Source organism: Kogia breviceps, chromosome X (genome assembly GCF_026419965.1).
Source record: "Kogia breviceps isolate mKogBre1 chromosome X, mKogBre1 haplotype 1, whole genome shotgun sequence".
Lineage (NCBI taxonomy): Eukaryota > Metazoa > Chordata > Mammalia > Artiodactyla > Physeteridae > Kogia > Kogia breviceps.
Window position 1 is genome coordinate 41,488,687 of NC_081330.1, and position 72,089 is coordinate 41,560,775.

The following is a 72,089-nucleotide window of genomic DNA, read 5'->3' on the forward strand; positions in this document are numbered from 1 at the left end:
GTTACACATTTGAGTAGCATTCCTGTTCTAGGCTTTCTCCCCTAGAATAGGGTCTGAACCAGATTACATCACCATCTGCTAGTCCATTTATGCATGGCATTCAGCCATTTTCCTGGCATAGGCAAGAGACTTCAGAAAAATAAGACATATTTTCTCCCTTATGGAAAAAGAGTTTTATTCCTTCTGCTGTACTATATCATTTAATGAGCATGAATTAAGAGAAGTTAAATAATAAGGCCTTGTAATTCAGAGAAATTTACTATGAAGTTGATTTCAGTTTCAGATTTAACTGTTTTCCCTTCTACTTTTTCTTTTATTTTCAGGTTCTCTTGGTTATAAACTCTTCTCCATCTGGTGCTTCAACAATGAGTGGGAAATCCCTTCTCTTAAAGGTCATTCTCTTGGGTGATGGTGGAGTTGGAAAAAGCTCACTCATGAACCGTTATGTAACCAATAAATTTGACTCCCAGGCTTTTCACACCATAGGGGTAGAGTTCTTAAATCGAGATCTGGAGGTAGATGGACGTTTTGTAACTCTCCAGATCTGGGACACTGCAGGGCAGGAACGCTTCAAGAGCCTTAGGACACCCTTCTACAGGGGAGCAGACTGCTGCCTCTTGACTTTCAGTGTGGATGACCGGCAGAGCTTTGAGAATCTTGGTAATTGGCAGAAAGAATTCATCTACTACGCAGATGTGAAAGACCCTGAGCACTTCCCCTTTGTAGTTCTGGGTAACAAAGTAGACAAAGAGGATAGGCAAGTGACTACTGAGGAGGCACAGGCCTGGTGCATGGAGAATGGAGATTACCCTTATCTAGAAACAAGTGCCAAAGATGATACTAATGTGACAGTGGCCTTTGAAGAAGCTGTCAGGCAGGTGTTAGCTGTAGAGGAACAGCTGGAGCATTGCATGTTAGGTCACACTATTGACTTGAACAGTGGTTCCAAAGCAGGATCTTCATGCTGTTAAAAGTGGGAAGCCTTTAAAAGTGTGCCCCAGCTGGTCAGTCAGTAGTGTAAGAATAATTTTGCCCCTCTAAGACTGCACACACATACAAAAGGGTAAGAGATAAGGTTATGATTGTAAATCAGAGCCTTTCAAATTGAAGTTGTAGAGCGATTTTTTAAAAAAAAAAGCTTTATTAAGCCAAGTGTATTTTGCGTGATTTCTGCTATTTCCTTCTTGTGTGTTTCAGGACATTTCAGAAAGGTTTAGTTCTGAAAGATTTAGATATTTTTCAAATCACAGTTTAAACTTAGAACCCAGACGCATGAAGGAGTTAAAGAGCTACAGCTATTCCTTAAAGCATTCCATTAATCAACTAACAAATGTCACCATCAACTCTTGCCAGGCAGTTCCTGACATGTCTGCCAAAGGGGAAAAAAATAAGACTCTGAGTCGTATTACAATAAAGATTATAATGCAAACTAGGATGTCCTAAGCTTGAATTATAAAGAGGTTGTAATGATTAGGAATGCAAAAGTATAATGATGTACACTGCCTTGTTTAAATCCTTATGTATGGTTTGCTCCCATCTGAGCTTTTCAAAAACATACCATCTCAATAAGAGATACACTAATGACACTGGAGATTTATTATACTCCTTGTGTTTGAAGTAACAGGGTCCTAGTGAATGGATTGTGTTCAAATATGCCAACCACCCTTGCAAATAAAAGGTTGGTCTGCTTTCACTTCATAAGTCTACTTTTGCTGCACAGGGATGTTGCTTCTCTGACAACCTCTTATCAATTTAGCAATGCTGCTTAGTATATGGCTTTGGATGCAGTGCACTCTGCTCATAATTTTGATGGTCCTTTGGTCCACCATACTGTGCTCTCAGAGAATCCTTCAGAACCGGTTGGAGGATACTGGACTTTTCTCATAAGGTTCTGTAACTCGAATATTAATTGTAGAAGAAGGAACTGATTTCTTGTATGCACTGTATGTTGAGCTGGCCAAACTAGGACGTTGAAAGTAACAAGAGAACATACTTTAACCCAGCATTAGAATGAACTTATGAGAGTTGTCCAACAATAGAATGGACTGCCTTAATAGTGAACCCCCTTCCAGTGAAAATATTCAAGATGCTGGATGACCATCTGTTAAAATATCATAAAAATAATTTCTGTACTGGCTAGATGTTTGGTTTAAGGTCCCTTCCGGCTCTGAGTTCTAGGAACTGAGAGCTACAACTACGTTTCAGTGCCATGTTATAGTTAGATATATCTCAAGACAACAGCTAAGACTATGGAAAGGGACTTTAAAATTTCTCAAACTACTCTGGGATCAGCATTTAACAGCAACTACATAGCTCTTTCTTTTGCTTTTGCACTATGGCAGGAAAAATTATTGAGCTCTGAGTAATCATTATTTGCCCAATATAAACATCCTGAAGATACCATATTAAAATACAAAAACAGTTTGTCAAATTTTGATTACCATGACTGCCAGCTATATACTATATTATGAATATGCAGCTAGTTCTTGTCAGTTGATATATTTGTCCTGCATAGCTTTTAATCTATACTTTTACAACATCTATGATAAAAATAGTGACCCAAGGTAGTGAGAGACAGTTAGAAATGACCCCAAAAAGAGACCTAGGTTGGGAAGGGGGCAGGAGCTTTCACAGGAATATAGCCTAGAACTCTCCATTGTAGCCACATATGGAATCAGCCTTACATGTGGGACCTTATGTGCTTTAAGAGCTCTGGGACGTTTTGGCCACATTGATAAGTGGAAGATGATATTTTAACCCAGTAATGCTCAATATTTCCAATTTAAATATAGTCCAGACCCCATTGTCCAACTAATTTTGATGCCAGAAGTCAAAGCCAGAACTGGGACCCCACAGCTCTTAAGTATTGGTCTCTATCCTGCCTATGCCTATAGCCAGCCACACTGGTTTCCAAGTTCTATGATCATTTTGCTACAATCACGTTAGGGTGAAAATATGTATGTTGGAACTATTAAATGCTAATTGTTTTTAAGTGCATGAGACCTGGGGCCTTCTCTTTCTACTTGCACTCTGCTTATAATAGTTTCTATTTGTAGATCTCAGGCCTTCATAAAGACCTCCATCCACTCACAAAAGTACTTGTCACTATTAGAATGGCATGTGATCATTTAAATAAAAAAATTACTTAGGTATCCCATTCATAGGCCTCCTGTCCATATAAGACAAGTGTTAGGTCATTTGAAGCCCTTTCATCTTAGCCATACCAATTTTTTTTCTGCCATATCACTACACAATATCTTAATGAAAGCACTTAAGTGACAAAAATTAGTGGCATTTTGGTGAGTAATACTCAGTGGGTTGTGGACATATAGTTTGGGTAAGATAAAAAAAAACACCAAAGGCTGAAATCTGTGAGTACAAGAAACTGTGCATATAGGCTTAGAAATTGTGTACTCTAGAATGTGCAGTGCAATATTTTCAGTAGGTGTTTTTTTAATGAACACTAGATTTTTTGGAACAAGATATTTCTAAATGGAACTATATTGTTTTTCAATGGTCCATTAAAACATCATACAGAATATCTATTTAATTTATTTTCATGTGTTGGGCTAACATTCAGGGGGCCTCAGATTCCATATGTCTTCAGTAGATTGATGAATTTCAGGTTAATTTGTGCCTGCCTCAGCCATCTCTACTTTACCCTGAGGTATTCCACAATCCTCTTGTTGCAGGTGCTGCTAAAAACTCAAAATTGTGTATCAGATATTTTGTTTCAACTGTAAAAATATCGTCTGTGTTAAAGTGAATAAAAAGTGCATTTTGAATAACCAGTATACAATGTTTGTGCTTCTTTTCTCCCTTTCCCTTTTTGAGCAACTGGTGGGTGTGACAGAGTATTTATCAATCAAGTCACTCTTTCAGACTGCCCTACATGTGGCTCTGGATCATTTTTTCACATGGTACTCCAAGCAGCCACTACCTACTGATCAGACAGATACCATTCTACTTATTGGGAAACAAACTCAAAAGATTAAGGTGAGGAAGTTCCTTTTATTTTATGCCATTTTTTAAATACATGAAGAGTATTGGGACTAGAACTTGGATCTTGACTCTCCACTTTATTTCTTCATTATAATTTAAAACAAAATTAGACCATCACAAAATATAAACAGAATATACATATTCCCTTTATTTTCTTGACTGGAATACTGTCCAGATCTTAGGAAAACATGAAAATATAGGCAAAACAAATCAGAAAGCAAAGGATAATTTTGTTAAATATTCTGTTCTGTTGCTTCTCACATATTGGACTTTAAAGAGACTTGGATTAGCATCGAACGGCTTGAATATACAGTACGTAGTGGTGACTTTTAAATTACAGACACAAGTCTCTCCACAGCACATAATTACATTACAGTGGTTCCATCTGTCACAGATTTAGCCCTCTTCTCCCCTCCCTCTATTTTTGCCTTGGAACTTTGGGCAGTCGAAATCACAGCGGGTAGAAAACAGATTTTTTTTTTGCCACATGTACTGTTTCCATCACTGAGGATAATCATTTAACAAGTTATCAGACCAACCTCAACTACAGCACCCAAAATCCTTTTGATTAGGCTATAATGATGTAACTTTTAGGCTAAAAGTTCATAGGTTTATAAGCTCTTAAAAAGGATTTGCTCAGCCAAAACTGATACTTTAAAAGCAGAAAACTAACTTTCTGTCTTTGCAGGTTTTCTACCTGATTCATAGCCCAGTAGGAAATCTCTTTCTCTTTATGTCTCAAGAAATAGTATAGTGGGAGGCGGGGGCGGGATTGAATGAAGGCAGTCAAAAAGTTCAAACTTCCAGTTATAAGATAAATAAGTCCTAGGGATGTAATGTATAGCATGATAAATATAATTAACTCTGATGTATGTTATATATGAAAGCTGTAAAGAGAGCAAATCCTAAGAATGAGAGAGAAATAAATGAAAGAAGAAAGAAGAAAGAAAGAAAGAAAGAAAGAAAGAAAGAAAGAAAGAAAGAAAGAAAGAAAGAAAGAAAGAAAAAGAAGGAAAGGAAGAGAGAAAGAAAGGAAGGAAGGAAAAGAAATAGTATAGATTCTCACATTTTGGAAATAGTTTGGCTATGGTTCTTCCTGGAAGTGGAAGGTGTGGAATAGATGGTTTCTCCTCAATTCTATAATTAAAATTTTAAAACACACTGGAAAAATTGAAGCACCAATCTGAGTAATTTCAGGCTGGGAGTGGCATCTCTACTTTCATTTGAATTACCTGTAGTAGTTCTAAGTTCAATATATGTATATTTTTTTACCTCAGTGATCCAGATAATCATTTCACTTTTTTACCTCCTTGCTATGGAGATGTAGGATTCATTACCGCAGAGTGTTTTTCTTACACTTGATTTTAGGGCAGATAAACTGATACATTTTTTGATAAAATATTCATATATGTGAATTTTTTTTCCAAACTGGTGTCTTTTTTCCCCCAGCTTTACTGAGGTATAATTGACAAATAAAAATTGTATATATTTAAGGTGTTCAACTTTATGATTTGATACATGTATACAGTATGAAATAATCACCACAATCAAGCTAATTAATATATCTATCACCATTCAGAGTTACCTTTTTTTTTGCTGTCTTTTTAATTTCCTCAAGTTAAAATCACCAATAAAGCCCCCATTCTTTACTCTTTTCTCTTTAGGAGAAGGAAAGGATAATGATAGAAACTAGGCATAAAGAATGAAAGTAAAGTTATTAAATTATTAAATGTCCCCTTATTGGTATGTTTGCAAAAACTGGTAAGCAAAGATCTGGCTTTTATTTTGCTGATGGAGGTGGTGATGTTTGTGTGAGGATTGGTGTGGGCTTTTTTTTTGGAGGGGGGTGAAGGTTTATTTAGTGCTTTCCCAGCTAGAATAAGCATCTTCGAGGTTCAAGATGTAAAGAAATTATCACCTTCAGTCATATAGGAACTGCTGCAGTGATCTGTGTGTCTACATAAATCACTTTGTCTTCTCCAAGGCAACACAGAGAATTTTGGTTCAGCCATATTTAAGTGCATTTTTATTTATTTTTATTTATTTATTTTTCCCGGTATGCAGGCTTCTCACTGTTGTGGCCTCTCCCGTTGCGAGCGCAGGCTCTGGAAGCGCAGGCTCAGCGGCCATGGCTCACGGGCCCAGCCACTGCGCGGCACGCGGCATGTGGGATCTTCCCGGACCGGGGTACGAACCCATGTCCCCTGCATCGGCAGGAGGATTCTCAACCACTGTGCCACCAGGGAAGCCCTAAGTGCATTTTTAAATGGTGGGTTCTGTGAGTACAAGTAAGTGTATTTTTTAGCAATCTGTGAATTCCTTTCATGCTTTATGAATTATGGGTAAATGTATAATGTGTAATGGGTCTTACCATAGCACTCCTGAATTTTAGCCAGACATGCCAAGCTGTGCTTCTTCTACTTAATTGATTGATGAAAAGGAATTCAGAAACGTTGCCTTGATGAAAGAAATGCTAGCTGTATTGATTAGAGTTAAAATACAAATCATGCCTTCCTGTGGTGCATTCGTGAGGAAGCAAGAGACAGGCTCATCTCTTCTCTTTTCTCTTTCATTGCTCTTGGCTGCCGTAGAAACAGCCAAGGGTGTGTCCTGTAATATATTGTTCAATATAGAGTCTAATGAACAAGTGTTGGTATAACCTTTGAATTCTCTTTTTCCATTTCTTCCCAACAGGAAAACAGTGTCACCAGTAAACACTTTAAAACTTTGTCTTTATTTTTTTCTGATTACAAAAGTTATTCACACCCATGGTAAAAAAAAAAAAACCAGAAAGAACAAAAGAAACAGAAAAACAAGACAAAGAAAATAAAAGTTTTCTGTAATCCTATTATCCTGAGGTAAACAGATTTTTTAATATTACTTTTTAGTGTGGTGTTTTAATATATTTATGTAATAAAGAAAATTGATGTCATATTGCACATACTTACTGTAATCTTTTTCACTTAACATACATGACACTTTTCTCTAAGTCATTATATATTCTTCTAGCGATTATATTTAATGCTTGCAAAATAGTCTGTTGAAGGATTTACCATAATATATGTAATCAGAGACTTCCCTGGTGGTACAGTGGTTAAGAATCTACCTGCCAATGCAGGGGACACAGGTTCGATCCCTAGTCCGGGAAGACCCCACATGCCGCAGCTAAGCTAGTGCGCCACAACTACTGGGCCTGTGCTCTAGAGCCTGCAAGCCACAACTACTGAACCCACACGCCTAGAGCCTGTGCTCTGCAACAAGAGAAGCCATAACAATGAGAAGCCCCCACACCACAATGAAGAGTAGCCCCCACTCACCGCAGCTAGAGAAAGCCCGCACACAGCAACAAAGACCCAACGCAGCCAAAAATAAATAAATAAAAAATAAATAAATTTTTAAAAAATATATATGTAATCAAACACTTATTGCTAGACATTTAGGTAGTTTTCCAACAGTCTCCTTTTTATAAAATAAAGCAGCAGTGCACGCCCCTAATATTTATCTTAATTCACATCTCTGTTTATTTCCTATAAGTAAAATTTATGGGCCAAAGAGTATGAATATTTTTATGGCTTTTAATATATATTAGCAGATTGCCCTCTAGAAGAAAGTTGTTCCAAGTTACATCAATGAGAGCCAAATAAGAGAAGGCCTATTTCTCTAAACACTCTTATCTCTCATGGAATATTATCGTCACAAACCACATTTGCCTAATTTGATGAATGGAAAATAATCTCATGTTTTGATTTGCATTTCTTTCATTCTTTGATAGTAAATAGTTGTTCATATATTTATTTATTGACTATTTTTATTTTTTCTTGAGTAAAAAGCCCATTCTAGTCCTGAGCCCATTTGGGGTGAGGAACATTCATTTTTGTTTCTTATTGATTTCTAGAAACTTTTTAAATATAAATATTATGGGCATTAACCTTTCATCTTATCTGTATTGCTGGTTTTCTGCAGTCCTCTCCCATATCTCTTCCCTTTTAATTTTGTTTATGATATTTTTAAAACCACTGACAGACTATTGAAAGTGTTGTGTTCTAATAAAATAGAAAACCAGGATGGTGGGGGAGAGAGAAATGCCTACTTGATCTGTCCTTTTTTCCTGACCACATTTGAGACTGTAGTTATTTTTGTTTAGAAAGGTTATGAGTCTAAGCTTGTGTCACCATGACAAAAAAAGATAGAAAGCAAAATATTCATTCACTCTTATCTGCATGACATCAAATGGCTGGTTTGATTTGGGTTTATTGGTGTTATTTTAATGAAGATTATTCTGAAATCTTACACGAATACAGAGATAGTAACAGTTCAGCTTTCACCCACAAGGGGGCAATGAAGACCAGTTAGTGTTCGGTGGTAGACTAAACACATGACTGCAGACTGTTAAGAGCTGAAGAGCCTAGAAATCATCCAGCTAGTCTACCCCACCCTTATTTTATAGATGGGAAAACTGGAATCTGGAGGGGTGAAATGACTTGCTCATGGTCGCAGAGCTGGCCAAAGAGCTGAGTCCTAAGAATTTTCCAGTTGACCATAGTGTGATTTAGTTAAATTGACACACACTATAAACAAATACTTTTTTTTCTGATTTCTAATATTTATTTTACCTTTTGAAGTAAGAATTACATAACATTAACCATTTTAAAGTGTACAATTCGGTAGCATTTAGTATATTCACACTGTTGTAATCACATACATTTTAATATTCTGGGTTCAAATCCCAGTCCTGCCACTAAATAGATGTGTTACCTTAGGTTAATTGGGTAACCTTGCTGATCTTCAATTTCTTCAGCTTGTGTAGTGAGAAAATGTCTTCTGTAACAGGTTGTTGTGAGGATTACCAGAAATAATATTCACAAGGGCATAGCAATGTTCTTGGCACAGAGTAGATGACAAATAAATTCTTTCTTTCCTTCAAGATATTAATCAGCTACTCCCCATCTAGTATTAATATATTTATTTCACATTAAGAATAAAAACAGATTCCAGAGTAGATTTTTTTCTCTTCTCATCACTATTATTGCATTATTTATACTGAATTTTAAATGTGCTCAGAGGTTAAAAATGATTTTTAAAAACTTTACAACATAGGTTCTTGTGACATAATTGGCAAAGGATTGCAGTATTTAATAGATGCAAAGACCCTCTTTAAGACAAACAAGTTTCTTAGAGGAATTTTGAAAGATGGAAGAAGATTCTGGAGAGGTGTGGAAAGCATGGTAATGTGTGTGCTACTTTAGGTCAAATTTTGCAACTGACTCTAAGGTAATACGATCCAGTCCCCTTTTTATAGATAATAAAACTAAGGAATAGAGAAATTAAGCAAATTCCTGAAGGCCACACCAGTAGCCAGTGACAGATCAGGCATTAGAACTCCTATCTCCTACTTGTCACTCCAGTGCTATTTTCTGTACAACTCACTGTCTGAGGCCAGGATTTTTTTTCATTTTTTCCCCCACATTATTGAGACATAACTGACACATAACATTGTGTAAGTTTAAGGTATACATGATGACTTGATACACATATATATTGTGAAAGTTTTGCTAACAATAAAGTTAGTGAACACATTCTTTACATCATATAATTACCATTTTGTTGTTGTTATGGTGAGAACATGAAACTCTACCCTCTCAGCAACTTTCAAGTATATGACATAGTATTGTTAAGTCTAGTCGCCATGTTGTACAATAGATCCCTAGAATTTAGTCATCCGATGTAGTTTGAAAGATGAAGAAGAGATAGGGATAAGGAGGGAATGAAACTAGAGGGGCAAAGAAAAGAAAGGTGGGCAAGTTTCTAAGCAGAGAAGGATTTAGTCTTCACATAGTGGAAGAGGAAGAAGCCAACAGTAGCAAGCAGCTCTGGTCTGGGAGAAATTTCCTTAAGAGTCAGTCATGTCCTTTCTATGCCTCCCAAGGAAATAACCCTAGGAACTACCAAGAAGGTGTGCCTCCCCACAGCATTTGCCTTATTGAACAAACAAAAGCTACTGAAAATCGTTGTTGAAATCAGAGCTGTAGGGTTTTGTTAGCATTCCAAGTCTTTAAAACTCTGACTAAAAATTCCCCAAATGACTAAAATCTAAGTGTACCTAATAAACAGAGCAAGGAAAGAGATACCTGACAGTGAGGTTCAAAAAAATCCTGTTCTTCAGTCCCACATTTTCCCTCCTTTATTTTATGTAAGTACAATAAGAAAAAAAGGTACTGCCAATCAATTGTGAAAATTGCTGTGAATTATGTACCTACAAGGTGTTAGCTTTTGTTATTAGCTATATCTCAGCCAAGTGAGTTTTCTGATCTGTAGTGTTATTCTTTTTTATATATAAATTTATTTATTTTATTTTTGGTTGAGTTGGGTCTTCATTGCCGCATGCAGGCTTTCTTTAGTTGTGGCGAGCAAGGGCTACTCTTCGTCGTGGTGCTCGGGCTTCTCTTGTTGCAGAGCACAGACTTTAGGCGTGTGGGCTTCAGTAGTTGTGGCTCACGGGCTCTAGAGCGCAGGCTCAGTAGTTGTGGCTCACGGGCTTAGTTGCTCTGCAGCATGTGGGATCGTCCCGGACCAGGGCTGGAACCCATGACCCCTGCATTGGCAGGTGGATTCTTAACGACTGCACCACCAGGGAAGCCCCTGTAGTGTTATTCTTCAGTTTGTCACAGCTCTTTGTTTTAATAAAAAATACTTGTAACATAATAAATTGAGCTGAAGAATTATTGTCTCTGCATTATGCACTTGTTTTTTTTCTAGAATACTTCTTTAGTTACAGTAATAGAAGCTGATTTATCTGACATTCTGGCAGAGATTTTTGTTATCTGGTATTTCCATACTTCAATATTATAATGAAAATTAATGTTTGTAATGATGACCCATAGACATTGTAAGAGGCTAAATTACTTATTGGATCATCAAAGAAAAAATAAGGAATATTACAGTTTGTTCTATTCTGTAGTATGGAAAACAGGTATTCCATATATGATGTATATGGGTATGGTGTGTATGGTAACATAAACCATAATACTCTACTTACCTGAAATGGAGAGTTCATTTTCTTTCCTTCTCCCTTTCACCTTTATTCCACAGAATCTTAGCTCAAGAATGGTAGGTTATTTCTTCCCAGTTTCACCAAATGCCTGCCAAGCGGTCATAGAATCAATGCTGAATTACTACAGGAGACAAGAAACGTAACCATTTTACAAATGCAGGCGATTACATCTTTGCGATAATGGCACAAACTTCCTTATATGGAGACCCCTTATGACTTCCACTGACTGGTCCTAGGCGTCCTCGAAACAAGTGTTTTACATGACACAGATCTCCCAGTATTTGAAAACAGCTCTATTTTTATGACTTGAAATATCCTCAGGTCCCTAAGTAAAATATGATATGTTTTAAACTCCTCATTTTCATAGTAATAAATAAATTTTTGTCCAGTGTCTACCCTGCACCAGGCACTATTGGAGATAAGAGGGTAAATGGGAATAAGCAGGAGCAGAAGTTGAGGCAGACACAAAAGCACAGAGAACCATTTAATCCCTACTAAAAATGTGGATGTATTTTGAAAGTAATAGGCAATAAAAGAAGAGGTTTTAAGAAAAGAGGTAGAGGGCTTCCCTGGTGGCACAGTGGTTGAGAATCCGCCTGCCAATGCAGGGGACACGGGTTCGAGCCCTGGTCTGGGAAGATCCCACATGCCACAGAGCAACTAGGCCCGTGAGCCACAACTACTGAGCCTGCACCTCTGGAGCCTGTGCTCCGCAACAAGAGAGGCCGCGACAGTGAGAGGCCTGCACACCGCAATGAAGAGTGCCACCACCCACGCCACAACTAGAGAAAGCCCTCGCACAGAAACGAAGACCCAACACAGCCAAAAATAAAAAAATAAATTAATTTTTTAAAAAGAAAAGAAAAGAGGTAAGAAGCTCAGGTTTGTGTTATAGAATGATTCCTCCAGTGATGTGGTGGGAGTGGGGGTGAGCAGCACAGATATAGGTGACCGGTGACCATAACAATAGACATGCCAGTTACTCCAAGAATATCCCACAGCGCAGCAGACCACCTATAACAGAACCACCGGAAGGCCTTGTTAAAAATACAAATTCTTGGGCTTCCCTGGTGGTGCAGTGGTTGAGAGTCCGCCTGCCGATGCAGGGGACACGGGTTCATGCCCCGGTCTGGGAGGATCCCGCATGCCTCGGAGCGGCTGGGCCCGTGAGCCATGGCCACTGAGCCTGCGCGTCCGGAGCCTGCGCTCCGCAATGGGAGAGGCCACAACAGTGAGAGGCCTGTGTACCACACCAAAAAAAAAAAAAAAATACAAATTCTTGAGCCCTCCCTGAGCTGCTAAATCCAAGTCTCTGGGGGGCTGTGCAGCCCAGGGATCTACCTGTTATCAAGTTTTCTCTCAGACTCTCATGCCCATGGTCGGAGGGCAAGGTGTTGAAAAGCCTCAGCGGCAGCAGTCAGAGTTTGTTTGTCAAGGGAAAGCCAACAGGCATCCAGACCCCAGAGTCTGACCCACAAAGGCAGAATGCTAGGAAACACCCTGACCCGGGGCCTCCTGCACCCTCTCCCCTCACCCATTGCCTGGCTGGTGCCTTCTCTCCCTCGGGGTCAGGCCTAAGCATCACCTCCTTGGACTTCTTCCCTGGCTTCCTACTCCATCTTACATGTGCTTACAACACCTCTCTATTTATTTCTTTGTGTTTCTTACGATTTGTAATCTCACATCCATGTGTGTGGCTCCTCATAAGTCCCCCCCACCACTAGACTGTAAGCTCCCTGAGGTCCAGGCCTGTGTTGTTCTCATTGCTGAGCTCCCACAGCACCTAGTGCAGGGCCAGGCACAGGATATGTGGCAGCTAAATATTTGGGGATGAATGCAAGCATGAGTGGATGGATGGGTGGGTGGGTGGATGGGGAGGCACTGCTGGCAGCCCCAGCTTGGACAACAGTGCTGAGCGGCAATCTTCTGTGGAGTCAGTCCTGGCTGCTCTGTTGGTGAGGTTGCCTACAACGCCATTAATGGGCTTGAAGGTGACAGGGCCCAGGGCCCTTCTCTGAAGGTTCCTGGCTCTTGGCAGAATCCTCGGTCACTCCCCAAATGGAAAGCCGACAGAAGCCAAGGCAGCCAGGTCTGGGCTAAGAGGCCAAGGGAAGCAGCCCATTTCGGGCTGGTTGGCTGGGTACCCGGAGGCCAGCGGAGGAGAGGCCTGGGATTTTGCTGCCCTCTTGCCCTGGCCCTGGCCTCCCTGGCTGTGCCTCCCCCAGGGTGGGCACAGAGCGGGGCAGAATTTACCACCCCAAAATACATCTCTTTGGCATAAGGATTATCTTAGGCTGATTGATTATATCTGAGAAACAGCAGACCAGAAAAAGCTCTGAAAACCTAGTAGAAGTTTTTCTTTTGTAAGAGACATTTACATTTATAAGGGAAATCTCCCTTTGGAAGGGAGTCTCTCTTTCTCTACCAGGAACAGAGAGAAGGATGACCAAATGTCTAGAAACTCTTATCAATGGAGAAGGCAACAACTTAAATATGCATAACACTCTTACCCTTGTTCAATGAGCTTTTCCTGAAAATCTCCCATAACTGGCTCTTCCCCACCCCCGCATCCGTCTTCTTTTGTTTTTAGCTGGAGATGGTATTTAAGTTGGTGGTTTGGACCATTTCGGGGTGTCACTCAATTTTCCTGGGTCTCTCTCATAAATACAGGAGGTATATAGGTTTCTAAGCGTTCTGTTTGTTTCTCTCCTGTTAATCTGTCTTTTATTACGGGGTGGGGGTGGTCTCAGCCAAGAACCCAGAAGGATAGAGGGAAATTATGTCTCCTCCCCTACAGCCCTTGCTCTGTCCTATTCAGAGTTGTGGGCAAATGTCCTGTAAACCCAGGAGCACTGGTGTCCATGGCAGTGTTCCCCAGGATGCCTCGAAAATGAGGAGGCCCACACGAGCGTTTGCAGGACATCACATGGGGTGTGCACCCATAGGGACATATTCTGCATATTCTGAAGGGCTGGCCCAGGCAACTTGAAAACCACATGTTCTCATCACCAGAATGTCGTGCTCCTTCTGGAATGAAAAGCCGGGTCCCAGTGACTCGAACACATCAAACTCTGGAGAACGAGGACCTCTGATGAGATGCACATAGCTACTGTCTACTGAGTGTCTCTCAAGTCTGTGTGGTGACTGCTGTCCAGTTTGCAGCAATCTTTTGAGGTGGGCACTATTGTTGTCCCTGTTTTACATATGAGAAGACTGAGGCTTTGTCGGGCTAAGCAGGCTCCTTACTGTCAGGTACCTCGGAAGAGACAGAGCTGAGATGTGAACCCGGGCAGCCTGGTCCCAGAGCCCACGCCCTGAATCGCCGCACCGTCTGTATTGCCCCCCTTGTACAAGTGAAAACTCAGGCACAGAGAAGCCAAGCGGTGTGCCCAGGGTCACACAGCTGGCTAATGGCAGAGCTGGAACCAGAAATTAGGTCTCATCTCCCCACTCCGGCTCTCTACGCCACATGGCTCTGTCCCTCTAGGTACAATAGAGATGGACAGCTTGTCCTACTTTACCCAGCCAAGCAGAGTCCTAACGGCAGAGACCGAGTTCTCTTCAATTCCGTGACACTATTTCTTTGACTGCTCAGCACTCGGACGTTCTAGGGCTGAGAAGCATGGTGGGTCAGGCCTTCTGTGTTTGTCCAAAGCTTTTGAGAAGGCTGACGCCCCAGACCACCACGCTGGTCACCTTACAGTGAAGAGCCTGCCTGTGCCCCATCACCCTCCCGAGTCCCTGGGTCTCAAGGACTCCGTCTCACAGGTCCTTTGGGGGAACCTCCCACGCAGGCTAGTGCATCTCTTCCTCCCCTTGGCTTTCTCTCTGGCTAGCTGTGTGTGGCCTGGGGCCCGGTGGGTCACCCCCACCCAGGGCTTTTAATGAGAAGTTTTGTCATGTTCAGGCAGCAAAGATGAATAATTCAGCAAAGGGAGCTCAGGAAATGTTATTCTTTCAGTCCCTTGACAGTGGGAGAGACAGAAAAGGACTGCATCTTATTCTGGGAGGGATGGGGGAGGGGTGACAGCCGAACAGGAGAGGAGGGGGAGGAGAAAGAAGGCTGTACAGAAGTCACTAACAGTGTAAGCTTTCAGTACAGTTTTAAACAGAGAAGTTACTGGAGATCCGAATTGCCTTTTTAAAGAGTCCTCTGACTCCAATGAGGAAGGAAGATGGGATTGCGGGCTAGAATAGAGGCAGGAAGAGCAGAGAGGAGGCTGCTGCAGTCATTCAGGTTTCAGTTGTAACAAAAGGAGAAATGTAGAAGGGACAGTACTAGGTGTGGTTCAGGAAGGCAGACTCTAGGATGATTCTTCAGTTTCTCTGACCTCAGAGAAAACTCTAATTTGTTAATTTCTCTCTTAAAGTGTGTCATTTTAGGTGTGTTTGGTGCACCACAGAGTAAATTTTGACCATCAGTTACTTTCCTCACCAGCATGGGATCTAGTGACAGCCTTCATCCTGGCACATAGAGGGAAGGTGGGGCAAGCTTTGGGTGGTAAGGGGTCCTCCACCTTCAAACTATTCCTCTCCCAGGAACTTCATTGCTGTGGGATTTTCTTGAGATAATCAACTCCTGCTACTTCAACCTAAACTTGCATTACCTTTCTTTGCAGTTACACCAAGCTTTCTTCTTGCCTTCCTCCTTTCTTTTCTTTCCTTTTCCCTTCCTCAAATAGTTATTGCCAGGCACTTGGCTAGGCACAAGGAGCTCATTATTAATTATACCTCCTAGGTGGCTTTCTCATGTGGTACTGATCAACCTTGTACCCTCATTTTGTATTAATTCAATTCACTAGAGGACATAGGGATAGAAGGCTATTACTATATTCAATGTATGGCACTTAATGCTGTGGGAATACATTTACCCCTGCTAAATTGCATCTTGTTAGACTCAGCCCACGGTCACAATTTGTTAAGATGATTTCTTTTCCTAATTCTAGCAGCCACTATGTTTGCTATCACTCTCAATTCTTGTCATCCTCAGATTTAATATGCAAGCCTTTTATTTTTTTACCTTAGTCATTGATCAAAATTTTGAACAGGACATGCTGAAGGACAGAGCCTTTCAGGTTTACATAAACCTGCTAACCTGCTAATTAGCACTTTTATGGTACAATCACTCAACTTATTACAAACCCACCTAAGTATATCATCCAAAATCAGTATTTTTCCATCTTATCTGCAAGACTATCATGAGAAGTCCCAGTTAAATTTCTTCTTGAAATCTGGATATATTCTTATTACTTTGGCATAGATGGTAGCTGAGCAACCTTCAAGAATCTATCCAATATATGCATCTAACAACAGAGCCCCAAAATACATGATGCAAAAAACTGGCAGAATTGAAAGAAGAAATATACAATTGAACAATAATCACAGAGGACTTCAATACTTGACTTTCAACAATAGATGGAACAACTAGACAAGTGATCAGTAAAGAAATAGAAAACTGCAACGACACTATAGACCAAGTAGACCTAACAAACATCTATAGAAAACTTGATCCAAAACAGCAGAATACATATTCTTCTCCAGTGCACAAGAAACATTTTTCAGGATAGATCATATGTTACACAATTACACAAAAGTCTCAATAAATTTAAAAGGATTGGAATTATGCAAAGAATGTTTCTCTGACCACAACAGAATGAAATTAGAAATCAACAACAGAAGGCAATTTGGGAAATTCACAAAGATCTGGAAATTAAATACTACTCACCTAAATAACCAATAGATAAAAGGAGAAATCACAGGAAAATTAGAAAATACTTCAAGATGAGTGAAAATGAAACTATGACATGCCTGAACTTAGGGAATGCAGTAAAAGCAGTGCTTAGAGGGAAACTTATAGCTGTAAACACATATATTAAAAGAAGCAAGCTCTCAAATCAGTAGCTTAACTTTCACCTTAAGAAACCAGAAAGAGTAAATGAAAAACAAAAAAAAACAAAAGAAAGGAAATAACAAAGATTAGAGTGTAAATAAATGAAATTGAGAATAGAAAAACAACAAAATCAATGAAATTAAAAAGTTGGTTCTTTGAAAAGATTGAAAAAGCTGACCAAACTTTAGGTACACTGACCAAGAATAAAAGAGAAAAGGCTCAATTTATTAAAATCAGGAACCAAACATAGTCTTATAGAAATTTTTAAATGATTATAGAGGAAATATGACCAACTCTAAGTCAATAATTTAGATGTGATGGACACATTTCTAGAAAGGCACACACTGCTGAAACCGACTCAGAAATAGAAAATCTGAATAAATCTATAACAGGCAACGAGATTGAATTAGTAATCAAAAAACTTCCCACAAAGAAAAGCCCAGGACCAGATGGCTGCACTAATGAATTCCATTAAACTTTGAAAAAGGATTAACACCAATCATTCACAAATTATCCTCAAAATAGAGGAGGAAGGGACACTTCCCAACTCATTCTATGAGACCTGTATTATTACCCTGATACCAAAGTCAGATAAAGGCATCATGAGAAGAGAAAATACAGACCAATAACCCTTATAAATATAGAAGAAAACAACCTCAACAAAATACCAACAAACTGAGTCAAGCAACATATAAAAATGATTATATGCCAACTGGGATTTATCTCAGGAATGCCAGGCTGGTTCAACATACAAAAAACAATCATTGTGATACACTACATTAATAGAATAAAGTAAAAAAGACACATGATCACTTTAATAGATGACAAAATTGAACACTCTTTTATGATAAAACACACACACGTGCACACACACAACAAACTTGGAATACCAGGGAACTTCCTCAACCTGATAAAAGGCATCTGTGAAAAATCTACAGCTAACATCATGCCTAAAGAGGAAAGACTGAAAGTTTTCCCCCTGTGATCAGGAATAAGACTCTCTCTCCACTTTTATGCATTATGGTAACGGAAGTTCTAACCAAGGCAATTAGGCAAGAACTAGAAACAAAAGTCTTCCACATTGGAAAAGAAGAGTTAATATTATCTCTGTTCAAAGATGACATAATATTATATATTTAAAATTTTACAGAAAGCCCAAAAAACTATTAGAGTTTTAAAAGTCCAACAAAGTTGCAAGTTACAAGATCAACACACAAAAATCAGTTGTATTTCCACATACTAGCAGTGAACAACACGAAAAGGAAATTAAGACTATTTCATTTATAGTAGCATGAAAAAGAATAAAATGCTAAGAAAAAAATTTGACAAGAAAGTCCAAGACATGTACACTGAAAAATACAAAATGTCATTGAAAGAAATTAAAGGTATGGAAACACAAAAGACCCCGAATAGCCAAAGCAATCTTGAGAACGAGAAATGGAGCTGGAGGAATTAGGCTCCCTGACTTCAGACTCTACTACAAGGCTACAGTAATCAAGACAATATGGTACTGGCACAAAAACAGAAATATAGATCAATGGAACAGGATAGAGAGCCCAGAGATAAACCCACACACATATGGTCACCTTATCTTTGATAAAGGAGGGAAGGATATACAGTGGAGAAAAGACAGCCTCTTCAATAAGTGGTGATGGGAAAACTGGACAGCTACCTGTAAAAGTATGAAATTAGAACACTCCCTAACACCACACACAAAAATAAACTCAAGGGCTTCCCTGGTGGCGCAGTGGTTGAGAATCCGCCTGCCGATGCAGGGGTCACGGGTTCGTGCCCTGGTCCGGGAAGATCCCACATGCCGCGGAGCAACTAAGCCCGTGAGCCATGGCCGCTGGGCCTGCGCGTCCGGAGCCTGTGCTCCGCAACGGGAGAGGCCACAGCAGTGAGAGGTCCGCATACCGCAAAAAAAAAAAAAAATAAAAATAAACTCAAAATGGGTTAAAGACCTAAATGTAAGGCCAGACACTATCAAACTCTTAGAGGAAAACATAGGCAGAACACTATACGACATAAGTCACAGCAAGATCCTTTTTGACCCATCTCCTAGAGAAATGGAAATAAAAACACAAATAAACAAATGGGACCTAATGAAACTTAAAAGCTTTTGCATAGCAAAGGATACCATAAACAAGACCAAAAGACAACCCTCAGAATGGGAGAAAATATTTGCAAATGAAGCAACTGACAAAGGATTAATTTCCAAAATTTATAAGCAACTCATGCAGCTCAATAACAAAAAAACAAACAACCCAATCCAAAAATGGGCAGAAGAACTAAATAGACATTTCTCCAAAGAAGATATACAGATTGCTAACAAACACATGAAAGAATGCTCAACCTCATTAATCATTAGAGAAATGCAAATCAAAACTACAATGAGATATCATCTCACACCGGTCAGATTGGCCATCATCAAAAACTCTAGAAACAATAAATGCTGGAGAGGGTGTGGAGAAAAGGGAACACTCTTGCACTGCTGGTGGGAATGTAAATTGATACAGCCGCTATGGAGAACAGTATGGAGGTTCCTTAAAAAACTACAAATAGAACTACCATACGACCCAGCAATCCCACTACTGGGCATATACCCTGAGAAAACCATAATTCAGAAAGACTCATGTACCAAAATGTTCATTGCAGCTCTATTTACAATAGCCAGGACATGGAAGCAACCTAAGTGTCCATCAACAGATGAATGGATAAAGAAGATGTGGCACATATATACAATGGAATATTACTCAGCCATAAAAAGAAATGAAACTGAGTTATTTATAATGAGGTGGATGGACCTGGAGTCTGTCATACAGAGTGAAGTAAGTCAGAAGGAGAAAAACAAATACCGTATGCTAACACATATATATGGACTCTAAGGGAAAAAAATGTCATGAAGAGATTAGTGGTAGGACGGGAATAAAACACAGACTTACTCGAGCATGGACTTGAGGATATGGGGAGGGGGAGGGGTGGGCTGTGACGAAGTGGGGGAGTGGCAGGGACATATACACACTATCAAATGTAAATTAGAGGGCTTCCCTGGTGGTGCAGTGGTTGAGAATCCGCCTGCCGATGCAGGAGACATGGGTTCGTGCCCTGGTCCTGTGCTCCGCAACGGGAGAGGCCACAACAGTGAGAGGCCCACATACCGCAAAAAAAAAAAAAAAAAAAAAAAAAAAATGTAAATTAGATAGCTAGTGGGAAGCTGCTGCATAGCACAGGGAGATCAGCTCTGTGCTTTGTGACCACCTAGAGGGGTGGGATAGGGAGGGTGGGAGAGAGGGTGATGCAAGAGGGAAGAGATATGGGAACATATGTATATGTATAACTGATTCAGTTTGTTGTAAAGGAAAAACTAACACACTATTGTAAAACAATTATACTCCAATAAAGATGTTAAAAAAAAATAAAATAAAATAAAATAAAATAAAATGAGCTAAGATTGAAAAAAAAAAAAAGAAATTAAAGACATCCTGTGTTCATGAATTGGAAGACAATATCGTTAAGATGGCAATACTTCCCAAATTGATCTACAGAATCAAAACAATCCCAGCAAAATCCCAGCTGGCTTCTTTGCAAAGATTGGCAAGTTGGTGCTGCAAATGATATGGAAGTACACAGGATGCAGAATAGCTAACTTGAAAAGGAGAACAAAGTAGGATGACTCATACTCCCAAATTTCAAAACTTACTACAAAGCTATAGTAATCAAGAGAGTGTGATAATGACATAACAATAGATGTATAGATCAATAGGATAGAATTGAGAGCCCAGAAATAAATCCTTACGTTTGAGGTCAATTGGTTTTCAAGAGGGGTGCCAGGATAATTTAATAGGGAAAGAATGGTCTTTTCAACAAATGGTGCTGGAACAACCGGATATCCACATATTAAAGAATGGAGTTGCACCCCTCTGCCTCACACAATATACAAAAATTAATTCAAAATGGATCATAGACCCAAACATAAGAGTTAAAACTATAAAGGTCTTACGAGGAAACATAGGTGAAAATCTGTGACCTTGGATTATACCATGGATTCTTAGATCTGATAACAAAATCAAGAGGAACAAAGGAAAAAATAAATCAGAATTCTTCAAAATTAACTACTTTTTTGCTTTAAAACTACCATCAAGAAAGTGAGGGCTTCCCTGGTGGTGCAGTGGTTGAGAATCTGCCTGCCGATGCAGGGGACACGGGTTCGTGCCCCGGTCCGGGAAGATCCCGCATGCTGCGGAGCTGCTGGGCCCGTGAGCCACGGCCGTTGAGCCTGCGTATCCAGAGCCTGTGCTCCACAACGGGAGAGGCCACAACAGTGAGAGGCCCACGTACCACAAAAAAAAAAAAAAAGAAAAAAAGAAAGTGAAAAAGGGGCTTCCCTGGTGGCGCAGTGGTTGAGAGTCCGCCTGCCGATGCAGGGGACACGGGTTCGTACACCGGTCTGGGAAGATCCCACATGCTGCGGAGCGTCTGGGCCCGTGAGCCATGGCCGCTGAGCCTGTGCATCCGGAGCCTATGCTTCACGAGGGAGGAGGCCACAACAGTGAGAGGCCCGCATACCGGAAAAAAAAAAAAAAAAGAAAGTGAAAAGGCAACTCAGAATGGGAGAAAATATTTGAAAATCATGTATGCGATAAGGGATTTGTAGCTAGAATATATAAAGTACTCTTACAACTCCATAATAAAAAGACAACCCCAAATAATCCAATTTAAAAATGGGCAAAGGATCTGAATAGCTATTTATCCAAAGATATGCAAATGGCCAATAAATATAACATACAATAGACATATGAAAAAATGCTCATTATTAGTCATCAGGGGAATTCAAATCAAACCATAATGAGATACCACTTCACACCCACTAAGACAGCTATAATCAACAAATCAAATAATAACAAGTTTTGACAAGGATGTGGAGAAATCAGAACATTGATACATTGCTGTTGGGATTATAGAATGTTCCAGCCACTGCGGAAAACAATCTGGCAGTTCCTCAAAAAGTTAAATATAGCATTACCACATGATTCAGCAATTCTACTGCTAGGTATATACCCAAAAGAATTGAAAACATATGTTCTCACAAACACTTGCACAGTAATGTTTATTGCAGCAGTACTCATACTAGCCAAAAAGTGGAAAAAAACCAAATATCCATTAACTGAAGAATGGATAAAATGTGGTATATCCATACAATGGAATATATATTGTTTGGTAATTGGATATATTACTTAGCAATTGGAAGATATTTTATTGGCCAAAAAAGAACAAAGTACTGATATATGCTACAACATGGATGAACTTCAAAAATATTATGCTAAGGGAAAGAAGCCAACCACAAACGACCACATAATGTATGATACTATTTATATGAACTATCAAGAGTGGACAAAGTTTTAGAGACAGAAAGTAGATTAATGGTTGCCTGAGGCTGGAAGGCTGGGGGTGAGAGAATGGGAAGTGACTGCTAATGGACATGGCATTTATTTTGGGGGTGATGCAAATGTTCTAAAATTGATTGTGGTGATGGTTGCACAACTCTGTGAACACACTAATACTCAATGAATTGTACACTTTAAATGGGTCAGGTTTTTTTCTGTGCATTATATCTCCATAAAATTGTTAAAAAGTAATCTATCGCACACTGGTCGCCTGGGTATGAATTTATTTTCACATCTAACTGCAAAGAAAAGAAGAAGCAAAGAATAGCCTAGTCATTTCCCAGTAAAGCAAAGGCTGCATACATTACGGTTCATTCCTATACAGCCACCTACTAGATTTTATTTACCCTTGACATATATCAGACACTCTATATATCCAACCAGAAAAATTATAAGCATCCTCAAGAGCAAAGGATTCCATTGCAGGGCAACTATTTATTTGTTTAATTTGGACCTCGGGTGGCTGAGAATTGAGTTGATCATACTCCTCAGTTCTTAGTAAATTTTTGTCATCATTCTGGGCAAGGCCTCTCTTTCTCTCCCTGTCTCTATTTTTCCTTCTTCCATGATTCCTACTCCCATTTTCCCTCTCCCACCGCAGGCATCCACCCTAATGTATTTAATAGTCTTTAAACATGCCGGCATCCCCTTAAATCATGTGCTAGTGCTTTATGTAGTACGTATTTTTTAGCTGTTTATTTTTTTATTTTTTATTTAATTGGAGTATAATTGCTTTACGATGGTATGTTAGTTTCTGCTTTAAAACAAAGTGAATCAGTTATACATATACATATATCCCCATATCTCTTCCCTCTTGCATCTCCCTCCCTCCCACCCTCCCTATCCCACCCCTCTAGGTGGTCACAAACCACCTAGCTGATCTCTCAGGGGCTGAGGGGTGGGGTGAGGGAAATGGGGAGGTGTCGGTCAGGCTACAGAGTTTCAGTTACATAAAATAAATAAGTTCTGGAGATCTACTTTACAACATAGAGCCTATAATTAAAAGAACTGGATTGTATACTTAAAATTTTGCTAGGAAGTTAAATCTTAGGTTAAGTGTTCTTACTGCAAAAGGAAAAACAAAGCAAAACAAAGGGGACAGAGGAAACTTCTGGAGGTGATAGCTAAGTTTATGGCATTGATAGTGATGATGGTTCCACAAGGTATACTTATTTCTAAACACATCAAGTTGTAATATATTAAATATCTACTTCTTTTTGTATGTCAGTCATACCTCAATAAAGTGGTTAAAAAATTCTTAGTTCCATCATTTGTCAGCTTGTAACTTTGGGCAATGTACTTAACCTACATCTGTGCTTCAGCTTCTTCAACTTTATCATTGATAATAATAGTACTGACCTCTGAGTTGTTATGAAGCCTGCATGAGTTAATATCTGCAGAGCACTAAGAATAACACTGGCACACAGCAGAAGTTATATGTGCTTGCTGTTATTATATTTCCAGGTTGTTATTCATATTACAGGATTGTCTGGTGAAGCAGGTAATTTATTGATACTCCAGTAGGGTGAACAGAGTGCAGAAAATAGCAAACAAATCTAGAGAGGTTCAGGCAGGTTTGCCAGTGGCCATTAAAAGACCTGTCACCGTTTAACAGAAACAGGGTACCTGAGAAGTGGCAGACCAACTGGTAAGGGCAACTCTGAGCCACACTCCTAGGAGGGAACTAGAGTTATAAGTGACAGTTGTAGCACTCCAAAATGGGGACAATCCTACTATATATGATGTACAAGGTGAGTACTCAGGCTGGGAGAATGGGGTGCAGGAATGGAGGAAGGTCCATGAATATCAACATAGGGGTCACAGCAAAACCCACTCCTAGAGACATCATTGTACCCAACTGTAAGCCCAGGAAGGCAGAGGTGGAGGGAATGAGGCAGAGCCTATAACGGAACCACTCTTTTGGTAACCCTGTTTTAAAGCAATAATTTCCAGATATTTTAGAACTGAAAAGTATTACTTCTTTTATTTTAGTTTATTTCATCATCTTTCCCTAAAAATGTATGGCTTATGCCTTTAAAAATTAAATTGCACTAAGATCTTTTTTATATCTTTTTTTGATACTCCTTGAAACAATTGCAGAACTCCAGGATGTGGAGAACAGCCCTGGGAATTGGCTCCCCTAGGCTCTTATTATGCGAAGGAGGGTAATGAACACTATAAAAGCCTTTCTAACCTGTGAAAGTAAAAGCTTTGGGCATGGAGCCATTTTACTTCAAATTTATATCTATTCCTAGAAGGGTTTGCCAAACAGGGTACATTCCAGGATGACGTATTAAAAATGACAAAGTGCCTGGAGTTCTTATTAGTGTTGGAGTATCAAATCTGCCCAGGTCTGGTTGAGAGATGTTACTTCACCATAGAACCCATGTATTAACTCACTCCAAAACCACATGTAAGCACAGTCTTTTAAAGGTTTCTGTATTCTGGAGTTTGAAGTGGAGGCTGGGGGAAAAAAAAAACAGACCTAGAACTGTTTCTTTCTTCATCTTTCAATCCTGACCACCCTGTGCACCTCCAGAGGGGAAAGAGAAAAACAAAGAGAACCCAACAAAGCAAGAGGCTGTTTTGGAATGGTTTCAACAACTCAGAAATGGATTAAATTACTAAAGTGCTTGAATGTGCTCCAGAAAAACATCCAAAACACAACAACATCAGTAATCATAATGAGTTTACCTTACTCCACCACTCAAATAAAGCACAGCTGTTTTTGATACAGAGATTGCAGAGAAATGTCTCCACTGTAGCCTTCTGGATAAATATCGTATAATGAATGACACCCACAAAAACATGCCATAGAAAACATAGTCACTGTTGTAAAGGACTGCTTTTTAAAAATGCCGCTTAATATAGGTCACTGACATCACAAAGCAGAGCAATTCACTAAAAGTAATTCTGTGGGGGCTAATATGAAATGATTCAAGTATATTGTCACCTCTTGGTCTGGTTTAAATCACAAAGAGATTTTAGACTCTAGACTGAACCAGTTCTCAAAGTTTTGCTTGTCTGTCCACATGCAGGTGGGGTAGAAAATGGCAGCATTTATGCAAGGAGTCACCATATCCATCTGAAAACCAAGAATTGTCAGTAGAATAAATGAATGTCTTCATGCATGTGGACAGCAATAAAATAAAAGCTCATTTTAAAATGTTATTGAATGTTGATCGTTGTTGAAGTTGAGTAAAGGATACGTGGAGTCGATTGCAACATTGTCTACTTCCGTGTATATTTGAAATTTTCTATAAGAAAACATTTTAAGAGTGTTATTCAGTATGGAGTTTTCTTAAAAAACTAAAAATAGAGTTACCATATGATCCAGCAATCCCACTCCTGAGAATGTATCCAGAAAAGACGAAAAATCTAATTTGAAAAGATACATGAACCCCAATGTTCACAGAAGCACTATTTACAATAACCAAGATATGGAAACAACCTAAATGTCTATCAACAGATGAGTGGATAAAGAAGATGTGAGATACACACACACACACACACACACACACACACACACACACACACACACATATATATATATATAATGGAATATTGCTCAGCCATAAAAAAAATGAAACGATGCCATTTGCAGCAACATGGATGGACCTAGAGAGTATCATACTAAGTGAAGTCAGACCAAGAAAGACAAATATTATACACTATCACTTATATGTGGAGTTTTTAAAAATGATACAAGTGAATTTATTTACAAGACAGAAACAAACTCACAAATATAGAAACAAACTGATGCTTACCAAAGGGGAAAGGGGGGGAGGGAGGGATAAATTAGGAGTTTGGGATTAACAGGTACAGACCACTATATATAAAATAGATAAACAACAAGGACCTACTGTATAGCACAGGGAAATATATTCAATATCTTGTAATAACCTACAGTGGAAAAGAATCTGAAAAAGAATATATAGATATAGATATACATATGTATATACGGATATGTATAACTGAATCACTGCTGTACACCTGAAACTAACACAACATTGTAAATCAACTATACTTCAATTTTAAAAAGAAGAAAAAAAGGGAAACTCTTTACATTAAAAAAGAGTGTTATTAAATTAATAGTAAATTTTAAATGTTTTCTCAACCAATTGATGGTAAAAGTACAGCCACTATCATGGTGGAGGCCTGAGAAAAGGTTTTACTTTAGAAAGAGATTTCATACTCAAAATGGTTTGGAAAAACTGCTACAGAGTATGGTCTCTAATGTGGGATTTGTGTACTCTATGAGACTGCAACATGATCCATTAGAACTAGTGTTTATATTAATTTTTAATCTTAAAAGAAGAAAGAAACTGTTTCATTTATATCTAACATAAAGATTGCCTCTGATTTCATCACTCAGTCTATCTGTCAAGGAAAGATGGCTTTTTAACAATGGGTGAGAAAGGAAGTGTTTTTCAAAGGAATAGGTCATAGACAGAGCATTTTGATAACAGATATTTGAAGATGTTTTCATCATCTTGTAATTTTATTGCTGACAGCTAAGTGTGTCACTATTTGTACAGTTGTAAGAAAAACTGTAACGGGACATTATAAACTTGCCTAAAACAGTCTACTCCGATAGCTTGAACTGGTTTGTAAAAACATTTTAATGTGCAAGAGCCACTGATTGATGTCAGGGAGAGTGGAAATTTAATAGCCAAATTTTAATAAAAAACCTTTGCGTAAATGAAAAGTTAGTAATAGGATTTACTGAGCACAGCTAATGTCATACCACAGCCATTTAGATCTATGAATCTTTGTGAGGTATCGTTTCTAGCTATGACATTCATTGGAGCCAAGCCTTTGTTTAAACTGAATTCCATATTCCAAAATGTTAAACCATCACTTCAAAATTAAGGAGGCATATTCAATCACATTGTTCTCACTAAAATATTTATAATAATATGTTTCAAATAAGAGATAGATTTACATATATAATCATATAAATTTTATTTCAAAATATTATTTCATATTTACCTCATATTTTAAATGTTCTGTTTTTCATGCTTTATACTGTGTACAATATATTAGTAAGGCATTACACAAATATCACATTAATTTTTTAAAGATAAGTGTATTACATGTAATATCAATTCCACTATATTGATCTCAGCTGTGAGATCATTTGAGCCTCATTTCTTTTCAATAGTAGTTCTGTAATCACCATTTCTGTCTATTCTGTGATTGTTCCAGTTTTCTAACTCTTCTTGGGTCCATTTCAGAACCTTACATTTTAAGAGGAGACATTCTGTGTTCTCAAGATTTTATAATAAATTGCCAGATTGTTGTACATAATCATCTCTAATATTTTTAATCTCTTCCATGTTTGTATCTCCTTTCTTATTACTAACATGGCATAATGTTGCCTTCTTTCTTTTTATTTAATCAGAATCAGCAGGGAAATATCTATACTATTAGTCTTTTCAGATACCAACTTTTGGTTTCATTCATATTTTCAACTCTTTCTCTGTTTTCTAGTGAATCAACATAAGCTTTTATCTTAATACCTACCTCCTGCTTTCATTTGTTTTACTTTGTTTTTCTTTTTCTCATGTCTGAGGTTATATACTTTGTTCATTTGATTTGGGTCTTTTCTCAAAATTAAAGATAATACTGTGTACAGCTATACAATTTTCTAGAAACCTAAGTTTGAAAAAGAGTGTTATTCAGTATGGAGTTTCGGGAATGAAATCTTTTATTTGTTACTACATTTGAGAAAATTTGACTTTTTTTTTTTTAGTTATGATTTCTTATTTGGTTAAGGGATTACTTACAAGCATTCCTCAATTTATAAAAAAATCATTTTGGGTCCACTTTTCATTGTTTATTCTTAGTTTTATTGGATTATGATGAAAGAATGTGGTTTGTTAACTTTCTACTTTTGGTAAATTATTCAAGTTTCTTTGGGTCAAGTTAAAAAAAAAGATAAAAGAGGGCTTCCCTGGTGGCACAGTGATTGAGAGTCCGCCTGCCAATGCAGGGGACACGGGTTCATGCCCTGGTCCAGGAAGATCCCACATGCCACGGAGCAGCTGGGCCCATGAGCCATGGCCACTGAGCCTGCACGTCCAGAACCTGTGCTCCGCAACGGGAGAGGCTACAACAGTGAGAGGCCGGCGTACCACAAGGAAAAAAAAAAGATAAAAGATAAGTGTATTATATTGATACATTTTAATACCTTTTTATATGATTGCATTCAGAAAATCTTCTCAAATTTTAGTGTATACACACATCATTGTAAGATCTTGTTAAAATTTGGCATCTGATTCAGTAATTCTAGGGCAGGGCCTGAGAGTCCACATTTCTAACTAGCTCCTGGGTAATCCTGATATTGCTTGCTCTCAGATCACACTTGGAGAAGGTCATGGGGCAGGGGGAAGGTGGGTATGTTTTACAATAGGATTGCACAATCAAAAATAAGTGGAGATGACTAGAGGATGAATGGACTACACTCCCTGCAGGTTGTCCTTCATAACTACTATTTCTCTCAGTGGAGTTTCTGGTAGGGACTGAGCCGTAATGACTGTTGTTCCGCTCCCTGACAAGCACCTGGATGCAGCTCAGCTCTGCAGCTTTAGCAGTCAGCTGAACTCAGATAGACTGGCCATCCTCAAATTCAAAGTGATGTGACCAGTAGTGGTGCATTGCTCCAGTCTGGAGCTGATGGATAATAGCTGCTACTGCCTTATAGGACTGATGTGAGGATTAAATGATATAAGATGTCGAAAATACTTTGTAGAGGGCTTAGTAAAGTGTATCGGTTTTTTTTTTTTTTTTTTTTTTGGCGGTACACGGGCCTCTCACTGTTGTGGCCTCTCCCATTACGCAGGCTCAGCGGCCATGGCTCACGGGCCCAGCCGCTCTGCGGCATGTGGGATCTTCCCGGACCAGGGCACGAACCCGTGTCCCCTGCATCGGCAGGCGGACCCCCAACCACTGCCTCACCAGGGAAGCCCTGAAAGTTCTATTTTTAAACTAAATTTATCAGGGGAAAGCATGAACGCAGTCCCCCACTACCACAAATTATGCAGTCGAGTTTCCCACATTTGGAGAAATTGCAGGGGTCACCACATCCGGAGTGCAGTGGATAAGCCTCGCCCTGGGAAAACCACCTTCATGATCATGGTATCTTCCCTGCCAGGTAAGTATAAAGTGTATCTATTATTGTTGGAGGTGTGGCTGCCTGTGGACTGGGCCAAGATCCCTTTCAGATGGTTATTTTGGGTCTTCTTTAACACTGAGACAAACAGGCCATCAAAACCCCATGTCATAAAACGTGACATTTAAAAAATGTTTAACCCGGAAGTATTTGAAAGTGGCTATAACCACCTCAGCTACTAATATCCTCAAGTACTTGCTTTATGGAATTATTGACACTATTCACCAATGAGAAGTTGGGAGCATCTACTGAAAATGACAAATTTGTTTACTGATATGTAAACTTTCTTTCTGGAAATAATTAGCTGAGACATTTGTTTACTAAGATCACTCGTAGCTTGTGATAATAATATCATCTGCAAACAGAAGAATGTTTATGTTTATGTTCACATTTCTTGTTAATGTGGGCTGATTTCACATTTTAAATCAAATAAGATTTCCCCAGATTCATATCTAGTACATTTGCGGGCATGGAAGAGAGCTTTGATTGCAAGGGCCATAATTCCCTTCTTTTTTTTAAGCTATTCTACATGTGAGCTCAAGTCATCAAATAAAATTAGAGCTACCTAGTGAGGATGTGGGGAAAAGGGAACCCTCGTCCACTGTTGGTGGAATTGTAAATTGGTGTAGGCACTGTGGAAGACAGTATGGAGGTTTCTCAAAAACCTAAAAATAGAGCTACCATATGACCCAGCAATTCCACTCCTGGGTATATACCTGAAAAAAACAAAAACACTAACTTGAAAAAATACATGCACCCCTATGTTCATAACAGCATTATTTACAATTGTCAAGATATGGATGCAACCTAAGGGTCCATCAACAGATGAATGGATAAAGAAGATGTGGTATATATACGATGGAATACTACTCAGCCATAAAAAGAACAAAATTTTGCCATTTGCAGCAACATGGATGGACTTGGAGAACATTATGCTAAGTGAAATAAGTCAGACAGAGAACGACAAATACTGTATGATATCACTTATATGTGGGATCTAAAAAATACAACAAACTAGTAAATATAACAAAAAAGAAGCAGACTCACAGATATAGAGAACAAGCTAGTGGTTACCAGTGGTGGGTGGGGAGGGGCAATATAGGGATAGGGAATTAAGAGGTACAAACTATTCTGTATAAAATAAACTACAAGGATATATTGTACAACATGGGGAATTTAACCAATAGTTTATAATAATGATAAGTGGAGTATAACCTTTAAAAATTGTGAATCACTATTGTACACATGTAACTTATATAATATTACTGTATATCAACTATATTTCAAATAAAATATTTTTTTAAAAAGAACTTAATCAGAAAAAAATATATTTTAAAAACTAGAGCCACCTATAAATTTTCAAGTATTAGCTCACTTGTTTGGTCCTAATGTTGTAACCCTCAGAACCCAGCTTTGCGGTTTTTCCCTTTTCATGTTTGAAAGGTAGAGCTTCACATAATACATGGAGTATCAATTAATATAGTTCCTTCAGAGCCCAGAGCTGGCCTACTGTCCATGTTGGTGAACAAAACAGTAGAAGGCCTTTTAACATTTTTCAACCCTAAATACCATAGCATGCCAGGCCTCTCTCTAGACACAGAGTCACATGTCTCCATCTTATTTTACTTGACTCTATTTCTCATGGGACTGTACAAGTTTCTCCCTGATTCTGTTTTTTCCACCTTTTCTGCCATAGGATGTTAGTCTCATTCTTTACCACAATTCCAATCTCCCTCCCTAACCCTTTTTGTCTTTAGTTGAGTCCTTTGAGGGCAGAGATTGTCTCTGTTTTAAACACAGCTGTATTACCATCATCTAGCATAACACTCGGCACAGAGAATTTGTTAAATAAATATTTGTTGAAGGTTTGAATAATGTTAAGGTTGGGTTTCCTTTGATTATTTCATGATGTGGAAAACACTCATTACTTTATCTTACTTTTCTTTCCTTTGGAATAAATTTGATCAATTCAAGGAGTTCCAGAGCAGGAACACATAGACACCAAAGTTTCCAGGACAATAAAAATTGTGAAAAGCTTTTTGCTTGCTTCAATGTGGACATGGAAAATCTTTCCCAATTTATAGATGTTGACTTGAACTCCTTACCTGCTTATTGATGTAGGAAAAGGCCAAGTATGATTTTTTTAATGTAAGAATGAATATTTCTTACACAGTGGGATTTACTAAGCCAAAAGAGGAATGGCATTTTGTTACATGCTATAACATGGATGAACCTTGAAAACACTGTGTTTAGTGAAATAAGCCAGACGTAGACGGACAAATATTGTAGATTCCACTTATACGAGGTACCTAGAATAGGCAAATTCATAGAGACAGAAAATAGAATAGAGATTACTAAGGGCTGGTGGGAGGGAAAATGGGGTTGTTACTGTTTGATGGTTACAGTTTTTGCTGAGGATGATGAAAAAGTTTTGGCTATAGACAGTGGTGATGGTTACACACACTGTGACTGTATTTAATGCCACTGAACTGCATATTTATAAATGGTTAAAATAAATATTATTTATGTATATTTTACCACAATAAAAAAGAGGAATAAAAAAAGAATGAATATTTCTTCCCCCTGTTACTTAATATTCATCAAGCTAACCATGAATGTCAAAATAGGCACATTATCTGTGCTCACAGTATGAAAAATCAAAGAGAGAAGTACCTTGTGTCTTATATTATTACCCTCATGGCTTCTCAGATTTAGCCTGGATGGGAAAAAAAGGCAGACTGAATAGCCTGTGTTTATATAAATCCTGATCTGTGTGCCCTCTGACTCCCCAGATGACTGAGTGGGTGGAAGCACGCACATGCATTGTGACAGTGTGTACATAAATACTGTCACATGTAAGGCCAGGAGCAGGGTGACATAGAGAGCAAGTCACAAGTTGTCAGGACTCTAAATTGAAGTTTTGTTTTTATCAGGGCCCTAGAAAACCAGAGCCACGTGAAGTCATGGCCCTTAACCACGACCTCTCCCACATACTGAGGGGAGAATTCAGATGCCCACTGCAGTCAGCCGGTCAGACTGCTTCTTGCATGCTCCCTGCCTCCACTCTGCTCCACCCTGGAACTCTTCTCCGCTATGGCTGAGGCTGAGTGAGATCCTTGAGATCATATCTTTATCCCCTTTCTACCCACATCACCCCCAAACTTGAAACTCCCAGGGTTTAGCACAAAGCTTAGTAAGTGCCCAATAAATATTTGTAGACTGAATTAATGAATGAATGAATATTGCTCTGGCCAAAGCCACAGCTTCCACACCCTGCATAACTGCACTCAGTACTGACCCTGAAGATAGGAAAAGCAGTACAACTGATGCTGTAAGAAAATGTTTCTTGTTTATACTGCTGCATCTTGATCTTTGGCTGATCTAAGCACAATGTGAACTCTTTCAGTTCAGAGAAAAGAGGTTTATGGTGCGTGGCAGAGCTAAGAACAATGGGCTCAAATGACAGACTGGAGACACTCTCAGCTTCTGAGAGCCTGGAAACTCCATCTATAGATCCGTCCCAGAGGGCAGAGCCAAATAAGGGCAGATGGAGAACACAGCTTTCTTGGGAACTGGTTTTCCACTCCTCTAAGGTAAAAATACATCACTCTATAGCACCCTGAATCAATTCTCCAAAATATAGTACTGTGTCCTTGTTTGCCAGTGTTTAAAAATAAGTCCTTGTCATATTTTTATTCTCTTTGTCTTAAAGTCATCCAACCAGCCTTGCTTGCAGAATATTAATTGCAGTGAAGCAGAAACCAGGAGATTAAATTGAAGCTACTTTTGAACAGAGCTCCTTAACTGATGACTGACTTGCTGCCCCCAAGCTAAACTCTCCTTTCTCTTTGATCATATGCTCCTTGTCATCTGCAACTACGGGACAATGAATTGACAGCTAATTTTAAATCAGCTTTCTTTAGGCTGGTCATTAGAGTGCCTACTGTCCGACAGTGCCAAATTCTAGCCTAGGGTTGTGACAGGGATTTAATGCTGTGTCCCAAGTGGGCTACTGGGCTGGCCATTAGAGTAGCAGGTGTCACTAATTTATCTTAACACTGCCCTGCCGCAGACTGTTTAAATTCACATTGCCCTTACCATATCTGCTCTGCCCCTACATTAAACCTTTCAACCAGTATTTTCCAGATAAAACTAAGCATTATTCATGTATGAAGCACTAAGTGTTCATTTTTAGAGTATACAAACAATTCCAAGAAAAGTTAACAATAACTAAATCCTATACACACCAGGGCTGGGGCACCATTGTCATATTAAAGAAGAAACCATACTTGATTCTGAATTAGTACAACAACACTCTGAAACCCAACTTCTAAGAGAAAAGAAAGCTTAAAATGCAATGAGTTGGTAGCAAGACATGAGTTGAGTTCTAGTCCAAGCTCAGATACGTATTTATTGGATTATTGGATTTCTTTGGGTACTTTATTTGCCTCTATTTCTTAGTGTCTCCAGCTCTAAAAATAGAAGTGATTTTATCTACTCTTTATTTCAGAAAACTGTTGTGGGAATGACTTGTATGACCTGAAAAATAAATAAGCTCCTTAAACAAAGCCCAATAAAGGTACAATTATTGTGAATTGCTATTGTAAGGTTAAACAGAACAATTCAATCAAAAGACACAGTGTTTGAGAACATTCTTAATTTTATTTTCTTTAATTTTATAAAATACATTTTGTAAGATAAGTTTCTAAAAGTTTATCCTTTATGTGTGTTAAAAATGGAATTCTATATCAGAAATGAAGGAAACACTTTCAGTTGATTAACTCTCTTCATGTGTGTATATGTGTGTATGTATGCATGGGAGGTTTTCAGGGAAGGGTTGGTTATTTGTTATGTTATTAAATCAAAACAAAACACAAGGTATGGATTACTTCACTTTCCTTGATCTTGATTGGTTTCTTACAGAACCTTTTCCATCTGCTCCCTCTATGCAGCCTGGAAGCTTGTCTTGTATACTGTTCTGAAAGCAAATATCAAGTGTCTTTTTGTAAACCTTACATCTCCTTAAACGTTGTTGAAACCACTTTGCGGGAGAAAACAAAACGACTCTTTACAGCAACAGAGCCACCTACAGCCATACCCATAAAATCTTTCCCTTAATAAATACAAATCAACTTTTTATTTTTTAACCCAAAGTTAAAACCCAAACACAGAAAGGGAAGACTGAAACCTGGGAGCTATTCGAATTTCAAACTCTTTCCACTTTTCCTTTTCCCTGGAAGCTTACCAACTGAATAGCTGACGGCTGGTGCATTCAGTTATATGATCTGCACCAGGAGAGAATAACCTGTATGTTAAACCTAACTCTTTAACACACCAAGGTAACATTGCTAAATCAAATCATGTCCCGCCAGCTAGAAAGAACGATCAAATAGGTTATTCAAATTGAGGTTCAAATTCACCAAATCTGTTTCTGCAAAGGACGGAATAATTGGTCGAAAATCCCAAGAGATGCAAGAACTAGCCAATTTTACACATCATTTGTGTTGTTTAATGTCCAATTTTCATTGGTTAAAGAATCATAATCAAAGAATCATTCTCCAGACCTTTCTGGTCCAACCCCAAACAAGCGATAGACAAACTGAAAAATGTGAAATGTGCATCATTCTGAAACAAATCAAGATCTTCAAATCACCTGCTATGACTGAATGGATAATACCCCATGAAAAGAGCACCATTGTGAAGATATGACAGAGGCGGAAGTACACAACTAATTAACAGAAAGAAGACATGCTATCCAAAGAGTTAACTATCCTGTGTCTACCAGAGGGTTGGCTCAGTTTACACCGTTAGCCTCTAGCAACTGCTGCTCCTTAGGCGAGTCTTTTTTCATATGAGCTAGTTTCTCTCTATCCTCAGCTCCTTGGAAACCACAGGGTTGTCATGGTAGCTGTTATCAAGGAGAAGGGAGTGAGAAAATGCTGACAACACCTTGTTTCTCTTCTCTAACGAGGTATAAGGCCAGGTGCCCCCTTTTGTCTCCACAGACACTAAGGTCCCTTATGCTATAAGTAAGGTTGGCTGAGTTACGGCTTAAATAGTCCATTGCCATCAGGGTCAGTGCTCTCTTTCTATGGGCGAAAGATCCTTGCTTTGACCCCCTTCTCCCAGCTGCAATAGGTAGATTTGGGCAAATGCTCTTATTGTTTTGCTGGCATTCTTTTTTCTTCTATCTTCAATGGTAATAGGGAGACAGGACTGAGTTCTCGGTTTTGTACACCAACGAGAATATATTTGGCTCCCAAAATGGCAAGGGGGGCAGGTACATCCCTTTTCTCTACCTGAGCATCTTTCTTTCCACTTTGTTTCCATCAGTGGAAGTGCCCTTTGAGAAGAAAACACTTCCTGGTCCTCAGGAGATGCTTGAAAATTGAATTAGAGCCTCCATTTCTCTGTGACTTGCAGTTGGGGAGTCACCATCTTAAGCATTTCCCATTTCTAGCAGGAACCAGCTATGAAGCAGAATGACTAAAAGAGGTACGTAGGAGGGGAGAGTCCATGGAGAGACATTTATCACCACGAGACTCTCCTTTCTTGTTACACTCGTCAAGTAAGAAGAGGGCCAGTCAGTGGCAAAGGCAAAGAGTTAACATGGGAGACGCAGCATTGTAGGCTGTGTGGTTAGAGCCTCGCTATTAGAGAAAGGAAAATTTCTACAGGATATCAGAACTTGGTGCCTCGGCCCATGAGTTTCAGGACGGCAAAGTTGTAAGTGGCAGCAATCATGAAGGTGAGCTGTAGGTAAGAGAAGAGAGAATATGAGTGAGAGTAGAAAAGGCTCTCTCCTCCAGCCCTTTTGGGAATGAGGAAGGGTAGAAATAAAATCATAGTTAAATAAAGAAAAAAACTCCTGTTCTGCAAAAAGCAGCACATCCAGGCTTTCGCCCTGTATACGTGAGTAGAAGTCCTCTCTGAGACATTTCCTTCCAATGGCCCAGGCCCAGAAAATCAACTCGACAAGGAATTTTTCCACACCTCTGCTCAGCCCAGCACTGAGTTTTCCTCAGGAAAGTGAACACCACCTGGACTCTGCCATCATCATATCTTACATGTCTGAGCGACCTGGATTCATAGGGTGCTTGCTGTAGACGCATAGCCACACCGTGCAGCACAGCCTTCCCCTGCTTAATGCATCCATTTATTTCACAAGATGAGGAACAACTCGACTCCGTAGAAAAGCCTCAGCGGTGGGGGCCAGGAGTGCTCCAAGCTGATCCTTGGCTGATCACCACTTATTCAATGACTCGAGATAAATTGCTTCACCCTTCAGTACCCCGGGTTCTTAATCTGAACAATGAATGCACTACATTGACACTGCGCCGAAACACCATCCATAATAACAATTCTAATAATGTTAAGAGGTCCTTCCAGTATTTTCAGGAGAGTAACTAAATCCCTTGGAGAGCATCCAAGATGATTCCTATTTACAGTATATAGAATTCCAGGCTACCAAAAATCACGTTTAGTAAGGTTCCAGTGTTCTTGTCACTGATCTGATAGGAATGTGTTGAGCATCAACTATAATTTCTGACTGCAAAGCACCTGGCAATGTTACATGCTCTGTAAATGCTCTACCTTATTATTCTTGACCACGAATCTCTTTCCTCTTCCTCACACCACTTTGCTTGTTCTTATCTCATTTCTGAAAATTTTCTGCCTTGCCAACCCAAAGTAGAAGGCCACAGTCTCTACACTCTGCTGTCTCTGCCCAGCAGCTTTTCTCCAGCACTTCAAGGTTAGAAGGAATCTACCTCTTTTTACCTTTCAGCATAGCTGTACCCAAGCTATCCCAGGACCACTTATTTACCAAGATCATTAAAAGACAACTCACCAGGGAAACCAGTGTGGCTGCGGCCCCCACAAACGCAGCAATAAACAGGTGGAAGGTCATTTGGAACTGTAAGAAAATTGCAAAAGGGAGAACTGGGTCTTGCAACAGCTGAAATAGGCTCTGCTGCAGATCATGAGTGCAACTTTCTGAACGTGTTGATATCTTTCTGTGTGTTAATTTGGCATCTCTAAGTTGTCACATCCCTGAGTGTAGGCCTCCCATTCTTCAATGTACACCCTAGCACCTGACCCCAGAGCACCCAGAACACAGAATTCTCATAAAATAGTATAGTCTTCCCAAATAATCAGCTGGTTCCCCTCGGTTGTGCCCAGAACCCCAAAACATTTTGCTTTCAAAGAAATAGTTTACTGCCTTCTTCCTCAGGATTTACTTTTATTCCCCTGCCTCATCTGTGTATAATATCCATTCTCAATACAGTGTTTCCTTTTTCAAAGGTACTTTCTTTATACATGAGATTGAGAAGTTCCGAACTAAATGTGTTTTATAAAACCTGCGTATGTCTGGGCACAACCCATTTTCTTGATAAGGTTTTTAAGTAAAAGAATGAAAATTTTCACTTGGGGGATTTTGCCATTAAGCTCTATCTTTACCTAGAGCTACAAATTTCTCTTTGAAGGGAGGAGGTCTTAGAATGGAAGGCTTTCTCTGCAGCTTTAAGGAAAATAGATATTTTACCATGTATGCTCATTGGCTCAGGCAATATTTTATAGAAGGCAATTTGCTAACTCAAAATCCAGCAAAAAAGAAATTGTGGTCCTTAAAATCAAAGTTGGGTAGAAATTTTATGTTACTAGCCATTCCATTGTAAAATAACCCAGTGCCCCACTCACCTCAGCTGTTTTGCAGATGGACAGAAGGTTGGAGCCACACACCTTGCCAGGGAAAGCATTCCATGGGAGAACGCCTACGTAAGACACAAATATCAACCAAGGTGAGCTTCACAGAGTTATGGGGCTACATGAAGCACTTCTTCCATCTTTAATCATCCTGGCTGAAAAGTTGGGTCCTACTGACAATCAGGATCTTCTTTTCTAAAGATTTACCCAAAAAATAGAAGGTAGTGTTGAACAGTTGCAAATTTTTTTTGTTTGTTATTGAAATGTGCTGCTTCTGGGTTGGGGACAGCAGTCAACTGGGGTAGAGCAGTGCAAAGAGCCAAGAAAACTCCCACCACCTCCAAGAAGTTCCCTTCTCAGGGAAGAAACCTCTCCAGTTTCAATGAGAAGGATTAACAAACTAGATCCAAGCATCCATATTTTAATTTTTCCCCATAATTACTACCTTCCTTACCCTAAGAATCAAATACATAGTGCTTCTATAGGGGGTAGGGGAGCCAAGCCACCTTAACTCACCATACATTCTGGCATCAGCACAGAGACTGCCTATACTGGCAGAGGTCTTGCTGGGGGAGGCAATAGACTGGCAAGTGGTCCAAGTGTTGAAGTAAATGTACACAGGCACAGCAGAGCAGGCAAACACCAGGAGCCACACAATGGTCAGGGCATAGGTGATGCCCACAAACTAAAACAATTGACATGGGGTGGTTAGAAATCAACATCAGCCTGCAGACATTGAAATATAAACAAGGAGATCCTGGAATGGCATGTACCAGACATGAAACCAGGTTCCAGGGATTTCCACCAAATGAAATTAGTAAGCAGGGCACCTCTACCAAATGTCATTGGCAGTATCTACTAGAGAACTGGCCCCAAATATGACAGAGGGTGGGGGGAATGGGTGGGGGTTGGAGTGAGGAGGACCCCTGGGTTAGAGAGGCTTCAGGAGATTGTTTGGGCAGATAAGGTGTGAAGAAATCAAAAGAGATCTTGAAAGAAAGTCGTGCCATTTAAATACCTTAGGCTGAGCTTAGAAAATGTTGTTTGTCAAAGGACTTTGGATCCCTAGTTATTGAACAAAGCCAATAGGAGATTTAAATTTGCAATCCCCAAACCTTTCTAAGCCAACTGCTAGCCACAAAACACATCACCACAACCCACAGATGTTCAGCCCCCAAAGGATCTTTAACTCTAGAGGCTGGAAACCAATGTGTACCTCACTGGAAGCATGGATAGCCCTCTGACAAAGATAAAGCATTAAATATGCAGATCTACACTAGCTTCCTCTGGGGCCTCCAACAATGTAGGATCCCAGAATATTATGGATTCCATTTTGGAGTCAATTACTTAATTTCTATGATCCACCCTCCCTCTCAGATCAGGTACCTACCTACATCTCAATCCCACGAGTAGCATTTTAAATTCTTGGGCAGTCAGATCTACTCTTGTTGTGGTCCCAGCTAGGAGGGGAGTAAAGGGGTACCAACAGATGGCTTAGAAATGGTCTGATTGAACAAAGCATCCCACAAAACTCATGCTTTTCCTTCTGAGATGAAATTTTCTAGGGAACTTTTAAAAAGTGAGGCTAAGCCAGCTGGGCACCACGTTCTTCCTGACCTTCTCGTTTGGCTGCAGCCATCACGTCCTCACTCAAAAGCCAGGCCCCTAAAGAGGACCCAACCTTGGGTGGGGGTGAGGCCACAGACTCACGCCCAGTTGTCCCCCACCCCTTGTTATTGCCACAAAATCCTGAGGATGATCACCTTGTCGGGATGTCCTAGCCATTTTCCCAAACAATGACACACCCGCTCCAAAGAATGAGCTTGATGTTGGCCTCTGGAACCCCTCCCCTTCTGGCCCCCTGTTACCGTTGCACTCAGGCCCTTGCCGCAGATGGTGGTCTTGTAGTCGCCAAAGATCTGCCTGACTGCGCCGGTGGTGTAGAAGCCCTCAGCCAGCAGGAGGGCCCCATAAAGGAAGAAGAAAGAGGCAGTTCCATAGATGACATACTGGAAAGCATGGATCCTACATTAACAGACAGATGAAAAGCCAGAAAATCTAATGAATTGGGGACCCAGTTCCCTTGCTGCATAAGTTAGTTGGACCCTTGAGTGGGTACCTAAACAAGGCTAGGGATTCTTTTTTTTTTTTTTTTTTTTTTTTTTGCAGTATGCGGGCCTCTCACTGTTGTGGCCTCTCCCGTTGCGGAGCACAGGCTCCGGACGTGCAGGCTCAGCGGCCATGGCTCACAGGCCCAGCCGCTCCATGGCATGTGAGACCTTCCCAGACCGGGGCACGAACCCGTGTCCCCTGCATCAGCAGAATGACTCTCAACCACTGCGCCACCAGGGAAGCCCAAGGCTAGGGATTCTTTAGAGGAATCACTAGGTTCTTCTGTGCTTCTACCTTATCTTTATTGAAGTAAAAGAAGATGCTCCTCCCCAGCACCTGGTTTACCCTGTAACCTGAAGAACCAGGGCACTACTCTCCTTGACCTAACCCCTCAGAGATGCTCCCTCAGAGGAGAGAGTAGAGAGGAGCTAGGCAAGAAGAAAAAGGGATGAAAGAAGAGGAGTCTAACTTGCCCTAGGAACAGGAGAGGCTTAGTACTGTGCCTGAGCGGACTCAAGCGGTTTGGTAAACCAAGAGAAGCAGCCCCACTCTGTCTAGTCATTGTACCTCCCCAAGTTCTTTATATGGACCACGTCAGAGGCTCCAACTCTGTCCATGTTAACCCTACCTAGCAGAAATTAAAACATGTGGGACAAAGCAAGGGTGGGGTGGGTGTGCTTAGGAGTGGGCTGGCAGGCAGGCAGACCTCCCCCTCTGAATGTGGCACTTTCCCTTCATTTAGGGTTCAGATGTGGCACAGGTAGAACCTGCACACAGAAGGAAGATCCAGGAATCCTGTCTGGCCCCACACCAATCCCCTAGTAGTCACTAAGGGACTGATGAGTTCTGTATCTCCAGGATAGACAGGGTTTGTGTGGGACAGGAGATACTTACACATTGATGAGATACTCATAATCCTGGTAGTTTTTGGAGAAATAGGTCTCAATTAGCTTTTCTGTGCCAGTGAGCGCTTCATGTCCACAGCCACAGAACAGTGCTACCCCAAAGAAACACAATCCAGTGGCCACGAGGGAAGCAAAGGGGGCCCCTACGAGACATCTCGCACAGCACTCTAACAAGCCTAAGGACAAAAGAGGGTAAACAGTCAGGGATGGGAAATACATAGTTCATCACTCATCACTCTCCACCAGCCCAGCCAGACCCTGTGCTCACATGCACGGATGGTAGGGGGTGGGGGGTGTCACCCCAGAGGCCCAAAGCAGGAGAGTCTAGAAGCTTAGACTTTTAGAATGTGAGATTGACCCCCAAAACTATACTTTGTTCCATTCTTGAAGATAAATCCTTACCTTTAATTCCCAGAATGTACATGGGTTTTTGAACAATCGGTATTCAGGTAGCCAGCTAGAGAGATGATGCAATCATTCCCTCCTTTCTTCTCACTCTGATTTGTTTTCATCATTTATCAACTCTTATGGAGTACTTACTATGTGCCCAGCATTGTGCTAGGTATTATGTGGAGTGTGAAGGTATAAAGACATAGACTCTGCCACAGGGGACTTGTTTGTCTACTGAGGAGAATGAGCTAGGTAGACCTAATATTTTCAACTAACAGTTCCAGGCAGCCAAGTAAATGGTTATCAAGGGTAAATGCCCTTAGAATTCCCGGAAGGGATGAGTGAAGGCCAGAGATATTGATATTGTCAGACAACATTTGAGCCTTAAACAGCATTCCAGGTGGAGAAACTTTGGAAATGGCATGTTCCTGGGTATTCCTGAACGTTGTGTGTATTTGCTGCACGGAATGCTTGATTCTTCTTAGTCTGGATGTGTAGAGAGCAGTCCAAAGGAAAGGAGGGAACTGGCAGAGGATGGGAAATGGTAATGGGAGGATTACTATTATTCTCAGTAATAAACAATGCAGGCTGAATGATTTTTGGACACTTTGCATAGCTGATTTGTCCCCCAATACTACAGTTTGGCCAATGTCCCCACCCTCAGTCCTACCCTGGAGTTCTGTCAAAACAGCTACAAAGAGACTTTATACAAAGTCAACAAAGCATGAAACGTCTTTCTGGAATGGCAAAACACACCAGGGCCTGGGAACACAGGTGTCTTAAAGTGCTAAGAGTCCCTGAGATTCCCCAGACCTAGTACCTCAGGCCCCAAGCCAGTGTTGCTGAGAAGCAGGAAAGGCACGCAAGTCACAGGCTCTGAGAGCAGCTGTGCCCCCAAGTACTAGACCTGAGCTCTAAGATGTCACATGGAGTGAAACTTAAAAAATATCCAGTAGATGACTGACTAGATGGGAAAAGGATGGCTCCCTCTGGCCTCTCGGCCAGATCCCCAAAAGGTGGAAGAAATGAAAGTGTTAAACTCTTCAGAAAAAAAGTAATATATACACTGATTTTATCTATCCACATATCATATAGATATGGCATATGAATTATTTTTGTATGTTTGTGTATATATGTAGTATACACATACATAAAATATTTGTGTATACACACACACACAAATAATCAGCAAATGTGCTGAGAAGCTGCTATTTTGGAAAAGCATGTTGGAACTCCTTACACAAATAAAATAAATTGTATTAATTTTTAGGTTTGGATTTTATCCAAAGCTTGCTTGTCTATTCCAGGGTACCAGGGACTGGGGGAGTCCTTTGCCTGAACCTCTTAATAATAGTACAGTTTCTTTTTAGACCTGAGAGTGCTTGACCATCTGGTGATTTGCCTGGCTGAACTGCATCCATGTGAACAGATTTTGAAGGACCAAATTATCTCTATCATGAGAAAGGTGAGGCAGAGACATTTATTTATCTCTGTTCTCAGAGCCACAGAATGAGTGAGTCCTCTTACCCACTGTCCCCTAAAATGACAGCCCTTCCTTGGTGCTCAAAGAGCCACTTCCTCAAAGATTCTTGTATGTCACACCAGAGACAAGACTCAGAAGCCCCAGCCAAGCAAAATAAGTAGCTAACATTTGCAGCAGAACTGAATTTCCTCCCTTTTCTAAGAACTGAAGCACTGCTGTCAGAAAACTTGGCCTCTGTGGGAAGCAGTGCTTCATTAGAGCTGGCCCGCGGGGGGTGGGTGGGTGGTGCGCATGCGTGCACACGTGCCAGGGCGGGGGCACATGCATGAATGCAAATGTTCACATAAACACATGTATATGCCAGAGAGAAAACCATAGCAGTTGAAATTGCTCATTATCCTCAGGAAACATTCAGAAACTGATCTTCCTCTTTCTCAACAGGTTAAGATACTAGATGCATCCTGTAAGTCAAGAAAAGGAGCCTGGAAATAAACAGTGCTGCCATTTTCCTTCTCGGCCTATCCAACTCTTCCCCACCCCCAAACTCTTAGAATCTTCTAGTAAAGAAGGTCTCTGAAGCCTGGGGGTGGGGGAAGGGAAGGTCAGTGACCCCACTGTTCCCTTTCTCCCCAGCACAGGGTCAAGGCTTGGACAGAGCCCTCCATAGCTCCCCTGGACAAAGAAGCCTTGTTTTTCCCTGAGATCTCAGGAGCCTCATTGGTATTCTGCAGGGGCCTGCAGCCCTCGGGGTGGGGAGGGGATCAGACCCAGGGAACAATGGAAGAACTGTTTGTTTAGCCCAGAGTAAGGAGAGTCATCATCCCTAGCAAGTGACCGTCCTGTGCCCACTCACTCACCCCGGCTTTCTCACCCTGGAAAGGGCTAAAATGGTGGCGCAGGTGTGAGCAGGGATGGAGAAACTTGAACTCTTGCTAACCAAACAGAGAATTCCACTCTAAGTTTTAGCTGATGCCCCCTCCAGGGTTGTAAAGATGAGGAAAAAAGCCGATTTAATCTATCTGATCCCTCAAGCATCATCCAGATAACCAGAGAGTATCACGTATAGTGTTCTTACTGGGTGATAAAGGGCTAAGCCACGGGAGCAACTCTGAATCATCAACTGATATTCTTTCTTCTTACATCCATTTTTCCTCCATTTTCTTAGAGCTCAAATAACTTAGCAGCCCCTTTTCTGCTCCACTGCCACTAGAAGCAAGGTACAAAAGGACATAGGCTTTAATGAGTCTCTAACATGGAGTTGGAAATAAATGGCCCTGGATAAATCTATCACTCCTCAGCTATACACAGTTCGACAATATCAGCATAAGTATCAGCTGTCCACCTCTTCACATTGAAATGAAATGTTTGTTCTGGGGGCATTTAAGTTCAGCAGAAGTGAGGGATCTCAGTCAGTCAGTTCAAGCAAAAAATCAAATTTTGGATTCCAACTGGGAAAAACTCAGAACATGCAAGAAATTGTGTCATCAAAGTAGTTGACAATCAGAACATTCTGAGAAAGGTCCATTGGGTTCCCTTTGATTTGGGAATGTGTGAACCTAAAGCCAGAGAGTCTCCATTTCAGAAGACTTCACGGTTGAAAAGATATCAGTTTGATTCAGGAAGGCTGTGAGGGATTTTGAAGAAGTTCCTTGGCTCTTGCAAGGACATTCTCACATTTCCAGGCTAAGTATAGACTGCAACATGGTGGAGGTGGCATAAAAGAGCTATATAGCAATAATATTACCCAATGCAACAGAATTGGATTAAACCACCTGACTTTGTTGAGAGGTGATAAAGAAAAATAATAACCTTCCCCAGTGTTTTCCTTTCATTTCTGTTCATTGGATTCAGTACAATTATTAAGCATATTAGCAGTAACCTAGACACAATGGGAAACAAAAGGGAATTATAAGGCCCAGTCCCTTTCTTCAAAGACCTTTCAGTCTTGTTGGGGAAAACAAACATGTCTGTGAATCAAAAACCAAAGCTGCCTATAATCCAGTGTTAAAATGTGTATAACCAAGTCCTGTGGGTAAAATGTAAGCAAAGGGGAGATATTCAATGTTGGCTAGATATATCTGCGAACTCCCCAAACTAGTCTAATCAATCTGTGATAGAACTTCAAGCCCTTCTCATTAATGCTCTTCACAGGAGTCTGACAAGGATCAACGGGACTGCTGTGACTCATCCAGATTCGTCTATCCAAGGAACTGGATTGATCCTGATGCTGTCTCTTTAAGCAGGAGCCAAAAGCTCCCAAGCCCTCCCTCCTTTCCCATGCCCTGGGCATGCCTCAAGGACTAGCTCCATGATGGAAATTTAGTGTGACTCTGGGAATCCATCAAAGGGAGGAAAGGAAGGGCTTTCATGGAAAGGGATGGTAGAAAGAGACCAATTGTGCCTTGCACAATTCCCAGCCTGTCCCTTGAATCCAGCTGACAAAGGGAGAGATAGAAGAACCCTATACAATAGAGCTAAACAACAGGCAGGCTCATTGAGTGAAAAACTGGCCCCATCTCCCTAAGTCTCTAATCTGAGCTAAAGTCTTACCCTCCTCCCAGAACCCACCCCTTAACCTCACCCCATGAACAGAGGCTCCCTTGATCAGGACCTATCACAGTTGACAGGACCAAGATGCTAGAGCAGCCGTGACTGGTACTGGGGATGGATGGGGATGAGTGGATGGGTTCTAGGAGTAAAACAACAATCAACAGGAGGTGCCAGAGACAAAGACTTTTGCTTCTGGTCTTATCCTAACCAGACAAAGCACTGCCTATAATCTTGTCTTTCCTACATGAAATCAGCACTTATACCACATTCAAGCACTGGAAAGGGGCCTGTAGCCCCTGAGGCATGGGAATCCAAGCTTGCTAGATAGTCAAGTCATGCAGAGTTAAATATAAAAGGAATCTCAGGCTCCTCTTTGAACAGGTATTATTATTGCCATGGCAACAGCATCTGGACCACCTTGTTTCCTATATTCCCTACTCCTCCCCAAACACACACACACACACAGGCACGCATGCATGGATACACATGTGCACACATGTATGCCAATTTATACCCAAACATCGGGAGACTAGGGTAGAGGCTGGATTGTTAAACTCTATCTCTGACACATTGTCTTCGCCTTGCCCACTTCTGGAAAGGTTAAAGAGAAGCACCTGGCACTAAGCTGAGAGACAACAGTTTCCATAGCTTATTCCTTAGGTTAATCTCCCACCATTTCCTCCTCTCCCCTTGGTTGCAGTGTGAAGCTGATCTAGGGAAACTTGTCCTCTTCCTCGGGATGTCACTGACTCCTTTCCAGAGCCCTGTCTGGCAGAAAGCTCAGAGGCCAGTGCAGAACTGAACGATTACCTTTAGGACCATTTAAAAATAACCAAGGAGGAATTAATTAATCAATCAGTACTTGCTGAGCTTTTGCTGTGAGTTTGACACTGGGCAGGCCTTGACAGTGGGAAAGGAAGGGAAAGCTACTCTGTTCACCTCCCATGGCTGCTGTGACCCTTCCTGATCAGGTCACTGCCCTGACTTGATGTTCTCTGGACCTGAAGTTCTGTGGGCAAGGAGGGCATTTCTACTGTTGCTTTCTTTCAGCACCAGGAATCCTGGGGATGGTTTTCAAGGATTTAAGTTAATACGCAAAAAGGTAACAAGGGAAAAAGATGCCACTGACTGGGGTTCTGCCTTCATAGGTTTGGAGACTTTATTTCCCTTCCCACCCATTTCCCAGGGGTTTCTTGGGCCTTGTTACTACTCAGAGAGATTTGAGAGCATAGTTCTAGTTGTCAGGCTATTGAGTAAATTGCTGGCTTTCCTAGCACAGAGCCAGAGCAAAAGGTCCTCGAAGCAGAACAGACCTTTCAATCTGCCTGGCTCTCCAAGAGCACCTGTGGCTCTGCATGGCCAAGGTGAGGAGTTGGGTGGAAAGGCTGCCTATGATCATTTTGGTCAGTGTCTCTAGGAAAAGTAAGTGAATGTGCTGGTTTAAACCTGCTTTCTTTTTAGCTCCTGGCATTCTTGCAGCATTCTTGCCATCATGATGGGATTCAAATAGTCTGCAGGCATTTTGTAAAAAACTGGACCCCTGCTCTGCCTCCACACTTTTTGCCTGGGCTACACTCACTTACTCTGAGCCAGCCAAAACTACGCTGCTCGGCAAACAGCCACCTTTGGAGGGAAGCATCATAGTCTGGTTGCCGGGGTAACAGCCACTGTTCTCAGACATCAGGCTTTGCAGGAGCCAATGTTTTGCTGTTCAGTAATGGCATTGTGTTACTAAGCGGAGAATAATCAGCTACTGCTCTTTGGCTCTTTTCCGGTTCCATTGTTATCCCAAAGACTCATTTGGAACATCCCTCTCCCAAGTCAGGACAACTATCATTTCCCCCATAAACCTTTGTGTGGACACTACTGAATTCCCTGTTCCTCTTCACTTCCAATCCTACTGGATTCTATATGGTTGAGGTAGTGAGCTCCGTGTTCCTGGGGGTGATTAAAAAGAAGCTGTAGGAATGTTTAATTGGCTGTTGTAGGAGGGAATCCTGCATTGAGAATTAGCTCAGACAGCTTCTTAAATTCCTTCCAATCCCAGCTTCCACGATATAATTTGTCTACTACAATAGTTAAACAGCAACACACTCCATGTCAGAAGTAATAGAAGTTCAGTACCTTGCTGGAGATGGTCTATTATTTACAAAGTATTTGAGATACTTTGTCATTGAATAACTGAGAACTCAATGGCTACTCCATCATGTGCACCTGGCCCAAGTATGGCCCACCCCCAGGATCTGGGATCCAATACACAACCTCTACTGTGCCCTCACTATGGTAATCTCCCCTGAAGGAAATCATCCAGCCTCCATAACAGGAAACTATCCCTATGATCACCTTATTTGTTCCTGCCTTTTCCTCAGGGCTTTCATCCCCTAAGGAAGTAATATTCAGCATCCTTCTTTACTCCCTCTCCTTTTTTAAATTCACAAGCTACCCAATCAGCTGCCTTGACATTAGGTAGGGTTCTTGATGTTACCTAGGGCAGGAATTGAGTTCCTCCAACATTCACTTCTCACCTGGCCACACTCAATTGGACAAATGATTCTTACCCAAGTGCACAGAGTACATACAAAGAAAGCCCAAACACTTTGGGAAGAAGGGTCAGCCTGTACATGCATTATTGTATAATGATTGGTATTATTATTATTTACAATTGTTGTAGAGCTTGCCCATTTTCAAAGGACTCCCACATCATTATTATTTGATTTTTATAACCCTGAAAGTAGACAAAGCAGTTATTATTATCCCCATTTTCCAGATGATGAAGTGATAATTCACAGCAACCTACCCAACATCACGAAGTTCATAAGTGGCAGATCTGGGATTCAAACCTGGTTGTGTTAACTTCTAGTCCAGTTCTCTGCCCTCTTAATTATCCTGCCTGAATACACCTTCAAAAAGCTCTCTCAGTGTTTCAGGATGAAACAACCTAAAGTCTGACACCAGCTTATTATAATTGAAAACCTGTCTCCGTGGATGTTGTTGGAGCCTTCTGAGTATTACATTTGATGGTGAATACTCAGGACAATTGATTCTCATTTCATCTAGGACGTATTCAAGCTGCTGCTCTTGTTTTGCCAAATGTGAGCAATGTCTACATGTTTCTGTGGCAACCTGTGTAGACAAAGACCCTTGTGCTCTGCACACCTTGCTCTGAGTAGATACCACCAGAGACCAGACCTCATAGCTTCTCTACAGAGAAGCCCTCAGTACTCAGCCAAGTCCGCAAGAGCCCTAAGGTCCCAGCAACCACCTTGTCATAGCAAGGATTTAGAGTCTGAGCCATGGACTCAGGAAGGCTAAGTCTTTAATATTTGCTACATATGGTCACCCATACATGTGCGTGCATGCACGCGCGCGCACACACACACACACACACACACACACACACACACACACACTTACCCATATCCGTTCCCTATGGCAAAGCCATTGAGGACTTTATTTTCATTTCCTGAACCTGAGATTGGCCTCCTCAGCCATGGCCAAGCCTGAGCCCATCTCTCCCTGTTTCCTTCTGATGCCCAGCAGGGTCCAAATTTTGTATCAGGCAAGCAGTTATTTTGAATAGCTGAGGGCCAGCCAACATTAGCTGCCTCCAGCAAAACCAGGGATGTCAGCTGAGTGAGCCATTACCAGGGCCTGGGAACCAGGGGAAAAGAGAAGGTAGAGGGAAGTGAAGGGGTAGGAGGACACATGACCACATCCAGCCTGCCAGGCACTCTCTCCAAGGACCTGTGGTACTCTCCACGTGCTGCTGGACTTCTTTGACAATAAAGCATCATTCTCAGTACAGCAAAGGAGTTAATTTAATTGCATGCTAAGGAATTAAAAAGAAAACAGGTGCCAAAACACAACTCATTTCAACCATTAGAAACCCCGAACCGCAAAGTTCTTGCAAATTCCTGTGCTTTGGCTTGAATCTTCCATGCTAAAGTTTTTGAAACTCACCCATGTCTTTGGGACTCTGATTCCAATTGTAGCCGGCTGGCTAGTCTGCTTTGCGGCTGACTTTGTTCAGCTGGAAGGATCTTGGTGTCTCCAGTCTCCTTCTTCGGTCCTTTACTTTTTCTCTCTGAGTATCTTTGTCCTCTTCTCCTGCAATGAAAAGGGCTTTCTGATTGACAGCCAACCCCCTTAAAGGGACAGGCCCGCTTTCCTCCTCCTCTCCTCCTCCCCTTCTCCTCCCCTTGTCCCCACCTCCTCAGGGATACTCCCTTCTCTAAGGCCTCCATCTTCTGTCTGCTTTTCATTGCCAATTGTCTCATTTTTTCTCCCCCCCCAACAAGGATTGCCTGTGTGGAATTTCACTTTGCTGCAGAGACATCTGGAAATGTGGTTTGGGGGTGGAAATAAAAAGAGCTCCTGCAGGCCGCCAAATTATCCTTGGATCTATTTGGTGTGGGATGTGGCAGCACAAGCGTCAGAAGCCAGGAAGGTGGTAGCCCTGGAGAGGCAGTCAGGGTCAAAAACCTAGATGCCATCTCCCAGTCCTTCCAGCTCTGCCCCAACCCCACCCCTCACTCCTAGCTTCCCTTGACCCTATCCACCTTTACTCTCCACCCCCTCCCCCGCACCGTTTGGAAAATAAGCGCTCCTTCCCTGCCATCCCAGCTCCAGAAACACAAGAGTGAAGAAAAATTGTCTTTTAAAATAATTTCCTCCAAATCCTTAGTTTCAACTGAATGAGGACAAAACACAAGCTGTTGATTCCACGAACAGATTTTGACCAAGCTGGAGAAAACTAGAATTGTAATCATTTTTATAGACAGGATAACAGAGACCCAGGGACGGGGCAAGACCTGTTGTGCAGATTCACAGAATAGGCTAGAGAAAAGGTCAGAGTTAGGGATGTGGGTGATTTCCATGAAAGGTAATTTACTTTGACACAAGAACACAATCTGGGAATTAGGTAGTCAATATCCCACCCTGAGAATAGTGTCATCAGAGAGCTGAACCCAGGCTGGTGAGAGGCAGGGAGTGGGTTGAGGTGAAGCGATGGGTACCAGTGAGGATGGAGGGAAGGGGAAAGTAATACGGTTTTTTCCTCAGAGAAAGAAACACTAAGAAAAAATAGCCAAGTGGCAAAAACAAGGGAATAATATACTAAACCTAATAATATTTATTTATAAAGACTGTGAAGGTATTTGAGTGCCCAGGACTGGGTGGGATTAGCCTGTGGAAGGTTTTCTAGAAGAACTGAATCTTAACCAGTGTCTACCTAGCTCCTTGTTCGTGTTCCCTATCCCTTCAGGAGTTTCAGAGAGACACGACTCTCTTGACCTTGGGGCCCACATCTTCCCATGGACGGCCTATAAGGAAACTGGTTGGCATATAACTGGAAGAGTACCATTAAGACTCCAGGGAAGTAAGGGATGCCCCCTCCCTAATTTTCCCCATGGCTTTGCCTTGGGGTAAGAGAGGAGAGGAAGGAGATACTGAGCAGAGTCTAGAATCTTCCTATGTGTGGGAGAGAGGCAAAGTTGTGTCTTACAGTTTTCTCTTTGGGTCATGACCTTGGTCACGTTTCTGGCTTGGGCTCTTCTGTTAGGAAATGGGTGAATCTTCTGCAGATGCTCTTGTGGGTCCCCTTGGTTCCTGAGTCCTGCAGTAGTTGAGGCTTGTCCAGAGTCCTAGAACTCTATATCCTCTGCTCTTATAACAGCCCCAAGGAGAAAGGATCCCTGTAAACACTGCCCCTTTGGCAGAACCGTATAATAGTAGCTTTCTGGAGCAGACCAGACTAAGACCATACGACTGATGGTAGAGAGTCCCAGGATCCCTGACCTCGCCAGCCCTGTTCTCCAGCCACAGACTCCACTTACTGAGGAAGCTGAGTTGTAGGATTGTGCCAACAATTAACTTCTGGATGGTTGTTGTGAGGATGGCCCTGGAGGAGAGGGGGGACCAAACGCAAGAAGTCAAATGGGCCAAATGTGTGCCCTCAGCTTCTCAGATGGCAGAAGAAACTGAGTGCAAACTTTGGGGGTTCTGATTTAGGGGTTGAGAGAGATGGTTTTTCACAGCTCAAATAGATGAGACAGCTCCATATGCAGGAGAAATCTCTCAGGCTGAGCTTCTCACAAATCTGCCCCTGGATTCCCAGCAGCAGCTCTGGGGACTGCGAAGCTACTTGGAAGAAAAGATGTGTTCCCAGTAAATTCACAGATACCAATTTTTCAACCATATTCCCCGACATTTCTCTTCTCCTTTCCTCCAACTCTCTTGCCATACTATTCATTTTGTCTTCTCCCCAAGTCTCAATCTCTCTGTGTCTCTGTTTCTCCATCTCTGACTCTGCTTCTCTCTGTCTCTCTTTTTCTCTCGCCACAGTCCTTGATGGAGCATGTCTTCCTGTCTGCACCTTGTTCTTATGCCTGGGATGGCAAAGGGGCTCAGCCAGGTGACTGTGTCATGTTCACTGTCCCCAGTGCCTTAGGGTTCCCAGCTCCCCAGGATCTACTGTGTTACAGTGGCTCTGTAGGGCCTGACACTCTGCCTCAGCAGCCACTCACCACCCTTTCCCTGAGCCTTTCCCACAGCCCTCATAGGGTTTTTTTCTAGGTCCCCAAGGGGGCTTTTAAAAAATCTATCCAACCCCACCTATTTCTGTGATTCTGCTTCCGATGGTTCTGCTGGCTGCCCTTGGCAAATGTTCTCCAGAGTCCAGCTGGGTCCCCGGCAGTACCCAGGGATTCCACAAGAGGGCACTGCCAGCCTTCTTGGTGGCAGCCTGCTGCCTGCACTGGGTGCCTGTGGGAACAATACAGGATTGTATGAAACTAGTAAACAGTTTGCTTAATGCAATTCTGATGGTACCTCAGAGGATCTGGGCCCCCTTGATCATAGCTTGCTTTGGTTGTACAGCTTTCTTGCAATATACTCCAAAACGTTTGATTATTACCTCCCCTCTCTGCTGTGTGATCCCATATTGCCAGATTCTTGGCCACTGGGCAAGTGGGTTCTCTTTGCTCCATTATATAGAGTGAACTCTGAAATTCTGGGAATTCCAGTGAATTTCTCCCAGGAAAGTAAATAAGGGCTCAAGTGCCCAATCTGGCAGGCCACTTCTCCATGTCCTCAAAAAAGATTGTAAAGGGAAAGAGAAGGCACAGTACCTGAGGTCACCTGCTAACACTGGGGCTGTGGAGCTGAGGCTTTGCTTCTCCTCCCCAAGATAATGCCCTCCCAGATCAAATTTAAGAAGTCAAGTGGCTTATTCTTACAGCTTTTCTAGTCCTGGCACAGAGGGCTGGCTGGCAGACAATATATTATTTCATAGGCACTTGAGCTAGAACTTTCCACACCCAATTTCATGCCGATTGGTGGCCTTGCCTTTCTGGCCAAGAGAACTGAGGGCTGAGGGCCAGAGATATCACATACTTTGAGCTGGCATGGGGTGGGAGGAAGTAGAGGATGCTCTTTCTCCTCTCCTGAAGATTCAGAGATGGGGGCAGGGGGTACGTTGGATGTATATTTTTGACGAGGAGATGCCCATGGCTTAGGGGTAGAGTGAAGGGTAGTCTGGAAGCCAGAATAATCAGATGAATAAGCTCAGGAAAGGAGTGTCTGGGGAGCACCAAATAGCTACTAGCAAAGTGGAGAAATAAGTTGTCCACATAATCCACCTTCACCAAAATGAAAACTCGGCCAGACTTGGCACAGTGGTCCCTGCGGAGGGGCCGTATGTTTGATACAATCTCTGAGCACAGCAGAAATAATACTACTATCATTGGCTGTCAAATACTCACCTAACTTCTGAGGACCAATGTTATTTGTTCTAGTTTGCTGATGGGGTACAGAGGCAGCTTTCCCAATGCCACCCAGCAGGCAAGGGACAGAGCCACCTCTAGAGAATGCACCTCTCCAGACTCTCATTGCTTAGAAGTTGCTTGGAAGATTGTTCTGCTCCAAAAGAATGTTTGCACAGAGAGCCTCTGGCCTGAACAAGAACAGCCAGGGGGAGCATGGACAGGTTTTAGGTTGCTGTGGCCCAAGTCTCCAACCCTTTGTACTTCTCAGGCTAAGCAGGTTGTCCACGTTCAACTCCAGGCAGGGCAAGTTACGTGCAATTTGTAGATCAGTGGGACTCAAAATCAGTCACTGGAGATTAGATAATACTAAGGACTTTCTTATATTTGTTAGGTGTAATAATAGCATGGTAATTACATTTTTAAAAAGGATCTTTTGGGCTTCCCTGGTGGCGCAGTGGTTGAGAGTCCGCCTGCTGATGCAGGGGACGCGGGTTCGTGCCCCGGTCCGGGAAGATCCCACATGCCGCAGAGCGGCTGGGCCCGTGAGCCAGGGCCGCTGAGCCTGCGCGTCCGGAGCCTGTGCTCCGCAACGGGAGAGGTCACAATGGTGAGAGGCCAGCATACTGAAAAAAAAAAAAAAGGATCTTTTATCAGTTAGAGTTGCATAGAGAAATATTTAGAGGTGAAATGTCATGATACCTGAGATTTTTTTCCTCCCCCAGAAAATTACGATAGCAAGGTTAGATGAAATAACATTGGTTAAATGTTGAAAATTATTGAAGCTGGGTGATGGGGACATGGAGGTTCATTATACCATTTTCTCTACTTTGTGTATGGTTAAACTTGAGGTCACAAAAGAGGAGTCGTTAAAATTAAGGTTGAAACAAACTCAGAAGAAAAGAGAACACTTTCAAGAGAGATCTCTGATCTTTCTGGGAGGATGCACATAGCCTTTTAAGAGTGCCCTGCTTCTGGGGAAGGGGATAGGGGCCTTGGAGCAAGAGGGAGACTCTTCACTCTATGCACTTTAGTGTAGTGGGAATTTGTACAACCAGCCTTTGGTATCCTGAGCTTCGCATCCTTGGATTCAACCAACTGCGAATGGTTGAATACTTGGATGCGGAACCTGTGGATACCGAGGGCTGAGGGTTGACTGTGGGACTTGAGCATCCACAGATTTTGGTATCTGCACCAGTCCTGGAACCAATCCTCTGTGGATACCAAGGGACAATTGTAATTATATGCAAGGCCTTGGTTTTTCTATTGAAAATCTCATTCGAAAAAATGCTTCAGGCAGATTGAAGGACAGCAGCCTGTAGGTCCCTTGAGTCTGCTCCACTGATGCTGGTGGATCACGAGAGGAAAGTCCTTGCCGTGGCAGATTGGCCAGCCCCCGTGCCGCCCACACCCATCTTTGCCTGCGTTTCCGGAACACTGACCTCCAGCCACAGGCGAGTACTCCCAGGAACCCCTCCTGAGGCACAGCTGGATGGGGAAGAGGGGTTGCTCTTGTCCTGCTCCCCATGGGAGGAGAATACATGAGCCCTTGAATGCAAGAAAAGTCCTCAGCACGAGAGGCTGGTCCCTCCACCTTCCAGGGGAACAAGGCCCCTCCTCGCCCCTCTGCTGACCCCACGAACAGTGAGGGCTATGTCTGCCAATGAAGGGACCTGCTCAGGCAGCTGCTCAAGCCTCCCTTTCAAAGCTGCTGCTCAGGCCTCCTCCTTTCAAAGCTGCTGCCCAGGACTGCCTTTTCAGAGATATGGTTCTGCCCCCTCCATCATCATCAGAATCATCATCATCATCATCAAAGTTTGCTGTCCCTTCAGAGAAGCCAGGCTGAACCCTTCCACCCTGGCTGCTTGCCTGATTCAAAGGAGTCACTCTGGGCTGTGGGCAACACCTCAATGCAAAGCCACGCTCCTATGGAGTGGATTGTCTACCCTCAAGACTGGGGTGCCTTCCTTGGGAAACTGCCAGCATCCAGGATGGAGAAGAAGGGGAGTCTCAATTCTCCCTGCTGAAAGCTGCGTACTCCACGTAAGCACAAATCATGGGGTCAGAGCTTAGCGCAAATGCCCCACAGGGCTGAGGATTGCTTTCCCCCCTCCTCTTCCCACACCCTGGGCTGAGCCCAGGAGGAATCCTGGGTGGCTGCTCTCCCCACCAGCATGGGCTCCTCCTGCCACTGAATGGGATGCGGCAGGCACTGGGCCTTGGGGGAGTTCCCACCCTCCAACTATTCCCCATCTAGGAACTCGATTGCTGTGGAATTGTCTGTGATAGCCAGGGGGACATAAGAGGCACAGGGGGGCAGTTAATGCACTCCTCCATCCTGGCCTGCTCCTTCCTAGGCTGTAGACACCCTGGCCTTTGGAGGGAACTGGGTTCTTTTTTTAAGCACAATTAGTCCCAAACCATAAAGTCTAAGAGGCAATTCCCCTGGAGGACCCTCCAAAGAGGGTTTTACATGCTTCTTGGGTTATCCTTGAAAATCCTTCAAATTTTCTAAAGCACTGCAATTATTTCCACAAGCTGAATCCAGCAGTTCTTGGAAGGGTTTCAAAGGATAGAGTGTCAGCAGCTTCCCTTAGCCTCTGCTCCCTCCCTGCAGCAGAAACCTTCAGGAAGGAAAGCAAATCCTCACTTGTATGTTCTCTCTACCCTGCTGTACTGTTGCTGCCCAGCCACAGAAGCTCTATTCAATTCTCAGCCCATGAGACACCCTCCAAGGAGCTGGCCTTAGAGAGAGCCACTGAGCCTAAGCTACAAGCCTAAAAAGCCAGTAGGGTTCTTCATTCTGGGGCAAGAGCTCCCCAACTGTCCTCAGATTTCCTCACAAAGGGGACATGGAGGTGGCTGGGGAATGCTGGGGTGGGGCTGGATGTCCCAGTTAAAGCTGAGTTTAGAGAGAGTGGCTAGTCCTGGGTTTCCTGGGAGTAGCCATCCTCTCTCTGTTGATAAATCAAGAAGGAAGTTGATAGAATTGCAGCATGAAGGATTTTTAGCAAGATATCAAGCGGGACTTCCAGATGATCAGAGCTCTCTATGAGCAGCAGAGCAGTGACTAATAACATAGACTCTGAAGTCAGACACACCTGGGCTTGAATATCAACTCTAACAAATACCAGCTCTGTGACTTGGGGCAATTCAACCTCTCTGGGTCTCCATTTTTTCATTCCAAAAAACTGAACAATAATAATAGTGACCTCGTGGAGTTATTGAGAAGATTACACAAGATAATGAACATAGTAAGCACAGTGCCTTGCTACAGTATAATAATAATAATAATAATAATAACTAGGGGAGGTGACAGAGTATCTCTGAAAATGTTTAATAAGCATTTAACAAACAGAGGCTGAACTTGAATGATCTCTAGAACCAATACGTTTCAGATCCAGGATTCCTAGACTTCCCAGGAACCTCTTCATCTTTTAAATGGACCTGAAGAGCTATGCTGAGGAGTGTTGAGACTCTTTGAGACTCACCCAGCAGTTCAGCCGCATGCTCCTCTAGGTATGGTCCTCACTAGGATGACCAACTGTCTTGGTTTGCCAAGAACCAAGAAGTTTCCTGAGATGTGGGAATGTCCATGCTAAACCTAGGTAAACGCCAGGCAAACTGGGACAAGTTGGTCAGCCTACACCAGCACTAGCACCCAAGCAGGGCCATAAGCACAGTCCTTGAAGCAGTTCCCTCAAGTCACTGAAGAGGAAATTCTAAAAGCCCCCCATTCCTTTACTCTCTGAAATATCATGTCCAGGCAAGTAAGCTTGCCAGATAAAATACTCGACACCCAATTAAATTTGAATTTCAGATAAACCACAAAAAAATTGTTTAGGATAAGTATGTTCCCAATTACTGTCTGGGATATACTTATACTAAAAAATGTGTTTATTGTTTATCTGAAAGTCAGATTTAACTGGGTGCCCTGTATTTTTATTTGCTAATTCTGGCGACCCTACAAGCCATGGCAATCTTCCATGGCAAGCCAAGCTGGTTTCTGGGGAGGGAGCTAGGGGGTTGCTAGGGAAACCTCAAAAAAGAAATCATAGTTCCCTATGGACACACCTTCTACTCTGCATTTTGGCCCCCAATTCCTTCATCTTGTGAGCCTTACCAGCCCCCGAACCACGCCTGACTCTAGGGAAGATCCTTTGGGGCAAGGCAAGATGTGATGGGCCCTGAGGCGGGTCGCACAATGCAGTGGTTAGGGGTTCGGGCTTTGTAGCAAGCCAGATTGAGTTTGCATCACACCTCAGCTTAGGACACAGCACAACAGTAGTAATAGCGGTTCTTGTTAATACGTAGGGCCTGACCTGTCTCTTGATGATCTTCTCTCTTCTCTTCTTATCCTGTATCCAGCACTTTGCTAGGCTTTGAGGAGAATACAGAGTAATGGGAGGATTTCGGGACACAGGCCTTGCCTGAGGGGATTTGCAGGCTCATCTGGAAAACATATTAGCTATTAACCAAATGGAGACTCAGACACAACTAACATTGAGCATCTACCTATGCTTGGCCTGCCCTATGTGTGCATGTAAACAGAGGGTTTAGCCTGTCCTTTCAAAGTCAGATAAAATTGGCTCTAGCCCCTATGCCACGCCTTGCCAGGGAGGCCCAGTGTCTTCCCCAAGATTTCTGAGAATTCTGAGGGAGCTCAGAATCCCATGACCAAATTTGGTTCTGAATTTGGGCTTCTAATGAACTTCTGATTCATATCCAGTTCATCTTCCATGGCCACTCCCTGCTTTCTATTTTTTGTCACACCAGATTGGGAATGTTGCTTTTCTTCCTGGATTTCTGTAAAAACCACTCACATAAAGGATTTGTTCAAGTAACAGAATTTAGCGAAGTTTGGGTGGATGGAGGGGCCATATGCTATAGCAACACAAACAATTAAAAATTGATGACTAGACATTCCCGTATTTAAAAGTCCTTGGCTACATTGCTACTTGGAATTTCTCTGCAAACTCCATCCTCCTGCCATGCATCCACTCTTACTCCTTTCTCCCTTCTCTCATTTCCTCTGTTTTCTTCTCTCCCACCCCAAGCTCATGTTTATTTCTTATGAAAAGCAATTTAGCTACATATGTGTTATCTTCCAGTCCTTTCCATCAGAGCTCCTCCTTCCCCGAAACTGGCGTATCTGAGTATTTTCCTTAAAAAGGACTGTACGCTTCTTAGGAGAAACCTTGATGTCAACTAACTTATCACCTTACTCCTCTTGCACAAACGTAATCCCTGTTAATCCCACAGCATACGAGGTAGGGTTGTTATACCCATTTTACACATGAGCAAACTGAGGCATCTGAAGCCCACAGCTGGCACTGGAAGAGCTAGGATTCAAACACAGTTCTTCTAAGTCCAAGTCTGGTGTTCTTCCCATTACCCAAGGGTGTTGCTAAATTGTGTACTACAGATAATTAGAGAATATGTCAGGGATGGGGGTTGGAGAAATTACTCTCAGGTGGAGGGTTCTCTGACTGAGGGGAAATGCCCACTGCAGCCTATAAGCCTTTCCCTCAGACCAGCTCCAGAGTCAGCAAAGCAGCACTCTCTGTCTACAGCAAAATCACAGGCACGCAGATTCACTAGGCCGCTGGATCCCTGAGTTGTTTAGCCTAGGAACCGCTTCAGACATGACCTAGCTATCACATCTTTGTGGGTTTTTTTTTTTTTTTTGGTTTGGTTTTCTGGACGCAGCCATGCGGCCTACAGGACCCCAGCTCCCCAACCAGGGATCAAACCCCGAGCCCAGGCCCTGGCAGTGAAAGCGTGGTGTCCCAACCACTGGACCGTCAGGGAATCCCCAACATTTTTGTTTTTTTCAAACAAATTTTACTACCAGGTCTTACAGCAGCCCAAAGAAGTGGATACTGTTACAGTGTCCAATTTACAGACAAGCAAACTGAGTATCAGAGAACTCACATAACTTGCCCAAGGTCACACAGCTAGTAAATGGTGCAAGGCAAAGGTGGAGCCCTCTGGCTTCATGTGTTATGAATGCCCTCCAGCAAAAAGCCACCAGGAATACACCTGGCTTTGTTCGAGTTGGATTTATTGCCTGTTGCAGCAAAGGGAGACACCCCAACACCCCACTGTCCCCCAAGGTGTGCATTTTCCCTAGAGGCAAAGAGCAATAAGTCCAACTTGTTCAACCCCAGGTGTGCTCCTGGTGGTCTTTGGCTGGAGGACATTGACAGAAACAGGGGTTCACCAACACTCAGCTGAAGCCCTCACTGCCTTGGACCCAGATGTTCCACTTAGTAATAGTGCCCACATCTGAGACTCCTTCTGTCTATCTGTTTGAGGTGCCAGCCTGCCCATATCTGGGAGATAAGTTCACGCTGAATTACAGTCTGATAGTTCATTGAAGTCCTTCAGCTTTGGGTTTATTTTGCTTTTCTAAGGATGAGATCCCTTGAGGTATTTTTGGTTATCTGTTTGGATTTGTATTGTTCCCTGGTAAAATTGTTTTCTAGCCTTCTAACACATGCTCCTATAGTCTCTCTGCTTGTCTAAGTGTCTTTAATGTTGTTTGTTTATAAGAGGAACAATCTATAGGGAGAGAACAGCATAGATTCAATAAGTTTGTCCTTGAGCTGGCCCCAGGGACTGAGGAGTTCAGGTCTCCTCAGACCATTGTCCTTCTGACAAACTTTATCTCAGTTTATCATTTCAAAGCCTTATTAAAAAAAAATAAAAAGCCTTATAGAGATTTCTCAATCTTGTCTTTGTGTCCCTGAGACCTGCTTCCTTTAGTTTCATCTACCCAGAATCAGAGGCTTTCGTCTGGCCCCTCATTGGTGGCAATTGGCCTTTGGCCAAATTCTGGATGCACAAAGTTCACCACTGCCATCTTTACAGATGGTTGAGTTCTCATGGGGTTTTCTCAGTTTAAAATGCACTGCTTCCAGGCTAAACACCTCTTCCTTCATGTTTTCCCCCCATAATGCTAATTTGTGCACTTAGCCCCCTAACTGACACAATTTCACCAGGGACGATTTAAAATTGCAGTGGTCCCTTTGGGGAGCTTTGGACATAAACAGGAGAGGTACTTTAGAGCAAAAAGCAAAAGAAACCCTCTGGAGGAGATTGTCTTCTTTGTCTAAAAGAGAGATCAGTTTGTTTAACGTAGGAAATATCACCTCCTTGGTTTCCATATTTGGAAGATTAAAAATGCTGTCTTTTTGGGCTTCCCTGGTGGCGCAGTGGTTGAGAATCCGCCTGCCGATGCAGGAGACACGGGTTCGTGCCCTGGTCCGGGAGGATCCCGCATGCCGCGGAGCGGCTGGGCCCGTGAGCCATGGCCGCTAGGCCTGCGCGTCCGGAGCCTGTGCTCCGCAACGGGAGAGGCCACAACAGTGAGAGGCCCGCATACCGCAAAAAAAAAAAAAAAAAAAAAAATGCTGTCTTTTTAATTATACAGCTTGATAAACTTATCAAGGGCCCATGTCATGTCAAAACCAGCTATATGTAGTCTCTTTTTTGTGTGTATACCTCAAAATCTGTATTTCTACTTGTGAACTTTCTTCCTTTTCCTTTCAGAGGAAACATAACTAGCCCTTTACAGTTGATAATTATATATTTGACTGCAGCTGACCCTCTCTTTCATATTTTTTCTGTTCCACTGTCTTTTTCCTGTCTTGTGAAACTTTAAATATTAATTTTATCACAAAACAATTTAGTTGTCTTGCATACACTCTAGAAATATTTAGTCCAAATAAACTCAAATTTGTCTAAAAGAAAATTTTAATTTATTAAACCATCTTACTTTCTGTGTGCACTGACAAGCATAACAGCCTTGTTGCTATAGCTATAAGAAAATAAGAAGATGCTCTAGGGACTTCCCTGGTGGCACAGTGGTTAAGAATCTGCCTACCAACACAGGGGACATAGGTTCGAACACTGATCTGGGAAGATCCCATATGTTGCGGAGCAACTAAGCCCATGCACCACAATTACTGAGCCCACGCACCGCAACTACTGAGCCCATGCACCGCAACTACTGAAGTCTGGGTGCCTAAAGCCCGTGTTCTGCAACAAGAGAAGCCACCAAAATTAGAAGCCCTCACACTGCAACAAAGCCCCCGCTTGCTGCAACTAAAGCCCGCGTGCAGCAACGAAGGCCCAATGCAGCCAAAAATGAATAAATTAATTTTTTTAAAAAAATTTTAAAAAAATTAAATTGCTTTAAAAAAAGAAGAGGGTTTAAAGTGAGAGAGTGGCATGGACATATATACACTACCAAATGTAAAACATAGCTAGTGGGAAGCAGCCGCATAGCACAGGGAGATCAGCTCGGTGCTTTGTGACCACCTAGAGGGGTGGGATAGGGAGGGTGGGAGGGAGGGAGGGAGATGCAAGAGGGAAGAGATATGGGGATATATGTATATGTATAACTGATTCACTTTGTTATAAAGCAGAAACTAACACAGCACTTTAAAGCAATTATACTCTAATAAAGATGTTAAAAAAAGAAGAGGGTTTAGTTTCAAGATAAAAGAAGAATTTTGGTATGATTTCATATCTTTAGCACACTATCTTGGTTTATGCAAAACCAGGTTTAAAAGTCTCATAATTCAAACTTCTTAAATTTTCTACATTGGTTTTATAAGTTAAACAAGTTAGTATTGTTTCCATAACTTGTTTAAATTAAAATTATATGGGGCTTCCCTGGTGGAACAGTGGTTGAGAGCCCGCCTGCCGATGCAGGGGACACGGGTTTGTGCCCAAGTCCGGGAAGATCCCATGAGCCACGGAGCGGCTGTGGCTGAGCCTGTGCATCCGGAGCCTGTGCTCCGCAACGGGAGAGGCCACAGCAGTGAGAGGCCTGCGTACCGCAAAAAAAAAAAAAAAAAAAAAAAAAAAAAAAAAAGTTATGTATAAAGTTGTATTCAACTAAACAGAATGAAAAAAATCTTTTCAAAACCTTGTTTATGAAATTCTTAAAATGCTGTATATTGAAAGAATTCAGTGTGTCAGCGAAGTTGTAATTTCCAGACACTTAGCTAATTTTAAAACCTTAGGCCCAGGTTCATTGTAAATAATCTTTGGCTGTCTGGACAGTTCCAAAAAGAAAAAAAAAAGATACAAATATCGTTATATTCTTATTTTTTAATGGCAATCAACTAACAAAATATACAAAAGTTTTGGATGATATTTTGTACATTTTTTTGCCTTCTAAAACTTAAAATATGAAATAATTGTTCATGGAGACAAACATAGCTAAACAACTTTTTATTTTCTGTTCTCTAGTTTTCTCTCATGTTTCAGGAAAGAGAAGTTCACTACTTTGATTAAAGATAAGAAAATATAAATGGTTAGTTATACTTGGTACAGTAATTACAGAGAAATAGGAACATGTATAAAAGATAATGGATATTATTTTCATTTTGCTTTTTAAAGAAGCTGTAGTACATACAGATGGCCAACAAACACATGAAAAAATGCTCAACATCACTAATTATTAGAGAAATGCAAATCAAAACTACAATGAGGTATCACCTCACACTGGTCAGAATGGCCATCATCAAAAAATCTACAAACAATAAATGCTGAATAGGGTGTGGAGAAAATAGACCCCTCATGCATTGTTGGTGGGAATGTAAATTGATACAGCCACTATGGAGAACAGTATGGAAATTCTTTTAAAAACTAAAAATAGAACTACCATATGACACAGTAATCTCACTACTGGGCATATACCCAGAGAAAACCATAATTCAAAAAGACACATGAGGGCCTTCCCTGGTGGCGCAGTGGTTAAGAATGCACCTGCCAATGCAGGGGACACAGGTTCGAGCCCTGGTCCAGGAAGACCCCACATGCCGCAGAGCAACTAAGCCTGTGCGCCACAACTACTGAGCTGCGCTCTAGATCCCACATGCCACAACACGCCTACAGGGCTTGCATGCTGCAACTACTGCCACACGCCTAGGGCCCGTGCTCTGCAACAAGAGAAGCCACAGCAATAAGAAGCCCACGCACCGCAACAAAGAGTAGCCCCTGCTCACTGCAACCATAGAAAGCCTGCAGGCAGCAGTGAAGACCCAACACACCAAAATTTAGTTAATTAATTAAAGTTTTTAAAAAAGACACATGCACCCCAATGTTCACTGCAGCACTATTTACAATAGCCAGGACATGGAAGCAGCCTAAATGTCCACTGACAGAGGAATGGATAAAGAAGATGTGGTACAAATATACAATGGAATATTACTCAGCCATAAAAAGGAACAAAACTGGGTCATTTGTAGAGATGTGGATGGACCTAGAGACTGTCATACAGAGTGAAGTAAGTCAGAAAGAGAAAAACAAATATCGTATATTAAAAGCATACATGTGGAATCTGAAAAATTAGTATAGACCATATTATTTACAAAGCAGAAATAGAGACAGAGACATAGAGAACAAACGTATGGATACCAAGGATGAAGGGGTGGTGGTGGGAATAAGTGCAAATATATAAAGGTATATTAATAAATTATTTATTACAAATTGTTGCATGAATAATGTACCAAAGGAGTAAAATTAGAATTTGGGTCTTTTTTTTTGTAGAATGACTAAGTTTTTCTGTGCCCAAATTAGTAGAGGTTCCTTTTTGTCCCCAAGTTATTGTTAACTCTCTGAGCTTTGTGACATACATAGTCTGAAATCATTTGTTAAAGATTCCTTATTTTTTTAAAAAAGTTAATTGTCTAATAGATGTTGTTGTTTATCACTGGGTAATTTTACCATGCTAACTATAAATATTTTTGGCTTTAGATATTTATGACTTATACCTAGTCCCTTCTAACAACTATTCTTAATTTTGCCTTTCCCAAATGCAGAATGATAAAACTATTAAAATGTCTTTTACGTCTAAACAACCTTTGGGTTTCCTAAAATGAGCATTAAGTAACAAAAAATTTGCCCATTCATCCTATAAAAGAAAGGATAATGAGAATAATTAGGTTTGTCTAATTTTCTCCAACTTTTGTCAAACTATTATGAGAACTTTGTCTCCCAAACTTAGTATTATAAATAACCTGAAAAATTAAAAAATAGAGTTTATCTTCCAGATATGTAAAATATGCAAATGTAGATATCTTTCCATGTTGAATAACTTCCAAGTTAAAATAAACATACTAATATTTAAGCACAAAGACTGATACAATACCTGTCTGTCAAAAGATTTTTCCGGGATTCTAGATTGACAAAACTTTTTTCCCTTTCTGGATAGGCACTAGGGGTATGTAATAGCTTAATTCCACGGGAATGGTCAGAGGTATATTGCTTATTTTGGTCTTTCATTAGATCCAGTAGCTGAGGCATAGCACCTTGTCTAAGAGCTATAACAGCAATAGCAAAACATGTCAAAACTTCAATTAGCTTAGTTTTAGCCCTCCACTAAACTCAATGGTTCCCCATGCTGTGCAAATTCTCTCGTTGAGAAAAAAGGCACAACCTCCTAGGAAATACTGCTTTCCCTGTCACACTCTCTGCGGCTGTGACACCTGAAACCCAGTCAGCCTCCTGTATTTACTTGAAGAAGGAAAAACCTACAATTGCTTCCTTCTGTCAGCAAATCTCTATATCCTATACACACCTTCAGAGACGCTTCAGCCTGCTTTGCAAGAACTGCTCAATCCTACTCAAAAAAAACTATATTAACTTAGAAGGATACAAAATGGGCCCACTGCTATTGTCACAAATGTCACTTTTGCTCCCAATACAGTCTGTGCCCCATTAGGGTGCTACTTCATATGTGGACATCAGAAATCACACTAACTCATCTTGTATATTCAGGATATTTTTTAGAGATTTAAAATTACCACTCCTCCAGAGGATCATGTTTCTCTAGAAATAATTTTTAAATTACCCCCAAATTACCCAGTCACCTCCAAAATGAGGCATATGCAAGCTACTTTGGAGAACTCCCAGAAGGGATAACTGATTGCCTCTTCATGTATACTATTAGAGCTGTGATTCCCACATTAGAAATAATAGAACTGGAAAAGATGATCCAAAACTTGTCTCTGATCCTAGAAAAAATGTTAAATAATATAAGCTCGACTCTGAAAGCCCAACAACCTAGTCAAAATTCAGTAGCCAGGGCTTCTATAAACAATCACATTACCCTTGATTTTTCTCTTGACTAGTCAAGGGGAATTTTACACTATAGCAAATACTTCTTGCTATGCCAATACACTACGAGATAAGTAAAACAGCTGGGAGAATAAAAGCCACTTGTTTCCTAAACTAATCATCATTGTGTTTCTGATAATTGTTAGTAGTACAGTTGGCTGATGTAGCCTGGATAGAGTTAGAAATGCTACTGTACAACCATTGTCACGTTGGAGGACTCAACAACTCATCCTGCAACAGAGTAGACTGACACTAGTCCTGCTACAGACTACATTCTCCAGACAACCTCCTGATCAGCAAAATCTTGGCAAAAGTGAGAACCTTGCTATCATTGATTAATGTTCAGCAACCCAACTTCATCTGCCCTTGGCTATAAGGGAGGCACTAAGCAAAAAACAAACAGCCCCTCACAGCTAGGACCCAGCCTGGTACTATCAGCTGGGCCCTGCTGTTCTCGTGCTAAACAATCTCACAGAACATCAAAATCAGACAAGGCCACTCTGTGACCATGATGGATCAAAACCAAGACCACTGTGGGGGCCGAAATAGCTCAGCAGGAGAGTATGAGATTGAAAAGGCCACTGTGTAATCAGATCTGAACAGAGACAAAATATGAACATTACGTAAATCATAGCAATGACCAAACTCTACCTCCCCGCCAATTCTGGCTAATATGAGTGACTGCTGCTTCTTTAATTACATCTTTATCTTTGCTCTAATCTTCCCTCTTTTTAGATAAGATTTATTGAGATATTCAATTATAGAATTACTCCTGATTCCTGACAGCATCCAATCCAGAGCAAATCCCCACTTCTTTAAACCCTCTCCAAAATCACTGAAGTCCAAATCCTGAAGCACCCCATGATTCCTCATGGTGTGCATTCTCTTTTCGCTGCAATAACACATACATTATCGCACTTTTATCCCACAGGGAGAAATTACTATCATTACCATTTTTCAGATAATGAAACTAAGACTCTGAGAATTTAAATTACTTTCCCAGGACTACCCAGCTAGTAAGCAGGGAAACCCACACAAGAACCCACAACTTGTTCTTTGCAGTATGTCATGCTGCTTTTAAAAGATATATGTATATTTATAGCTGATTCACTTTGTTATAAAGCAGAAACTAACACACCATTGTAAAGCAATTATACTCCAATAAAGATGTTAAAAAAATTAAAGATTGCTTGAACGGAGATTCTATTAGGTTCCTGGCAATTCCTCTAAAGAAAATTCCATTTTCCAACAGGCTACATCTTACTCTTATTTGACAAATTGGTATATCAACCCCTTCCTGGCTGTTCTCAGCCACTTTGAATGCTCTCATTAACTTGCACACAATAGTTGCTCACTAAATTGTGTGTGTGTGTGTGTGTGTGTGTGTGTGTGTGTGTGTGTGTGTTGTGGTTGGATGACTTGTGATGTATTTTAATGTGTCCTGTGATTTGTCCTGGGGCCTGCACCTGGTTACTTGAATCACCCATCCATTTCTACACAGAGCAAAACCAGACAAACTTTTTTCTTCAGGTCCCTTCCAGGCTCGGGGGCTGAGGAGCTCGCAGGCTGACCCAGACAGCCTGGTGAGGCTTCTAACTCAGCGCGGGGGTTGTGAGGGCATGTGAAGGGAGGAGCCAGAGCTGTCACTGTGGGGCTTCTGACAATTTAGTGCTGACGGTGGCAATGGCAGGGGCATCAGTCTCCCAGCAGGGATGAAGTGAATTCTTCCTGCTTTCAGCCTCCTGTCCACCTCGTGCCAGGTGCAGGGGGTGGAAGAGAGATTTCAGAAGGGATGTAAGATATGGCTTCTGCTCAGGGGAGCTTACCTTAGCCTCCCCCAGCGAGAATACCTCCTGCTTCCTCTTCTCTCTCTCCCATCCAGTGCCATGTGTTGAGATGCTAAAGGAAGCTCTCTTGCAGGGAGCTGCAGATGTGCTGGCTGTTGTGGGCATGAGGCACAGCCCTGAGAGCCCTCAGATGGAGAAACGTGCATGTTCATTGACCTAGGCATGTCTGCTTTCCGATAATTACCAGTCAAGAAAATCCCAAGGGATGGTGAGGAGGGAAGAGATGAAGGAGGCAAGGAACAAAGTTCTAGCCATTTTTATGCATCAGGGGTTTAGGGACAGTGATCTGAAATGTGTGTTACGGGAGCAGGGGAGTTTGCCTGGAGGCTGCATCTGCTTAAAGGTAGTTTATTTGGATTATACTTTCATTGGGGGTGGCATGGTGAGCAGGTGGCAGCTTACAGCAGCATCAGTAGAGCTGAAGCTGCTCCAAGTCATCCCCGCTTTCAGGTGTGATGAAAGGAGCTCCTTCCCTGGGCCAGCAGGCAAGAGAAGAAGCCAGAGAGATGGGATCAAGGAGGGTCTGGAGTCTTGAGAAAAGGTGAGCAGGGGGCAAAGTGTTTCAGAGACAGTGCCTCCTTCCTGAGAATCAGGACAGTGGCTGTTTATGAACTGCCCAAGACCATTGTTCATAGCGGGTCTTTATTAGATAATCAGAGAATTTTTTCCCATATCCACTCACAGATTTAAGGGGGGGATAGAATCACTGGAGTGACCCATTGCATTCTTGAGATTGGATCCTCTGAACTTTGACTTGGAAGGTAAGAGTGGGGGGCTGACTTGGTCCATCAGGACATCCATCATCTTGTTTATCCTACAGCCACCAGAGCCACCAGCCCAGTTTCTGCTCCCACAAAAACACAATGGCTCTTTCGCAGTCCCCAGCAGCCCAGCTGACACAGGCTAGCATTTTAAAAAAAGAACCTCCCTTCACTCCTGCTCCAAATAGGAGATAATGAATAGGAAAGAAAGTATCAATAACAACAAATGGAAATATCCTCAAAGCACTGACACTGTTCACTGGAGTCGCTCACTGGAAGGAGAGTGGAGTTTCCCAAAGCATGTTTCAGAGAATACCAGTTCCACTCAATGCTGAAAGGTGGCTCTGAGGAGGAATCTGCTTGTGAAAGGCTGGGTTACCCAAACTTAAAAATAAAAAATGTTTCTACTTTGAGACTTCTCAGAACCTCCAATATACTAATGTGCATTATGGCCTCTAAAAGATGGAGGGAATAGAGTTTGCCGCTGGATGCCATTTATCACTCTTACTGTGTGCTAGGCTCTGAGCTAAGTGCTTCACATGCATTAATCCTCATGAAACCCTCATCACATAAGATAGATGCTACTGTTCTTGTCATTCTAGAGGTAAAGTAACTGAGCCACAGAGTTTAAGTAACTTCATCCAAGGTCACAAGTTATAATTAGCAGATTTGATACTTTGGGGAATTGCACTATAGCATATCAGATCTGTGTGGCAGAGACCGTACAGATGCTCGCCAAACCCATTTCCTCTTCTTAAGGGCCCACCACCAAATTACATCACCCAGGCTCCCTTGCAATTGGGTGGTCAGTACTTACCTTTGGAATGTGAGCAGAAGTGATGTGTGTCCCCTCCAGGCTGAGACAGGTAAGAATGGGTGTGCCTCCTCCACCTTCTCGCTTTTCCCTCACCTCTCGGCAGAATGCAGAGGATCCAGTAAAGGACTCCAGGGACATAAAGGTGGCCAAGCCACACTACAAAATGAGCTTGGGTCGCTGGATGTCTGTGTAGATCAGAGCCTCCCAGCCCAGCCCACACCCACTCCTTCCAAGCAGCATTGACTGTGACATGGATAAAAAATAATTGTTGATTGCATTAAACCACTGAGATTTGGGGGTTGTTTGTTACAATATTTATCCTACCCTATCTGTACTAATACAATCAAGAAATTCTTTTTCCCTAGAGTGTTTCCTGGGACAAAGGTTCTGAGGAGTTGACACTGAGGAGCATCTGTGTAGTATAATGAGCACGAGCTTCAAAGTCAGACAGAACTAGAATCAAATCTCAGTTCTGTACAAGCTATGCCACTCTTGGCAAGTCACTTAACTCCTCTGAGCTTCTGTTGCCTAATTTAAAAGTGGACATAATAATGCCAAACTCAAGGAGTCATTGTGCAGATTAAGTGAGATCATGAACAGAAAAGTGTCTGACACACAGTAGGTGCTTGATAAAAGGTAGCTATTATCATTTCAGGAAAGTCCTGGCACTCTGCCTGACACATAATAATAAGGACCTAAGAGGGAGAGGACTGGGGTTGGCTGCATGAACACAGCCTGAAGGGGGCTAGCGTGCCACAGCTAGCTGGTAAGGAGTCCGGGAAAAAGTCTGGAACTGCCTAAGAGGCAAGAGACCATTGTTTCAGGGAGTGCAAGGAGAGGGGATTCAGAGCACCACCTAAACAAGCTCCAGAGATGGCGCGAGCCACGGCTATCGGCGCGGACATCAGAGACAGGGATGAGATACTAAGGCTGCTGCTGCAGCCACCAAGAAGCCTGTGTGCAAGCACATGTCACTATCCATACCTCCCCTCCTGGGAGCCTGTGCAGCCCGCCACTGCCAGGGTCCTGTGATCCAGGGACAACTTCCCTGGGAGAACACATGTTGTGCCTCAGGCTGTTGCAACATCATGCCGGTCTCTGCCGCCACAGGCTCGCCCCGCATTCTGTACCACTCTCTCCCCCTGGCCAGAGTGAGCCAGAGCCCCCTAATCAGCTGCTACTTCAACCCCATCCTGTCTGGATGGGGAACAGACACCCTCAGGCAACCTAAAAGCAGAGGCGGGGCCAAATCCAAAGCTGAACCCCAGGAGCTGTGCGAACAAAAAAGAGAAAGGGAAATCTCTCCATGCAGCCACAGGAGCAGCAGATTAAATGTCCACAATAAAATTGATGTACCTTACATCTGTGGAATAACTGGATAGACAACGAATCATCCCGAAACTGAGGTGGTGGACTTTGGGAGCAATTGTAGACTTGGGGTTTGCTTTCTCTAATTTGTTTCTGGTTTTATGTTTATCTTAGTTTAGTACTTAGAGTTTATTATCACTGGTAGATTTGTTTATTGATTTGGTTGCTCTCTTCCTTTTTCAAAAATATATATAAATACTTTTCGCTTTTCTCCTTTTGTGAGTGTGTATGTGTATGCTTCTTTGTCTAATTTTGTCTATATACCTTTGTTTTTACCATTTGTCCTAGGGTTCTGTCTGTCCACTTATTTTTGTTTTTTTGTTTTTAGTATAGTTTTTAGTGCTTCTTATCATTGGTGGATTTGTTTTCTGGTTTGGTTGCTCTCTTCTTTCCTTCTTTCTTTTAATTTATTACTCTTTTATTTTTAATAATATTTGTTTTATTTTTTATTTTAATAACTTGATTTTTCTTTATTTCTTTCATACTTTTTCTCCCTTTTCTTCTCAGCTGTGTGGTTGACAGCATCTTGGTGCTCTGTTCCGGTGTCAGGCCTGAGCCTCTGAGGTGGGAGAGCCGAGTTCAGGACATTGGTCCACCAGATACCTCCCAGCCCCACATAATATCAAATGGCAAAAGCTTTCTCAGAGATCTCCATCTCAATGCTAAGACCCAGCTCCACTCAATGACCAGCAAGTTACAGTGCTGGACAAACTATTCCAAACAACTAGCAAGACAGGAACACAACCCCACCCATTAGCAGAGAGGCTGCCTAAATCATAATAAGTTCACAGACACCCCAAAACACACCATCGGACACAGTCCTGCCCACCAGAAAGACAAGGTACAGCCTCATCCACCAGAAAACAGACACCAGTCCCCTCCACCAGGAAGCCTACAAAACCCACTGAACCATACTTAAGCACTGGGGGGAGACACCAAAAACAAGGGGAACTATGAACCTGAAGGCTGCAAAAAGGAAACTCCAAACACAGTAACTTAAGCAAAATGAAAAGACAGAGGAATACACAGAAGATGAAGGAGCAAGGTAAAAACCCACCAAACCAAACAAATGAAGAGGAAATAGACAGTCTACCTGAAAAAGAAGTCAGAGTAATCATAGTAAAGATGATCCAAAATCTTGGAAGTAGAATGGAAAAAATGCAAGAAATGTTTCACAAGGACCTAGAAGAACTAAAGAGCAAACAAACAATGATGAACAACACAATAAATGAAATTAAAAATTCTCTAAAAGGAATCAATAGCAGAATAACTGAGGCAGAAGAATGGATAAGTGACCTGGAAGATAAAATAGTGGAAATAACTACTACAGAGTAGAATAAAGAAAAAAGAATGAAAAAAAATTGAGGACAGTCCCAGAGACCTCTGGGATAATGTTAAACTCACCAACATTCAAATTATAGGGGTCCCAGAAGAAGGAGAGAAAAAAAAAGGGACTGAGAAAATATTTGAAGAGATTAGAGTTGAAAACTTCCGTAAAATGGGAACGGAAATAGTCAATCAAGTCCAAGAAGCACAGAGAATCCCCTACAGGAAAAATCCAAGGAGAAACACGCCAACACACATAATAATCAAACTATCAAAAATAAAATACAAAGAAAAAATATTAAAAAGTAACAAGGGAAAAGCAACAAATAACATAAAGGGGAATCCCCATAAGGTTAACAGTTGAT

The 72,089-nt window shown here is 41.7% G+C and overlaps 2 protein-coding genes and 1 non-coding gene across 4 annotated transcripts in view; 1 reads left to right on the forward strand and 2 right to left on the reverse strand.

Moving 5' to 3' along the window:
* RAB9B (RAB9B, member RAS oncogene family) overlaps positions 1 to 3,784 on the forward strand; it is a 9,240-nt gene extending 5,456 nt beyond the window's left edge. Inside the window, exon 3 of the mRNA XM_059049938.2 lies at positions 324 to 3,784. Within this exon, the coding sequence (XP_058905921.1) occupies positions 366 to 971 (606 nt within the window). The 5' untranslated portion in view covers positions 324 to 365 and the 3' untranslated portion in view covers positions 972 to 3,784. The remainder of the gene's footprint in view (positions 1 to 323) is intronic.
* A 25,606-nt stretch (positions 3,785 to 29,390) lies between these two features.
* On the reverse strand, positions 29,391 to 29,554 carry LOC131749097 (U1 spliceosomal RNA). The gene has a single exon (XR_009333206.1). It is a non-coding gene; the product is annotated as a U1 spliceosomal RNA (small nuclear RNA).
* Positions 29,555 to 34,206: 4,652 nt separating this feature from the next.
* PLP1 (proteolipid protein 1) lies at positions 34,207 to 49,908 on the reverse strand. Of its 2 annotated transcripts, none has more exons than XM_067023386.1 (7): positions 49,671 to 49,908; positions 41,277 to 41,463; positions 40,139 to 40,295; positions 38,787 to 38,955; positions 38,265 to 38,338; positions 37,414 to 37,479; positions 34,207 to 36,317 (listed from the first exon to the last, which is right to left on the reverse strand). In XM_067023386.1, exons 1-7 carry the CDS (start codon positions 49,672 to 49,674, stop codon positions 36,246 to 36,248), a joined length of 729 nt encoding a protein of 242 aa, XP_066879487.1. In that variant the 5' UTR covers positions 49,675 to 49,908; the 3' UTR covers positions 34,207 to 36,245. The 2 variants fall into 2 exon arrangements, with proteins under 2 accessions (XP_066879487.1, XP_066879486.1); XM_067023385.1 differs by having other exon boundaries at positions 40,034 to 40,295; positions 49,671 to 49,884.
* Positions 49,909 to 72,089: the final 22,181 nt, after the last annotated feature.

Coding starts and splice junctions, on each gene's coding strand:
- PLP1 (XM_067023385.1), bottom strand. Junction 40,296..41,276: donor TATGAGTATCTCATCAATGT/GTAAGTATCTCC, acceptor CTGTTAATGTAG/GATCCATGCTTTCCAGTATG. Junction 38,956..40,033: donor GGCTAGGACATCCCGACAAG/GTGATCATCCTC, acceptor CAATTGTTTTAG/TTTGTGGGCATCACCTATGC.